Raw genomic sequence first — 72,089 nt, 5'->3', positions numbered from 1 at the left:
ATTTTAAAATTTTATTTTCATTAATTTTAATGAAACAAGTTATAAACCCGTTATGACACAACAAATAATTTACCTAATTTAAAAAATTCTTATTTTAAATTTAAATTAGAAATATACCAAAAATGAAGGTTATTAAGAAAAAAAAATCTCAAATCCCAAAATATAATGTTTAAAAAGGGGATTTTTACATATATTCCCTTTCTAAGAGGCCTTGTTACGTATTTGTCCAACCCTTAAAATTTTATTACATATTTCCCTTTCTCATCAAAAATTACCCAATTACCCTTTTATGTTTTCATCAATTTAAACAACCCTACTTTTTTTCCTTCTTGACAGCACTTGCGAAACCCAAAGACGCCGATGATGAGACCTTCCGGCAACGCTAGTTCAACCTAGAAACTAGTATCAGAATGATGGAATCAGCCAGTGGTGGTTGAGTGTGGCGGGGAGAACCGGAGGAGAGGGTGGTGGTGGTCGGCAGAGGAGATTTCCGATGTGTGGCCGATAGAGATGGGTTTCGACGGTGATGGTGGTGGCCGGTAGAGGTTGGTGGGTTTCAACGTCGGAACCAGAGTGGAGGTTTATTTTTATAAGTGTTTGTTGTTATTTTTTGTTCATATTTGCTAATTTTTGATTATAAGACGTTATAAGTATTTGCTTATTTATATTTTGTTGTTATTATTAGATTTTTTCTTTTGCTGATATAATTATTTGCTGGTATTTATTGTTATTATTCTTGATTTTGATTCTTTTGTTGTAATTTTTAGGTTTTTTTCTTTGTTATTATTATTATAAATAATTGTTTATGTAGATTGGTATTGTTTCTTATGCTCTCATTTTTTCTTTATAAATTGGTATTATTTCCTACGTTCTCATGTTAAGAATAAAATGCACATGAACCTTCCCCTATATATATATATATATAAATATATATATAACGGGTTTTTTCTATGTTACGTTCTTAGAAAATCAGTGTCGTCTCAAAACAACACAACAAATAATCTCAGTTAATCAACTAGCTGTTTATTTTTAATTATTGTAGACTATGTTGTACAATGACTTTGTAATAATAGCGTATGATATGTATATTGTTAAATTGTATTCTAATTATTTTTATATTAATTGATTATGCGTGCAGTACCCAGGTTTCAAGCTATTAATTAATAATATATTCAAATACAAATTTGTATGTACCTTGTGCCCGATAATATCATCTATCATCCTACTAATCACAGATGCGGCTACTACAAAAGGGGGAAATTTAAGAGCCCATTTGAAAGCTTCTTCTGTGGCTGTCTCACCCATGCTCATAAAACTTGATGTTGCAAGCATTTTGTAGCCACCAGTTTCAATTGAAACCGATTCATGCTCCTCTAGTGTTGGTACGTGTCCCTCATTCAACCATTTAGCTTCAGTCATGTAATTTCTACTCAAGTCTTTGATCTACATAAGAGAAATGACACATTTACTTTAGTTCTATTAATATTTGTATAAAAAGAACATTACAAACATAAAGAAACTGAAACCAACCGCCTCTTTTGCGTAGTCCACTTGATATGCTTTTCCTTCACTTGCCATGATTTCCTGAATTTCACCGTAAGTATCCAAGATCATTTTGTATATCATCCGTAAGTATCCAAGATCATTTTGTATATCATCTTCATGTAATCGGGAAGTGCATCAATGCAGCTAAGTGACCACCTATAATTAATGTATGCGTAAGCAATAACTTTGATAAACTATTTTGATCATAAGTTCGGATTATGTATGTTTGCCAATGAGTGCATATTGTTGGTGTAGGCATGTGTTTACATACCTTTGAATTGCTTCTGTGAAAATCTTAAGTTCTTCATAAGTGCCATAATTATCATAAGTGTCATTTAAAACTGTTGCCAATTTTATCACTTTTGTTAAGAAAATCCTAGAACGAGAATATTGAGGTTCAAAGTAGACACCAACTACCCAAAAATAGAGTTCAACCAATCGGTCTCTTACAAAATGTAGATTCTTTGAAGGCTCAAAATCTTTCCACCATCTACCATAATTTATAACACAAGCACCACAAAAAATTAGCAGCATTTCAAATCTTTAGTAATACAATGAAAGGTGTCGTACGACGTCATAAAGTGTAGTCCGGTGTTGCAAGGTTGTCTTGCAATGTACAAATGAGCAAATAAACTTGCTTAGAAAGTTGGCTAAGCTCCCTTTTGTGTAGAGATTGAAGCCGGTTAAAATCCAACTTTGAGAGTCTTAGTAAGGATTCATCATGTGAATCTTTTTGTTCATAGAACGGTATGTACCGTAACGCATCTAGTCTTGGCAGCCTTTTCCATATAGGTCGTTCTAGTGCTTCCTTTACGTGCCTAGAAAGAGAAAGGCTACAATTCCACCGAATAGGATCCTTAGTTACTTTTACAAGTTGGCTTTTTGAAAAAAGAAGAGCGTCATCAAGTATAGCCTCGCCTCGCACCCGCATATAGGTTGCCTCATATAACTCAAGCATGCATTGACATCTTTAGTTAAAGATTCCTTAAAAGTTCCCTCATTGTCCTTATATTTCTTGAAGATATCTGATTTTGTTAATTAAAAAAAATGTTAAAATCTCTTGTATTTTGATTAAGAAATTGAACTTCTATTCACTAACCACATGAAACATAAAACCCTTGTTGTCGAAGGAGTCGAAACCAAAGGGAAACACTACCACCATTCCAATCATCACCATATAGAGTGTATATTTGGCCCAAGGCTAGCTCAATCTCTTGTTCAAAACAGTAGGCAATGCCAAGGCGTTGGGTATCGTTGACTAGTTTTAACAAGTCAGCATGTTTGCTCGGATCATCGAAGGCTTTCTGTATTTTTTCCCTCACTTCTTCTTTCAGACTCTGGATTATTGGCTCTATTGAAGCTTCATCTTCTTGCTAAATTTAATGGTCATCAAATCAAAGATAAGAGAAATTTTCAAGTAAGATCATTAGCACACCCACTCATATGCACATGGTTGGGTTTATGGAGGCTTGGGATCGGTTTGGGCCAGTTTACTTGAAGACTTACTATTGAGTTTAATAAAGATAGAAGACCTGGGCGATTTTGTGCTTACCTTATATATCTTTATTCGGGGTCATTTATGTTTTCTAGTTTCCTAAGCTAGAAACCCTAGATTAGTCTATTGTAATCCTTATACTTGTATGCTATCATCATGAGAGTTGGATGACAATAATAAATTCTTGGTTCCAGCATACGGATGTAGGCTAGTTTAGAATTAACAACGTAAATCATTGTTGGTATGTTTGGCAAAAAGCTTTTAGGAGCTTCAAGCTTTAAGCTTTAAAAAAAAGCTCTTAATAAAAAGCTTTATTTAGTTGAAGCTTCAAGCTTTTAAGTTTGGAGAAAAAGCTCCTTTTTTAAACACTGCTACTACTAGCGTTTGAGAAAAAACTAGAAGCTTTACATTTGAATTTACAAGTTTGGTACTTGAACGTTCATCAATTTTTGTTAATTTATATAATAGTTACATATTTTACACTTATTCAAAACTAACTACACCATGACTCTTTAAATGACCATAACTTTTTCTAACGTTAATATTTTTTTAAACAAATTACTTCATAAAAAAGAGCATTTTATTCTCTTTAATTTGAGTATGATATTGCTATACTTCTTTACCGGTTATGATTGCCAACAAGTCGAGTCAGACGAGCTCGAGTCATGTGTAAGACCAAATTAGGGTCGAAACGAGTCGATAAAAAAGGGTTAATTTAGTTCGGTTCGTGTCGGTACGGTTTTGAGTCGAAAGGGGCCAGGTCAGAACATGTTTCAAATTAAAACGGTGTCGGGTCGGAAAGAATTTCAGATCAAAAGAGGTTGGTTTAAAAAATTATATATTTGAAATCACATACCGACACTGATTATGCGGTTGATGTCAGGTTGCGCGCGCACTCCGCCGCACCGCGCTGGCACCCAATAGTTTTATTGCTAAATACCTAAATATATATCTACAAAGCTCCAGCTATTCTGCCAAACACCTAAATATATCTAAAAAGCTACAGCTAACAGCTACCATCTTCCAACTAACAGCCACCAGCTAGTTTTGCCAAACACACCCTATGTCTCGTGTTTATTTATTTTTTGCATTTTGATTGTGTGAGTGTTTGCTCTAAGAGAGATCCGAACATAAATTAATGAAGTTTTTGCTTGGTCGTCTCAATATCTGTGGTGGCCAAAACACATAATATAACAAATGCTTTAGATCATGTGACTCCTATGTCAAGTGTACATATAATTATAATTATAGACCACAAATTCTATTTACAAACAATTTCATAACCAAGATTACATACATTTAGAAGTGAAATCCTATAAACCATTGCTTTATTCTATACCCGTTAACCACCCCTGAGTTTATGCACCAGTCATGTAAGAACTTGCTTCAATCAATAAATTTGAATAATTATTATTTTTTTGGTAGCTGGCATGAGTTTAACAGCACAACTGTCAGTTCAAGTCTTAAACATCAGAATTGTTATTTTTTTAGTCCACTATGCGTACAAAAATTCACGAATGTTTATCTTCATTTTTGTCATCTTTTCATGAAAGTAATAATTAATAAAAATGAACGAACAATAACGCATACAGATTTATGTCTTCTGTTAACGCAAGTTTTCTTATTTGAATGATTTGTATTCGGCTTCTTTTTCTTATTAAAACAGTTAAATAATTAAATCTCCTCTTTTTATTTTAAATCAGATTAAATATTTCATAAAAAAATAAAATTTTAAACTCGATCCACCAGAACCATTGTATCGTTGCTGGCGGATTTGTTAGAAAAAAATTTTGGCCATTATTTTCACCTGAAGAGTACACATATGAAGTATTCAAGATGACCATGTGGTCGACGTATTCACATAAACATCGCATCATGGCCGACGTTCTTGCATGAAAAGTGATAAAATTGCAACATTAAAAGAGTGTTACTAAAGATCTTAGGGGTGATTTGGAGGATATGTAAAGCCAAGACTATTATTAATAATTAAGTTTCCTAATTCCTAGGTTCGTTTCCTTAAGTTATTTGCCAATATATAAAAGGCTATATACAGTCAAGTGTTAGACAGTTATATCATAATTACATTATATTATTTGATAACTTTCTCTTTGTATTGCACTCCTATAAAGAAATGTTAATAATATATATCTAACTTTATACCATATAGCTTTTCATTCTATGAAACCATAACTTTGTTGTAGTGTCATACCTCATCATAGACAAGAAACTGATCTCCCCAGATACTTGGATGAAGGTTTGTTACGGAGCGAACAACCACGGTCTGTTTAACTTCCATGTTTGAGGAGTTCTTCAATTTTTCTCTTATGATGATCTACATTTGAATAGGTATTTATAGAGGGGTGGTGGAGAAAAAGCCTCAAGACATCAAACCTAAAAGCTGAACCAGAAAAGAAAAAAAACATCTTTAAATTAAATATAGTGATAATAAATTTCAGTTGGGGATGAGCGTGATACCAGTACCGTTGCCAAAAATACTGCCACCGAGAATTGCCAAAAATGGATACCAATACCGGTAATGAAAATGTTTGGTATGGTACCGGTACTGAAGGTAAAAAATCAGGTACCATATTGTATCGGTCCTGAAACCTCAAAAATGGGTATCAAAAGTACCCGATACCACCCTAATTCCTCGTGCAATTACTTTTTGAATAAATTTAAGGAAGCAAGTTGTAGAATAAGAGGTCGTTTTGTTGTATCTGAACCCCCTGATTATGACGAACCATATTTGAACATGTGAAAATAGGGTTTCTCTATAATATTTTGTTATTGAATCCAAAAATACTCCTTCTAGAACCGGACTGTCACTTTCTATAATATAATGTATCAAATGAGTTAATGATGGGTTAGGCTAAACGTACACATCTTGCTTACTTGTCATACCTTTTCGACTCCTCTCATGACTTTCACTTCATTTAACAATTTTATTTGACAACATGCTCCTCTCTAACAATTTTTTTTCATTTTATGGTTTCTCTTTAAAACATTAAATAATAGACTATAAAGCTTTTCCCCCCTCTCTTTCTATGTTTATTCTCCATGATCATAAAAATAATAATTTATTTATTATTATCAATGTCGATGCATTATTATATTTATAAAATTATATATATGTGTATATATATATGGAGATGGTTCATATGAAAAGTCAAGTTATAACGAGAAGTGTGAGAAATCAATCTGGACCATTGATATGTGTAATCAATGAATTAGAAAAGTTATGACAAACTTGTAACTATGAACATATTAATCTACCAAGATTTTAATGAAGAATGGTAGTTTGGCATTTGCCTTATAGACTTTCAAAGTGATACTCAAGTCATTAGTAACATTTATTTGTTATTATTACTAATTAATTGAAAGTTACCTAAAATTTTTTTAGTTCTTAATTTTCAACTGATATTATAAATCAACCTAATATTAAACAAATATATTTTTAATCAAATACTATAATATCTTCAATCATATTTTTTTCAAATGTGTTAAATATTATATATTGAATACACAGATTTATGTATTACAAATGTAGGTGGAATCACAAAAACGTATGTGAAAATTTTACAATTGTAGGTTATTAACATGATTTGTTATTTATTATATGCAGTTTAATATGAAAATAAAAAAATTATTTTGTACCGTGAAGGGTTTATATATATACTATGTGGTGGAATCACGAATTTGTAGGTGAAAATTTCACAAGTGTATGTTATTATCCTTATCCATTATTTATTATATGTCGTTTAAGTAATAAAAAATGTTTATTTTTTTACTATTTAGGCTCATATATGTACTGTGTATATGGTATTTTGAATTGGATGTGTCTAATTTTATCGTGTGTAGGCTCATTTATGTGTTGTGGTTCGCATATGTACTGTGTATCTAGTGCTTCGAATTGTGTATGTATAATTTTTATTGTGTGTAGGTTCATTCATGTAATGTGTAGATTCATATATGTATCGTGTAGGTGGTATTTCGAATGATGCATGTGTAATTTTGTCGTGTGTAGGTCCATTTGTGTACTACGTAGGTTCGTATATGTACTCTGTAGGTGGTATTTCGTATTGTATATGTGTAAGTTTATTCATGTGTAGGTTCATTTATATACTATATAATTTTATCGGTGCTATTGAATTTAACAACCATTATTTGGATATAGGTATGAAATTCAAATTACGAGAATAAAAATTTAATATGGATAAATCGAAAAAATAATCTAACAAAAAAAAGGAATTCAATATAGGTTGATTTACTATATATTAAAAAATATGAAAATAAATTAATTGTAACTTCTACTAAATTATTACCTACCAAATATGAAAAATTACACATTTTACTATAACACCCTTTTCATTAAATAAATGATAAAAGAAAAGAAAAAATGTGATTTGTTGGATTTGTTTCTCGCACTTCTCACAATAAGAAATACTTCTGAAATGAACCTAATCTTACTATTCTAATAAAATGATACTCTTTTTTGCCACGTGTTAAGCTCTCACCACTCTTCACCTTTTTTAACCCATATTCGTGAAATGGTATTTATTTCGGATCAACCCGCCCAAATAATGCTTTCGGATCCATATATTATTCAAGATCCATTTGTTTTCATTTAACACACCCCCTCCCCAATAACAAACCCTAGGCTACAGACTTGATTACTCGCTTCTTTCTCATTTCTCTAATTAAACATACGAGACCTAGATACCCAACGCTGCTATTAGTCGTTGCCTTCTCCCTTATCTGATTAAACCTATGAGATTGTTCATCCCCACCGTTGTTATCGTTCGTATCCACCGCTGCTATCGATTCAGACTGTTCATCATGATTATTTATTCTAGTCAATCTTTTTCTTACCAACGGAAATCCAAAGCATCTCCTGTTTTCCACTGTTGCTTCTTATTAGGTAATTTTACAATTCCCTACTTTAGAGCCATCAATTTGCATGGTTTATTAGGGTCAAAATAACAGTATTAGTAGGAAATAAAGAAATTCAATATTAAAACAAATGTCAAATTGATTAACAACTTTAATCACAAACCTGTTTGTAACATTTGCGGTTGGTTTTTAATTTCGTATTTATATTCTTGATATGTTGTTTGTATATTTAACTTAGATTTTATAATTTTATTATGTTTATGGTTTGACAAGTTTGATTTTTGATTATGTGGTTTTGTAGGTGTTGGGGTCATCATAAAATTTTATTTGAATAAGTGTATCAAAATGCAATGGACCTCTTTGGGATTGACTTATAGTGGAAAGTTTTATCGTTTTTTGGTGTTTGTAACAACTCGGTTTTTCCACGAATTAATTTGCACCTGCTATCCGACCCGTTTTATGTTCGGGAAATTTTAACACTGAAAAGTATCCCGTTTATCGAGTAATTATTATACAATTTATATTTGTTTATTATATTTATTTAATATATATTTAACTTTGGAAATTGTACATTTTTAGCCCAAAACTAAACTTTAATCCTTTATTGTTTCCACCTTCAATCTCCAAGGACTAATTTGTAAATTCTGCATATTATATTTATAACCCTTTTGGTCCCTGAACCCGTAACCCATGGTCCATACCCGTTTACCCGTAACCATGGCCCGTTTATCTTGCTTGAGCCACAGTTTTCGTCATAAACTAGGAATTGAATCATGTTTTTGATTATTGTTACCATTATCGGCTTAACCGACTTCGTTAATTAAGAAACAAGATCAAAACTGGACGCGTATTGATTTATTTAATAAACCGTTATGACCTAAGACCAATTATATAACTTAGGATTGATGATAATTCAATTGCTCGTGTCTGCACCTCTTATATAACCTAGCGACCTAAACCCTTAAACTTAATTGCATTAATTTTGGCCGTAACTCTCTGTTCGAATCTGGTTCTAGCCGACACGACGGGTTAGTCGTCCTCCTTGGTTCCATCATCATTCAAGGTAATTGAAATATACATACTGATCGTCTATCATCAATAATCATAAGCCCTAAATCAATTTAAACAAATGTTAAACAGATTGAGCGATTGCAGAATTGGTGTTCTTATTTCAAAATTGGGTTTTAATCAGTATTGTATAATTAATATTATAGTCATTCAATAACCAATTGACACCCTAGCACAGTTGGCTAGGGTGTGTGTGTTAAACTACTAAGCCGCTGTTATTTATAAAATATTATAATTAATTTTAAATATCAAATAAACGTTATTTATTTAAACCGACATCATTGAGTCGTCGTTTCTTGTCAATTAATCTCATTACAAGTTTTCATATATATATATATATATACAAACACACACTAGATTTTATCCCACGTATTACGGGGGTTGTTTTACATTATTCGTTTTTAATATTTATATATGCATATTTGGATTTTAATTTTATTTATTGTAAGAAAGTTAATAATTAATATACTTGAGGTTTGATGATAAAATGGTTTCACAAATAAATTATAAGTTATAATCCGGTTTAAAAGCCATCTGGGTTTGGTGATACCCATTACCCGTTTATTTTCTTTATTATAAAATTGTTTCTAAATTATAAATAATATCTTTTTTTAAATAAAATAGGATATTAATTTTTAGTATATTCCTATTTTATATGATTTTCATATCAAATATTTGATGAGATTATTTTTTAATATATTGAGATGTTATAACCCATTTAAAAGCTATCTGGGTTTGGTGAGACCTTTACCCGTGAATTCTGGTCAAATGCGTGAGAAGCCTTCATTTACAAATATGTCACATGTTTAAGAGCCTCAACTATTAGGTGATCAAAGATCAAATTTTGACTTTTTATTTAGTATTTTTACTTTTTTGCAGGCTTGGTTTGTTGGTTTTGTTGCTTGGTATTACTTTTATTACATATTGGTTGGAGGGCTGAGAACGTTCATTGGCGTTTCACAAATTAAGGAGAATTCAAACAGTGAAAGAAGTTGGAAAAATTAAAATGAATGTTAGGGTTATTGTATTTTACAATTTGATGCAAGTTTGTCAGGTATACGTTTTATGTTATCTTTATCATACCCTTTGACTATTTAGTTAACCAAGTGATTTTTATGGTAAAAATCCATATAGTAACCTATTATCTAGAATAATCTGCAATTTGGAGTGAATGCAATATCTTGATATTAACAATAAAACCTAAGGTTAACTATGGGCAGGCCATCATCTGATGTTGAAGAAACCAAATTATTTGTGAAATGGCTTTTAAATATTGGTGAAGGTAATGTTGGCGGTCCTAATGATGGTGTTGCAACAATAGATATACCTGGCGATCTACTTAGAAAAGATTCAGTTGATCCTATATTAAAACTTTTTGATTTTGTATATCCTGATATTCTACAAAATTACGAGAGCCAACATTACTATCAGGATAGAGCCATACTTGCACCAACAAACGAAATTGTTGATGAGATTAATGATAGTTTGCTCAAGTTTTTTCCAGGTGATGAAGTCGAGTACTTATGTTCAGATACCATGTGTAAATCAGAATCTATCAATGACACTGTTGATACAGCTTTATACTCGCCTGAACAGCTTAATGGTCTAAGAATATTCGGACCACCAAACCGCAAGCTTGTGCTAAAATTTGGTGTTCCCGTTATGCTCCTTAGAAACTTAACCATAAAGAAGGCTTATGTAACGGTATTCGACTATAAATTATATCTTTAGGCACTCGTGTAGTTGAAGCAAAAATTATTTCTGGAACTAACATTGGATATAGAGTTTTGATCCATAGATCATCACTGACTCCAACAGACAACAATATAGCGTATAAATTTCAAAGACGCGAGTTTTCGCTTGCAGTATGTTTCGCGATAACCATAAACAAAAGCCAAGGTCAATCATTATCTAGGGTTGGTTCGTACTTGAAAGAACCCATGTTCTCACATAGACAGCTATACGTCGCCTTGTCAAGATTTACAAGTAGGTGTGGGCTAAAGATTCTAATTCTTGATAAACAAGGTAATATGATCAATACAATCACAAATGTAGTGTACAAAGAAATTGTTTCTTATTTGTAAAATACTTGCGTAATGTTTCTTTGTAATTCCTGTAATTTTAATGTAAGTTCTAATTGCATAAATAATATATGATAATTGTGTTATTAATTGTATTTTGCTTAATGTTTAAATATTATAATTTTCATAAATTCCCCATATAATTCACGGGTCTCAAACTAGTCCTACACACACACACACACATATATATATATATATATATTTGTGTGACGTGTTTATTAAAAATAAAAAAAAATATTAATAATATACGTAAAATGATGATGATGATAATAATAATAATAATAATAATAATAATGAAAATAAATTAATAATAACAAATAGTTAATAATTTGATATATTTAGTGGAGAATATTAAGTGAAAATAGTGTTGGGGGACTTATATGCATGTAAATAATGTTAAGTGCATGTAGGTCCTTAAACAATTGATCTCACAACTATTCTTAGATCAATCCGTGTTGTTAACTATAACAGAAATCACTAACAACACTAGGGTAGCGTTTGGTATGCATGAATGACAGTAGGAATGGAATGATTCATTATGTGGGAATAAAAAAAGTGGTGTTTGGTTGCTCAATGGAATGGAATCATCCATTTCACATGGAATCTCATTCCATCAAAACCATTCATTCCCACCCCCCCCCCTTCTTTTTTTTCATTTCATTCCTCATTCACCATACTTTCTCAACAATACCATCACCTAACAACCACCAGTACCACCACTACCATCAGCACCACCATTAAACTCCGCTGACACCACCACCATCGCCATCGCCACCACCATTTTCATCATCGGAGCTGCCACCGTTAACATTGTAGAATTTTTTATTTATTTTTTTGGAAAGGGTGGTAAAAAGTATTTTGAGACAGGAGTGTTTTTATTATTTCTATTTCATTTATACAATTTTTTTGGATATCAAATAATAAAAATTAATAATTGATTTCATTTCTATAGGTTAACCAAATAAGACAAAGGAATGGTAATGATCCATTTCATTCCCTTGTCCATTTCATTCATTCTCCCATTTCATTCACCCTTCATTCCATTACCTCCAACCAAACATACCATAGGATCTAGGATCTTGAAATGTTTGATTATTTACTATAAATGGTAAGTAAAGAAGATAAGGTAAGAGAGAAAGTAGAGCTGGTAAAATGTTTTCAAAGTTGTAAGAGTTGGTATGGTGCATACATGCTTACACTATTTATAGTGCAAGCTTGCATCCATGCGTTATATTAAATGGCCCAATGGGCTTAGGTACAAAAAGACCTTAGCCCAAACGATACAAACTAAACGGAAACAAAAGATATTACATGTGATTATCGAGCTATCAAATTAGTTAATCTAAGTTCATTGTTATTCTTACAAAATATTTAGAGTAAACTGCAGTTTTCGTCCCTATGGTTTGTCCAAAACTGCGGATTTAGTCCAATAGTTTCAAATTTGTGATTTTCGTCCCTGTGGTTTCATTTCACTTGCAATTAAACCCGACCCCACTATCCCCGTTAAATCTGATTGTTAAACCCATCAGCGTGCCCCTTACATGAGGGGGCTTGCGAATTAGGGTTGGGGTTTATTTGCTTGAGAAAAAGGAGAAAATTGCCCCTCATATGAGGAGCACGATGATGGATTTAACGATCAGACTTAACGGGGTTAGTGGGGTCGGGTTTAATTGCTAGTGAAATGAAACCAAAGGAACAAAAATCGCAGATTTAAACCTATTGGACTAAAACTGCAGATTCGGACAAACCACAGGGACGAAAACCGCAGTTTACTCAAATATTTAATTGAACTTTGTGAGCGAATATTTTGATCAAAGCAATATTGTGGGCCGGTGCAAAAAAGATTCCATCTCATTAGAAAGAATTCAAATGCAACAAATATTGGGACAAAACGAATTTCGTTTAACAATGAGTAAAACACAGTGTACCTGTCCGTTAAATGTTTATTTATGTGCATGAGTTTATGGCAGGAATGATAGTGTCGTACATAATAATATAACCACACATGGCCACACTGCATAATTTCGTTAGATGCATATCCGCACAATGTAAAATAAAATAACCACATAAATATATCACAGGTTGCATATTTAGAAAAAATATAATAGTATTATACTCGTATTACAGAAGATAAACCTTTCGATTTCATAATATAAATCTTTAAAAAAACCTGGTGTTTTTATATATAAGTTATAATACTAGCTTGAGTCCCGTATATTATAAGTAGTTAATGAAATGTTATATTGTTTGATGATAATTTATCATTTAAAACAATCCATTGGTGATAATTATATTTGTCACGGGAGACAATGAAACAACAGATTGATGACAATTCATTCCAGGGCGGAGCCACATCGTGGCAATCGGGTTAAGCCGAACTTGTTCTTTTTTTAGTTTTATATATAACCTATAGTATCGAATTAACGAGCGAACCCAGTATAATTTTAAAAAAGAATTTCGAACCCATTAATTATGAAAATTATTTTTAGTTAAAAAAACTTTTAGTAATGAATAATTTTTTTTTATAAAATCTAAAAACTTTCAAAATTGCTAACTAACATTATAAATGGGCTAATAATAATCCATATATAGATTATAAAACAAGGTCCAAAATATTCATAGAATTACCCAGCAAACCCAACCGAATTAGCATTCTTAAACATAATACCTAGGTGAAAATTAAATAAAAGAACAAAAACAACAGTCATCGTCTCAGCAACCGATAAATTATGTCTCTATCAACCAAATGACCATCGCCCCATTGCCTCAAGGCTTCAATCATCACCTTATGCTGAACTTCAACCAGCCGACAACAACGACCGACCGACTTTTTCTTTGATTGCTTCAAGCATTCAAGGCCTCAATCGATCCAGACCTCACAACGAATCTTTCTTTGATTTTGCATGCTCAGATGAGTGACGGGTATGTATGATGTTTGCACTTGTTATACTGATAATGAGTTCTTTTTAAAAGTCGCGATTGAAGATTATGAATCATTTTCAAAACATAAAAATGTACAGGGAACAATTATAATATGTAATGTCTTTTTTTATAAACATAACTTTGTATTTTAATGAATGTTGACAACGTATGTTTGTTATTATAGTGATATTGCATTAATATTATCTCCCCGAATGATTGGACCCGATCATACTTATTTGGGCCGAAAACTTTGATGCTGGAGAAAAATCGAGCACAGAAAAACCCCAATTTCCTCACTACACCACTGATTCATTCAGTAATGTTGTGGGAGGGAACATACAAAACCAGATGGGACGAACATAATTACAAATCCTTAAGAGTGAAAATATCCTTAAGTATGCATATAATCCGTGTATAATTTAAAGAAGAATACGTACCGGAACATCCTCCATCAAGTACTTCGTAATATTTATCTAAGGAATTTTTACATATTTCCCTTTACTAAACACCTTAAATTACATATTTCTTTAATAAGAAAATTAATTAAATATTTCCCCTACTACTAACAAATTACTCATTTACCCTTATTTAATAAAAAACAAACAAGATTAAACCCAAATCATCAAATCATCAAATCATCTTCCTCACCAACTTCTGACAAATTCGATTCTCCGGCTAGTTTTCGATCACCTCAATAATTATAGAGTTAAACACATGTCATTCGCCTCCAACCAAAAAATGATTTGTAGATTCAAAAAGTTGCTTGAATCTTGAGCTTAGTTGTTTGGGTGGAGCTTCGCTTCATATCTGAAAAACTTGGTTATAGTGGTGGTGGTTGCCGGAGATGGGATCAAGTAAACCGGTAAAACAATATGGCGATGAACCGCGTTTGATGTATGGTAGTGGTGGGTTGTGTGTGTTGATTCGGAGTGTGGAAGAGAGTTTGAGATCGTAAATTTGTCGTAGGTTGTTAGCCAGGAGAAACATTATTAGTAATAAATTTGATGTTTCATGAACTGTGAATTGTAAGGTTGAAACGATGTGTTCAAAACCAAAAAAAGAGGAAGAAGAAAAGTGGTCACTGGCATGTAACTCGGTTTTGAAATATTTAATTATTTCGAAGTTTGTTTGATAAAATTCTTTTAATGCAATAGGAGAAGCCCACTTATTACAACCTTGTGTTTATTCCATTAACCAGAATATATTAACCTGTGTTTATTCAAAGTGATCATAGACATTTACATCTAATATCTATATTTTAATTGTTTTTTAAGTTTTTTTTAGAACGGTGACTTTCTTGTATTTAGGCTACCGCACTCTTCAAATTTAGAGAGCCCCGATGCCTCACTCTGGCCAGACTATGTTGTCTTAACCGGGCCCACGCTGGCTTCAGAGTTTGGCTTGGGCGTTCCGCCGGGAAACCATACCACCGAATGCCACTTGACAGCTGTTGTGCCACCACAAGAGTAGAACTCACTGGCGTAACACACGGTGGGACGAAAACCCGGGAGGGCTCAGGATTTGAACTGACAACCTTTGCACGAGGCCTAGCTCAAATCCATCATTGCTAATATTCACCCAGATATGACACAAGTGGGATTCGAACTTGAGTCTCCATTGAAGAACCCAAGCCTCCTACCACTAAGCCACAAGTGATGATATATATGTAATAAGTATATTTTAATAAGAGTAAATATGTAATTAACTTTCATATGTTAGAGATATATGTATTTAAAGATATATTGAAGAACTATGTAAATGTCCCGTTATCTAATAATACCTCTGCAAGAGTTAGCATCATACGAAATCAATATGGGCACTAATATGGACATAACTACCTGAATATAATGAGCAATGATACTGAAAATGAACAATAAAATAAAACAATAATAACAATAGTAAATCACGACCCCTACATGTTCTCCTTCATTGCTTTCTAAAACATAAAAAAACAAACCTGATGAGGCTCACTTTGAAGATTTAGTACACCAAATTGGGAAAAAAATGGTGAAATTCTCAAAATAGTCATTTTTAGAGAGAAAGCCAAAAATAGCCCTTTTTTCCTCGAAATTTTTTAGAATTTAGACTGTCAAAACGCATTGAGAAAAGATAAAAATAAAGAGGGAGCAGGCCAAATTTCGAAAGAAAGTTAGGGAGGAGAAGAGATTTGGGGAAATAATGAAGGTAAAGTCAAATTTTTTTTTGAAATCTTCGAGCAAAAAGTTCAAATTTTTTCAAAACTTTTTTTCTCAAAATACCATCTTGAGAGACTGTTTTTTTATGTTTCCTACATTTTCCGTTCATGTTTTCAAATTATAGGAAAAAGAGATTTTCAACTCTTGTCTCTCAAGATGAGATTCTACCACCACCACCCATCGTTCACCTTCTACCACCACCGTTCGCCACCCCCACCACCCACCCACCGTCCGCCACCACCATCAGTCACCACCCACCACCATCTTCTCCATCATCTTTATCTTCATCTTCATCATCATCATCATCATCATCATCTTTTTCATCTTCACCTTCTTCATCTTCAGTTTCATCTTTATTTTCATCTTTATCGTCGGTGGTAGACGGTGGTGGTGGAGGACGATGGGTGGTGGTGACGGGTGGTGATGGCGGACGGTGATGGGTGGTGGGGGTGGATGGTGGTGGTGGTGGCGGTAGTGGTGGTGGTAGAAGGCGAACGGTGGGTGGTGGTAGAATCTCGTCTCTCAAGACGAGATTTGAAAATCTCTTTTTCCTATAATTTGAAAATATGGACGGAAAATGTAGGAAACATAAAAAAACAGTCTCTCAAGACGGTATTTTGAGAAAAAAAATGTTTTGGAAAAATTTGAACTTTTGCTCCAATATTTCAAAAAAAAAAATTGGACTTTACTTTCATTATTTCCCAAATCTCGTCTCCTCCCTAACTTTCCTTCAAAATTTGACATGCTCCCTCTTTATTTTTATCTTTTCCCATTATGTCTTGACAGTCCAAATTCTAAAAAATTTTAAGAAAAAAATGGCTATTTTGAACTTTCTCTCTATAAAAAAGGCTATTTTAAGAATTTTCCAAAAAATAAAAGAAAAAAACAGGATCAAATTCAGTATGAGTTAGTATCCATGGCTTCCTAAAGTAACTTAAATAGGACCCAGTGAGGATATTTTAAACCTGCGACGTCTATCATAATGATATGTCCCTAGGCGAAAACGATAACTAGACCGTACTCGTCTGCATTAGAATAAAAACTAAATCACATTGTCACTATTTTCCAAAGGGCCCTGGTTAGGGACACTAAACACCCCCTATTCACCCTGTATAGGGCTATATGGGAGGCTATACGCCTCGTATAGGGCTATACGCAATGACGGATCTTTATACGGGCCGAACCGGGTCGCGGCCCTATCACGTTTTTCGCTCGGTAGTGTCTTTTTTTCGAAAAAAAATCAAGAAAATATATATATATGTGTTGAGTCCGGCCCATCCATATTATTTGAGTCCGGGTCACGTTTGAATTTTTATAAATGTAAAGTTTGTTTAAAGCCAAATATCAGAAATCGTTTACGAAATAAGCATAAAGATAAAGAAAGGAAGGCTAAGAAATAAAACTCTATACGACCAACCCTAAACCCAAATTAACTTTACAAAAAAACTAAACATCAAGCCCAAAATCCAACCATAACATATGATTGATGCTTGAACACAACAACAAATGGAGGTTCCATTGTGCGATGGTCTGAATTACTGACTTATGAGGTTCGGCACAGTAGTCAAAACAGAAGTTGAGAAGCAAGTAAGTGAATTGATGAAATCGTTTGGATGTGAAATCGAATGATTGATTAGGCACTGTCGTTGTCTGCTGAGGCCTGAGGTTAAGAACTGGCTCGCGTGGGAGTGAAATCGATTAATCGAAACAGTCAACAGAAGCAAGCAGAGACCAGGTTCGGTAATTCGTATTTCACCATTTTGTATGTCTTTCAATTTAGTATAATAGGGTTTGGAATTATTGTTTGACCCGACCCGAACAGAATCGTCTACCCGATACTTAGAAGTAGGAAAAAAAATATTTTATTGTCGTGACTTTCGGCCCATCCATACTAAATGCTCAAGATCTGTCACTGGCTATACGGAGTGCTATATACCCTTTTATACATACTGTATAAGGTTATACGGACATATAGAAAGTTTTTTTAGCAAAACCTCCGGTGCCTCTGGAAAATCCCTTTCCAAAATACCATTTATACCCCTCTATCGTAGCAAACTCAGTTCTGCACGTACTTTTGACCCTTAAGTTTATTTCCAAAACTTTATTATTTAAATAGGAAAGAATGCAAAAAGTAAGGTTGTTTCAAGAGTCAAAATGATCACACCCACAAGGCAAAAAGGTAAAAAGAACCAGCACCATTTCCAAAGCTTTTCACTTTTCAAGAACCTTCACATTGATTAGAGTAACAACCACATATTTTTTTATGCAATCGTCACGCAATCATGCAGCTAGCCCGTGAGTAAGCGAAACCGGTGTTTTAGAAAGCGGTTTAAACTGGCCGGTTCAACCGGTTGAACCGGATTTCGGCGAGCAACCCGGTATTTTGTACCCGGTATATTTGCGCAATTTTATGGAATATCAAACCGGCTGGTTTTCATAAAAAACCGGTTTAAAAGTCTACCAAATTTTTTATGTTTCAGCCCCATTTTTATTGTATATGTTGCATATTTCATTTAATTTTTGTATATTATGATTATAGGTAACTAAAACTTCATATTTTTTATTGTTGGAAATGAAAGTACTTGTACTCTTGTTGATGAGGATGGCGATAAGAGTGAATTTAATCTTTTAAGCAATCGTAAACTCGATGCATGCAACACTCTGATGACATAAATCTATTGTGCACATTTATTTTAATAGAACTTTATTTGAGCAATACGAACAATAAACTTTAAATCGACGGGAATGCTTTATTAATGATAATAAATAAATAGTATTACATCGAAACGACCCTACAGTTCGGGTTATGAATACAAATACGAATGCAAATAAAAATCGACGAATGTAAAATACATTAAACGAAACTTGAGTTATATATAAATATGTGTGTGTATATATATATGTGTGTATATATATATATATATAACTTTATAAACAAAATCAAAAATTTTAAAATTGGTCTGATTTTCGGGTTTAAAAAGTAACGAATGTTACAGTGGCGGACGATGGGTGGTGGTGGTGGAGGGTAATGGTGGGTGATGGTGGTGGCGGACGGTGGGTGGTGGTTGTGGCCAATGGTGGGTGATAGTGATGATAGACGGTGGTGGTGGTGGTGGACGGTGGGTGGTGGTGGTGGACGATGGTGGTGGGTGGTGGTGGCAGACGGTGGGTGGTGGGGGCGGTGATGTACATTGGGTATTGGTAGGATGTTAAGAAGGGTAAAGAAGTGTGAAGAGGGTGAATATTAGTTTATTTTTTTAAGATCATAAAAGCATTTTTCAGAATTTTTTTTTCAACAAACCGTCTTCAGAGGCTTATGTCTGCGCGTCCGCAAACATAAGCTTATTGCAGATCTTTTAGTTAAAAACAAACAAAACCTTACTGTTGTGTTGATGGTTGGTCATCAGCGCTAACAATTTTTTATTGATGGCATAGTTGATCAAGTAGTTAATAAGGACTACTAATGGACAAATTTCTACAATCTTTCCATCAACCATCCATACTATAAGCCATTTTATTGATGGCATAGTTGATCAAGTAGTTAATAAGGACTACTAATGGACAAATTTCTACAATCTTTCCATCAACCATCCATACTATAAGCCATTTCTAGAAGCATTTTGCTCTTCACTTGATGTGGGTGACACTTGTTAAATGAGTCCTAGTCAGATCATGCGTAGTAGTGATTAAACACAACTGAATGTTTTCTTACACGTGGCATCCCAGTCAGTAATGACTAGTGTTGCAAAAAGTAATGTGTTATTAAAATGCCTCTTTAAATCATTACACAATTACTATTTTTAAATTTTTTATTATAAATTAAACGACAAAAACTTATGATTGGCCCAACCCTCCCTCCACCGCCGTTGTATATACAACAAACCAACCCAAAACTAATCTCACAACTAAGCGGTGTAGTGGGTTCCTTGTTTTAGGCTAGTTTTCCCCTCCACAACATGATCACTACGCGTGGTCTTAGAGGCTCAACCCCAAAACCCACCAAGGGTGTTTTCTTCTTGAATCCTGATTTCTGGTGGTGTCAAAAATCAAGATAATATTAAACAACGTGAACTCCATACCTTCTAACCTTGTTGAAGTTTATTTAGATTTTACTTCACACTTTAGTAAATCCTAACCAAATAAAAATGGTTTGATAACACTAAAATCACTTATATTTATAGTGTTCATGATGGATGCGAAATTACGTTACTGTGTGAACTGTTGCTTAAGAAGTAGTTATAAAAAATGCAACAAAGTTGTTCAACCATGAATTGAACGAGTCAAGCCTTTTAACTTATTTATCGAAGATCAAGACTGGTTGGCAGGTCATGCAATTATTTGAGCAACATTGACGTGAGGTTCCACTTGTTCAGAAATCAATATAGGGCAATTAATTTATTATATAAAATAAGGTTATTAAATATTTATCCAAGTTATAGTTAATAAATATCAAAACGCATATATGAAATAAACATGTCATAATATTATTTATAGATATGAAAGCTTTTATACGTACTGAGTTGTACATTTACAAAACATATATCTAAAATGAAGCATGCTTGTGGATTTGCCGCTACAACATTAGAAGAGGTAACATGCGAAAGTTTTCAAAAGAGGGTGTGACGCTGTTTGTTGTATGTTTGCGTGCATGCCGTTTCATTATAAACGTTTTGGATGGCTTATGATTTCCAAGAGTAACTGTCAATAGCAATTCTTATTCAAGTTGTATCAACGTATTTTACCACAAGCCTATTTTGTGTTGTGACGTAATGACGTTATTCACGTAATTACCAAATTGTCATCGTGTCTTCTATTTCACTCGTTTTGTACGTTTCGATCAAATTTCACTAAAAAATGATTTCTTTTGCTACGAACATTTCCAACAATTTTCCCACAGTTCATAATTTGCAAGAAGTTTTCCACAAATTTTTTGACAATAAATAAAAACAAAAATAACCTTAAAATTTTACTCAACTTTCCGAGAACATATAACCTAACCTATATAATAAAGGAATCAATTTTTTGCTATGTGTCAATCTAATATACTCTCATTTCTATTTTTTCCCGCCCAAAGTGTCTATCTAATATACTCTCATTTCTATTTTTTCCCGCCCAAAATATGAGGATAATTTTGTTACAATATTATTCTTTTATTTATATTTTTTTATATATCCTTTTACAATAAAAAATATTTAGATATTTTTGAATTTGCAATTTTAGGTTGTTTATGTAATATTTAATTTTATTTCTTTATTTTAATATAAAAATTATTAAGACCCGTGTAATACACGGGTTTCTAATCTAGTAATACATAAAAAAGTGTTGCCGCAATTTCGTCACAGGTGTAAAACCTTCCCCGACAAATTACCGACTACTATTTTATTCATCTATTAGTTATAAACCCGCATAATAAAAAATGAAAATATAAATAAACAAACACAATTTTATGACAAACTTGTCACAATGCTTGCAGATATTGCTAAAAGTTTGCGACAGTTCTGTATTATTTATTGATTCTAAAAACTAATATATGAAAAAAAAAAAAAAAAAAAGCAAAACTGTCGCAAAGCTTGCCAGTAACTAAATTAACGACAGCTTTTTTCACACTAACCTAGTGTGTCGGAATATTGTGGCATGGGCTATTTGCCACAAAAACGGTTGTCGCAAAATAAGTTTTTTTTGTAGTTATACTTGTATTTGAACCAAATTCTTACTCTCTCTTTGCCACAGTTTAACAGAATCAACTTTCCATTTATAAAGATTTTCGAGAAAAATAATACGATAAAAAACAATTTTATTCATAACTAGCGCTGTTAATTTCCAATATGATTTATTTACGTAATTGCATGCTAATTGCTTATATTTTAGATATTATTATAGTTTAAAAACTGTTTATATATAAATATTAGTTGTAATTTAAAAGTTGTTTTTTTATTAGGTAACGCACAACCGGATCGTGTTTTGAGTTTCACAATAAAATCTCATCAAAATTCTGCAAAAACCAACGTATCGTAAAAATAATTCATTTAACGGAAAGTGGAGGGAGATGAGTTCATGAGTAGAAAATTATCGTGGTTAATTTAACGGTTTTTGTGTCAACTCCCTCCGCAAAGAGTGGTAGTAGCGACGTTGATGTTCACAAGTTGGCTAATGAGTAATATCTTGTAATCATCATCATCATCATCGTACTCAGTATATCCCACCAATAGCAATGCTATGGTAAGGTCTGAGGAGGGTAAGATGTAGACAGCCTTACCTCTATCCCATAGGGATAGAGAGGCTGCTTCCGGTGAGACCCCCGGCTCGATAGTAGTTTTGCATCAAGCCTTGGACATAAGGCACATAGCACTCAATCATCAGGGACACCGGATGATTGGTGCATGTGCCCTTGTCTTTCGGCTATCAACGCCACCACATGATGCCTGATTAACCTTCCGCCACCTTTAACGTTATTTTCACGAGATTGGTAAAATAACGTCAAAATTAGTGCAATTTTACTTTTGCCCACCCGAGGGTTCACACATATATACTTTATATGCGCGCACCGCAAGCAGGGCGTGAGTAATATCTTGTAAAACATAAGCAAATCTTTCCCTACCCCCAGTTACCTGGGAAATTGATCGAGTTTGTCCAAAGTGGTTTCTAGTGCCGAATGATGTGCCCCAATTATACATATTTTTATATAAATATTTCATACACTTTTAATTAGCATTGGCCTTTAAAATTGTTTTTTCTTTTAATTTAAATCATACTCATTCATAGAATCATAGTTGATATTTAAAGTTTAAAGGTTTTAAAAATAGACAAGAACACACGAAAAAGTCGATTGAACAATAATAACTATTTAAAACTTAATGATGATTAGAATGGATTATTCTTTTCTGTTTTAAGTCAACAAATTGTGAGAGGGCTAATTATGTTATTTAATTCGTTGACTAATTGATTAAATGTTTAACAAATTGTTCAGTATAAAGGACTGTGATACATATTCTTGTTTACGTGGACTTAGATCTTAATCATGTGGACTGTGATACATATTCTTCTTCAATATGAAGGAAAAGAATAAAAAGCAGGCATTGAGAGTTTTGGTGTCGACAAAAGGAATTAAAAGAGAAAAAAAAAGGAGAAGACCAAGCACCCAAAGAATCTGGTCAACAAAAGTCTGTACGGGAAGAAAAAGATAAGCAAGCTCGTACGTATATCTGTAAACGAACCGAATGTTTAGTAAACTATGCGTGAATTATTTGACAGGAAGTTCGTTTATGTTCGTTTATTTAATAAACGAAAAACACAAACAAAAATTTTGTGTTCATTTAATTAAACTAACGAGCATGAACACATGTTTCGTTCGTTCATTTATGCTCGTGAACGTTTGTTTATGTTTGTTTATGTCCATTTATTTATGTTCGTTTATGTTCATTTACATATTAAAAGAATATAATTAAATATTATCCGGATAAGTTATCTACTCAATAGTGTTTTTTTCATTTACATTTGTTCATATCTGTTCATTTATCTTTATTCAAATATGTTCATTTATGATATTTTATATTTGTGAACTGTTCGTTTCGATTTTAAATAAACGAACATAGATGAACACAAACATGTTCGTTTAAAGTTAAATGAACGAACACAAACACGCCATTGTTCGCGTTCGTTCGGTTCGTTTACAGGCATAGAAGCTAGTAAACACTAGAATTGATTTAAGATACCATACACAAAGGTCTATTAATTTAAGCTAACATGCTAATATATAGCTGAATAATTTTTCTTTTTCAATGAATCGAAATATATATTTTATCTATTTATCGTTCTTGAATATATATAGCTAAACTTGTTGAACTATCTAGGTAAGGATGAATAGCGATCAACCATCTTTCCGGAACCGATCTCGAAAAAATTATCAAAAAATTGTTTCCTAACTATCTATTTTTTTTCTTTTAGTTTAATGTAGTCGTTTAAATAATTTATGCACTTATTTTTTTAGTTTATTATTTATATTTTTTGTAATGAATGTAATCGTTTTCAATGTTTGTAGTGTATATATTTTATTTTAGAAATATTATATGTTTTAATTTATTTATAATTTATAAATATATATTAAATAAATTATATTAATGAAAAAAAAAACGAAAAATATAGTATAACATAGGTTAAATAGGTGGGTTGAATGGTGAAGTAAAAGATGAATTAACATTAAGAATAATAATAAATGAAACTCGAGAGCGCTAAACGAAAAACACACAAATAAAACTCCATGAGAGATAAGAATCATATTACTTGATCAAAATGCAAAGGATAAAGGTAATGGATGACTTGAGAAGAAGATGAAAAAAGATTATATGGCATAAAAGAGTAGCTTTAAATAACAAACTAAACAAAAAAAACAAAACCAAAGTACAAATGTACAATAACAAACTGTGAAATGCAACATACTTGTAACTAGGTGAATTCTGTGTCTTTTAATAAAAAATTACATTAAAAATCATCGTATTTTTTATATTTTTCATTTCTATTTTGGTATAATGGTAAGGTGTTTCAGGTTTGAAATTGGAGATCATATGTTCAATCCCTATAGTGTATATTATTTTTAGTTGTTCAAAAAAATTAAATAATATTTTTTTATACATTTAGCAGTATATTCCCTCTCGTTCATCTATAACCACTTTCAAAAAGTATTAAAAAATTATAAAACATTAAAGTAACTTTTCAAATATACATAAATGCCGTTACCATTTCTCTGTCCTTCATTTACATCACTCTAAACTACTCTTTGCGTTATAAAACTCCACCCACAAAAAATTAATGCTGGCTTAGAATTAAATGAAGATTAATATCCACGTTAAAGAAAAAGGTTGAACTTGCAGTGTTTGGGCTGAGAACTAATTCGAATTCAGGCCCACAGTAAAGGGTTGTTTGGGCTGTCGGTTGGATACTTGGATAAAAAGAGAATAATAGCCCTTTTTGGGAGTAGTTTATGCAACAAGACACCGACACGTAGGGCTGCTTACAAACCGAGCCGAATCAAACACAAGCTTCTTCTTATTTGATTTCGTTTGAAACCGAGTTGAACCGACTGGTTTGAATTTAATGAAACGAGCGATATGTTTATTCTTGAACTTAGTTTGATTTGAAACCGAGCGGCTTGGTTTCATATAAAATTTTCAACTTTAGATTTCTAAAACTCCAAAATGTCATTAATTCAAGACTTCCAACTCTAAAATGTATATACTCAAAGTAAACAAGAAAACATACATAATAACTTCAACAAAGATGTCTGTTCGATATTTCCTACTAGCAACTGAACAAACAGTTCGTGTACATATCAAGCGTGACGAGAACCGGGTAATTAATTTTGGCACCAATTCGGTACCTATAGGATCAGTACGTTTGAGTACCAGTAACACTTTTGAAGCTTGCTGACTAGGGTTGGAAGCTAACTTGTAGGTGCCAAAGAAGAATGAGAGAAGCCCGAAAAAGAGCTCATCCTAGTTTGCTTTATGTTATTTAAGCGACCAATGTGAAGCATAGATATACATTCATCCATAATCAAGAACTCATCTATCACCTAGTTTCTTAATAACAATCCACTATAATTAATGTTCACCTCAGGCAGGAATGAAGGTAAAAAACAAAAGCCAATATGAATTTATTCTTTTGATCAATAACCTTCATAATTGTTGGTCTACGTACAAATAATGGGTGTTTGCTTGTTTGTTTGTTTGTATAATAATCCATCCTCAGGGTTAGAACACTATCCATACCTTTCCCACATGAATGCGGCTAGCTTTGTGTCGATAAAGCTCTCCGGTATGTCTAATTTTGTGCCGTGGAAGAAACAGATGCGGACCCTTTTATTCTACCATGATATGCTCAGTTTTATCGATGACTCAATACCGGAATATAGTCTCAGCAGTACCAAGTATCTGAAGTGGAAAAGGCTGGATGCCCTAGTGCAAGGGTGGATCTTTGGTTCGTTGAGTGAAGATGTGATGAAAACTGTTGTCGATGAACTCACAGCTCATGCCGTTTGGTTTAAGCTACTGATCAAATATAACCCTCAAGGTAGAAGCCGCGCCATCACCGACACCGACACTGACACCATCAACAAAGACAGAATAAAAGGTATGGCTCAATTCTATAGACCATGACATATTACACGTACCAATGGAATTGGTACCAGGTATTGAACATGAACACGAACGTTAATTTGGCTAACACCCAAACACGAATATTATTATTGAGAGACTTTACAAAACTCAATTACAATCTCAAAACCCCAAAGCACTGTATTTAAAATCTAACCTATCACCTTTAGACTACCTTTAGACTACAGCTAAGATTGCTAAATAATAGGGCATAATAATTATACTAACAATTAAATCAAAACACATTTAATTGTTTATAATTATTCACTTCTTAAACCTTGTTACTTAACCTTGCATGTCAAGTAGCGCTCTTAAACCAAAATTCCCAACACGTACTAATTAATCCGGCATGCATATATATTATTAATTTCCTGTTTCTTGCTATTTTTAATTTCCATGATTATTCGTATGGGGATATATACATATATATAGAATTCGATAGGTACATCCCGCTACGCAGAGCTATTCAACTGGGAGACTGGAAGCAAGCTCAAGAATTTTTCGACCGGGACAAAGATGCATTGACTGCTGAACTCAATTATAAAGGACACACAGCCCTTCATCTTGCAATCCGAAATCTTAAAAATATTCGGTTTCTTGAGAATCTCCTCAATCAGATCAACCCGGAGTCACTTCCAACTCTGGTTGACAATATAGGGGGTAACGCGTTGCAGTATGCTGTAATTCTTAACAACAACCTGGCGGTACAAAAGTTGGTCGAGAAAAACCCACGACTATTATTCCAAACCCGTGTTTCGCCTCTCTCAGTAGCTGCTACATATTCCGAACCTGATACTAGTCATTATTTACTTCGAAAGTGCAAACAACACATTAGCCTCACTGAGGAGGGAGACCTGAACCCCTTTGAGGGGCTTGAAGGTTATTCTATCATCCATAATTCAATCGCGGCCGGTTATATTGGTGAGCTTTTTTTATCAACCATATAAACAAGCTAGCTTAATTTACTAATCTCGTGAAAATAATGTTAAAAGTGGCGGAAGGTTAATCAGGCATCATGTAGTGGCGTTGATAGCTGAAAGACAATGGTACATGCACCAATCAACCGGTGTGCCGGTGGTTGAGTGTTATGCGCCTTATGTCTAAGGCTTGATGCAAAACTACTATCGAGCCGGGGGTCTCACCGGAAGCAGCCTCTCTATTCCTACGGGGTAGAGGTAAGGCTGTCTACATCTTACCCTCCTCAGACCCTACCATAGCTTTGCTATTGGTGGGATATACTGAGTATGATGATGATGATGATAAACAAGCTAGCCTCAAGTAAATTTATTTTGGTATTCGAAATTCTACTTGCAGATGTTGCATATGAGATGCTAAAGGACTACTCTAAACTGGCTGGAAAAAATCACTTTGAGTTTGGACTGGTCTTAGGATCTCTTGCAGAAAAGTCGGACGCATATCCGAGTGCCAAAAGATACAACTTCTACCAAAAATTTGTTTATTCTCGTATGTTTCCTTATGGATCCAATGCTGGTTGGCTTTTCTTGCTTGATCTTAGTAACATTTTATTTTTATTTTCATTTTGAAGATATTCTTGTTAAGAATTGCAGCTTAGGCGATACATGTAAGATGCCAGATATTGAGAACCAAGAGACATACAAAGTCAATCATGTCACATGGAAGAGCTACGTCTACCCTGGTTTGTGCCCATCCTATTCCAAATATTTATATTATATTGTAAACTTAGCAAAAAGGTCAGGTCAGGTCAGGTCAGGTCAGGTTGGATAACCGTTAAAACGGGTAGTAACGAGTTTGGGTTTGAGTCAAAATGGGTTTTAGAAAAAATTCAATCATAAACTGATGAAATAACTCATATGGTGTCCCTATATAGCCCATATGTTCTCGTCTCATGGTTTTTTTAACGTCATGTCATCACCATAAAGGTTCATAGCCATTGGTGGCAAAAGTTGGCGCACCAATCCACTAAATTACCCCAATTTAACTCGAATCTTAGCACCTATCCGCTAAATTACCGAGAACCCCAAAGATGAGTTAAAAGAATAATCACTTTATATGGTGTTTTAAGTTTTCTAACTTCATTACTAACTTACATGAGTCATACCTTACCAAAAAAGATCAACGGAAGATCAAAATTGCAAGCATGGTAAATTAAGAGCCATCATCATTTTAGTTTTAGGTTAAAGCTTGACTTATCAAAGATCCGTTCTAGATTGGGGTGAGATGGACACTGTGATTAATTAGAGTGAGATGGGCAATAATGAAAACGTAAGCCGTGTTCTGCTATAGATCAAGTTATCATCTATCCTTTGGCGATGACATGCCATCGGTGTAGGGCCAAAGAAAACGACATTGTTGTTTCTTTTTATTTATTCCAGGATATAAGAAAAGTAAAAAGAAAGAAAAAGAAAAAGAAAATAGTTAAACCTATGGTAACGACACGTCATCTGCGTATTATTCATGAAATACAGGAAAAGGAAAAAAGAAAATATCTAAATCTATATTGACGACGTGTCTTCGCCATAGGCCACATGGTTAACCTCATAGCATTGTTCCGCTTATTGTTTAATGCTATTTAAAAAAGTACAAAAGTAACTAGCATAAGGCAGCGACATGTTGTCGAGGCAACTCACAAAAACTCAAAAATCGGGAGAAGCATATGCGGATGACCTGTCGTCGCTGTAAGTCGAACTAGAACGCCGACCCATGTCTTCAAAAAGCCTACAATAAGTTAAAATGTGTTTGGCAATCACAAAAATCCTTTTTATTTTAGCCTTTTGAAATGGTTAAAAAACAGTTTTCTACACCTAATTACTTGCATGTTTCGGATTCCTTATTTTTACCTCCTTATGACTTATGGAAAAGTTATAAGTTACAATCTTGTAACATATGTAACTTTTTCACTCACATATTAAGCAATCCCAAACACCTTTTTAACTTTTCAATAACTTATAAGTTATAAGGAGGCAAAAATAAGGAATCCCAAACACCCCCTAAATCCTGGCTTTTCATGTTGGCTTTTTGAAAAAGCCAATAAGCAATTTTCAAACTCAATCCCAAAACATGCTCTAACTTACAGGAAGTGAGTAAACTCTTGCGGCCAAGTGAGAGGACAAAGAAGAACGCGGAAGGCGAAACACCAACTATGGTGTTTACAAAAGAACACGAGGATTTGAGACAAAAAGGTGAAGAGTGGGTGAAAAAAACAGCCGATTCATACACGTTACAGCTGCACTTATTATTACAATTGTTTTTGCTTCGGCCATTACTGTACCAGGTGGAAACAATGGGGATACTGGAATAGCAATCTATAAAACAAAGCCAAGCTTCATCATATTTATTGTCGCGGACGCAATCTCATTGTTCACATAATCACATCCACCACCTCCTTGCTCCTGTTTCTATCGATCCTCACAGCACGTTATTCATATGACGATTTCCTCTACAAGTTACCTAAGAGATTGATACTTGGTCTTGCCATGTTATTCTTATCGGTGACAACCATGTTGATAGCCTTTGGTTCAACATTATATATTATGTCCGGGCAAGAGAAGCTGTGGATATTGGTTCCAATTGCTGCATTAACATGTCTTCCAATCGCTTCATTCGTGACACTGCAATTACCGTTGCTTGCTGATCTCATCTCTTCAACATATGGTCATGGATACTTTCGTGAACGAAGTGAGCTTAGTTGCTTATAGTCCCATGCAGACTAATATATGAGGCCATATCATGACAAGTTCCAACGTATCTGTTTTAAGTTTATGTGTGAGTGTGCTGGAATAAAGGAAGAAGTTCATAAAAGAAATAGGATTTAGATTTGTTTAGATTCTTTCTATTTTCTTGATTATTAACAAAAGCCAATTGATTCACATCACTTAGTGAAACATCATAAGAGAGAATTACTTGTTTCATTTTTCTAAGTGTACTTTTGTTCATAAATTACAAGTGGATGTTGTTTTGGCTGGTGACAAGTTCAAATCTCACTTTCAGCATAAAAGATCTTGTTGCTATTAGTAGGGATGTCATTTGAGCTCTTAGGCATAGGCAAGTAAGAGGTTTTTACGAGTTATCGTTTTCCACCTGGAACGGGTTGGTGTCGTCCTCGAGCTTCAAACTAGTGATGGACGGTTAAAATTATGTCTGAGGTATGGACACACCTGGGCTATGAAGAGGCGTGCCATCAAGTTAAAAAAAATGGATGTGCACTTTTGGTAATTAATGTACGTAGCATATATGTTGTAAGACAACCACTTCAGTTAGGTGTAACCCCAAATTTGAAGGCGTATATTTGTCTTTTTCTAATTTAGGTATGGGATGCAAGGCAAAATTCTATACTTAGCATTCTGTCGATAACATGATCTATAGACCCAACAATGTAGCAATGGGCTCGACCCCTAACAAACTATAGGCCCGGTCCAAATTAATAATTAGAGCCCAACATTATAAAACCATCATACAAGCAATTAATTACCAAGGGCTTTAATAAAATTTAAATATAATTACTTAGATAGAAATTATGTCTAGTCAACTTTTATCAAATGTTTATATAAGTTTTAGGAATTTTATAAATCAAATTTACATCTCTAATAAATATACCAGCATCCTACCTCTCAAGTCTCTACAGTACATGGGTGTGCTCTATTTTGTTGCATGACACTCAAATTGAGAGATTTATACACATAGTATCACAAAATTCATCAATTCTCTTTTTTTCTGAGCGGTCATGCCGTTTTCTTCTGAGTTTTAACCCGATCCAAATAATTAATTCTCTCTTGCATCATCGATTATTTTGCTTATTATTAATTTCTTATATAGTAGCATTAGCCCTTAGCCCGCATGTCATGTGGGTTTTTTAGATTTCTTATATATATATATAATCATGAATATATAATTTTCTTGTATAATGTATTTAGATTTCTAGTTAAGCATAAACTTTGAGGTGTAGATTTCGTATTAAAATCAAATGTTACATATTAGTTAGTTTATGCGAGAAATGATCTTAGAGCGAGAGAAGTCATTCCAACAAATAAAGGATGGTTCAAGCGCTTCTTGTGCAGAGAGTGGAAGGATTACTACCCTATCTTCACACTCAACAAGGGTAGATCATATCTGCATGTGACAGGGGTTGATCTTGGCACCGGCAAGAGAAGGAAGGGTTTGAGGTACAAGATGCCCAAAGATCATGGAGGGCCATCTACCATGGTGAGTCGTTCACTCCCAACATTCTTTATGACTTTGTTGCATGGAAGTTCGACAACAGCACATGGGAGGTGGTCATTTACTGTGAGACCATGCACACGCTTCTTTTCTTTGGCGAGCATGAGCTTGCAGGTCTGGACAAAGAAGATTTGTTGAAGCTTTACAACTCTCCTTTGTCCACAGTTGAAGATGTTTGGAGGGACAACACCGACAAAGTAGTTGAAAAGTTCAACAAATTCGTTCACTATCTTGTTGACAATCAACTATTTGATTATGAGTCTCCCTTCGAATACGAGACCGATTGAAGACGGAAGTTGAAGATAATACGAAAAGACTAGATGGAGATTGTAGGGTCTCGTTTTGTTAATATAGCCTTTTGTATTATTTCGTGCTATTCACGATGTAATTTGCGTAGCTTTCGTTTGTTGTAATAACATTTGGGCTCAAGGCCTTATAATGTGAGCCCATTGGGCCAATTATAATGAAAGACATGTGCATGGAGATGCACTATAAATAGTGTATCCTTTCATGCACATACTAGCTTTTTGGAAAATTTTCTACCTCATCCATTCACCAACTCTCTCTACTTTCTCTCTTTCTTTCCCAAACCGAAAATAACTGAACCCAACAAGATTCGAGATCTCGGTTTAACACTAGTGATTTCCGCTAACTAGTTGTTGAGATTGATCCAAGAACTTAGCTGTTTGATCCCGTATCAAGGACCTACAAAAGTAACCAAGAAAACCATGATGAAAAATAGGCGAGTCATTTACTCAAATGCGGGCATTTTGTACAACGGAAACAAAGGAAATAAAAATGGTACCAGTCGTTTGAAGCGCGCGTGTATGTATATTTCATTGGTTTTTTGGTTGTTGCGCATGAACATTTAAGCTTCTGAGACCCCTCAAGGACCAAGCATTATTTTGGTGATTTAGGTAAAATCATAAGTGCTTTTTCTGATTTACTTATTTATCTATTTTTTGTCAAGTTTTATAAACTCTTTGATGATGTATCTAAAAACTACTAGATCGAATATACTTTTTTGTTGCCGTCACTAAGGTTTCAAATTTTGTTCCTAAACCAATGGATTTAATGGAATGGTAAATTTCTTTGCGTTTATAATGTAAATCTTTATGGTTATAAAGAAAATTACAACAGGTTTCGTTTTCTAGTTTAGTGGTTTTCAACAAGGAATACTAAAATTGGCAATGGAGACATATGTACTAGGGAGTGTTTTCATAGAAGGTGAACCCGATTGAAAAATTAAACTAGATCTTAATTCGCGCATTGATGAGGTAATATATATAATTTGTATACTTGTATGTGCTTTTAGTATAGAGGCTATTTTTATTCCTTGATATTTTTATACAAATGTGATGGCTATATAGTAGGTAACATTGATTTGATGATATCTAATGTTTATTTTTTTATTTTTTTGCTGTTGTACTATGTTATGCAGCTTCCGTGTGACATTGGGTTTATCGAGTGCTTTAGCTTTGGGACTTAAAGGTAAACGTTGTTCACACTTGCTATTCGGTTTAATGTTTTACATTTTATTTAGATCATAGATAGACGATAGGCTGCATACAACATATTGTTTTCGGCATCTGTTCTCTTAAGAGCACACATGTCGTCGCCACTTGACAAAGATCGTCAACCTAGGTTCTTGCAAAAAGAGATCGCTCGCCTCAACAGGAGCAATGTCTTAGCATTATGCAACTCAATCAATTAGATATAGTCCAAAGCATCATCCAACACACTTTGCATCTGCATGATATAAAAAGTACCTTTGTTGGAAGCATGGCAAGTATCTTGCCCAACAAATAAGCTGGTGCGCTTTTGACAACGACAACAAATAATGGTTCTACAAATTTGAAGATAAGCAGGTTCGTCTATAGTTTTATTTAATTACATTCCAAAAAGCGGTTATTTGCTGTGGACATCTGTATAATGTAAGCTCCCTGGTGGATAATTTTGGGTTCGGCTGCGCAATTTGAATGTTGGCATGGCGGATAAAAAGTGGCTTGTTAGATTATGAATTTGGTTATCCCATATGCAGCAAATGAAGGTTGTAGCATTAGAGAGCACTGCGTTTTCCTCAATACTAATAGAAGAGCTTCTGGATGCTATGCTTTTGTTGTGTACCATTTTGGCCTTGCACCAAATTTTGAGCAATTCTAATCTGATAGGCTATTTTGTGATGTACAAGTATATTTTTAATGTGGTTGTACGTGTCAAATTATGGTGCTTTATAAATTATAACATATAAGCCTTTTCATATAATTTATAATTGTGTCATACGCTCCCGCAACATGGAAGTTCTATCTACTAGTTTTATATAAGCATGCTTGCTTTTACACATATACAAAACATTAAAATTAATTGCACCAAAAGTAATAAATACAAATCTATGAAAAAAAACATAAATGATTTTAAGTTATTTTAGGGTTAACGAAAATTTTAATTATGAGATAAATTATTCCAAACTACCCTTTTGCTATTAAAAACATTTAAGTTACAATATTACTAATTACAAGTTTTTCATTTTAAATATAAATCATCAATTACACATAATCAATGACCAATGAAGATTTCCACTAACCTTTGCCAATGTCCACAACCAATAATCTTAAAATTCATCGGTGGTATTTGTGATCGGTCAATCCTTATTGTAGATTTTGTAGTACTTAGGTGTTTTGAATATCTCTCTAAATCGTGATACATACATCTAGATTAAAGTATTTTGATGGTCCTCTCATGATCTTAATCTGTTAATTTAGAAAGAAACAAGAACGAGCATGTATATTTCCATTGAGAAACTTGCACTTGAAATAGACCAAAGAATTTCATTTTATAGCTTGTGAACCATCAGAACATTTAGTTAAAGACAAAATGTTTCATGAAGGAGTACGTGTATCCGTTTGACGGTTTAACAAATTTGCAGTTATGTATAGTAATTGCTTGCTGTTAGCAGTTAACTTAATTAGTTACTTTTAATGAATTGCATGTCAACAATAACTCAGTTGATGATGGACTGCTTCCGCAAACATTAACTTATCTATCGTTGATTTGGTCGTCATCACTAACAAAAGTTCCTATTGATTGCTTAGCTGCTTTTAATAGTTACCATTGATCAAGTAGCTAACGAGGACTTACCAATTGGCAAGTTTTTGCAATTTATCCTACAAACATGCATACGATAAGCCATTTCTAGAAGCATTTTACTCTTTACTAGATGTGGGTGCCACTTGTTGAATGGGCAACGAGTCACGACCCCACCAAGGGTGTTTTCTCCTTGAATCCTCGTGTCCGTTGGTATCAAAAATCATAATATAGTATCAAATGATTTGGTGATGCTAAAATCACCAATATCTATGAGTTCTATCGTCTCTTTTAATTGTTCATGACGGATGTAAAATTACTTAAGACTGCTCTCATTCACAACCCAACTTAACCAAATTTTTTATTAAAAAACTAATTTTCCTTTCTTTCACCTATACAACTTAACCCAACCCAATTTTTCACTCTCATTCACAACCCAACCAAATTAAATTTTTAAATAAATATATATATATATATATATATATATATATTATGATTAGATTTATTGTATTAAAAAGTAATAGAAAAACTATATATGACGAAGAGTATTACATGCCTAGTTCAGAGTTAGAAAAAGATCAAGATCATATCATTGGTGTACTATGACCCATATGAAGACGAGCACGTTTTATATTCGGATTGGTTGAACAACGGTTCGAATTGAAAATGATTATGTTTTAGTATACATAGTTTGTTGTCTAATTTTAATCTTTATTTACGTTCAGTTATATTAAACTAGTGTATTTTTTTTAGAATTTATGTGTTTAAATTATTATATAACTTTCAATTATGGAATTTTGATCACTTAATTATATGTTTTACTATATTTTATATATACAAAATCGAAGTTACTGAACAAGTAAGAATCAAAATAATATAAAAAAGGAAATTGTGATTCGCTTCATCCAACATTCCAACGACCGACTTAAGGTCGGTTGACCGAACAAGTTGCCACCCAATATTGGGTTTTTAGTTTATTTTAATTGTAAATTGCCTGATCAACCGACTATATTGCTCCCGACGGGAGTAGTTTTAGAGGGTGTTTGGGAATGCTTATTTTATCTTTTATTACTTATAATTCTTATAAGATGTTTGGGAAAATTAACATTGTGAGTGTAGAAGTCATAAATTAAAACTACGTAACTTATAACTGAGAATCCTAAACACCCTCTACCCCCTTATTACAACATAGTATTGTAGTTTAACCCTGTGAATTATAGTGAATTAAGTGTGTGAATTGTTGCTAAAAGAAATAGTTATAATTTATAAAAATATAAAAGGTTGTATTATAAAGTTATCAGTTTAAAAGATGTGATACTGATTCCAGGTACCGAGTCAAACCCATTTATTCCATGAATTGAAAGAGTCAAACCTTTTTATTTATGAATCGAAGATCAAGACAATTATTTGGGCAGCATTGACTTGAGGTTTTCACACTTACCTAGTTTGTCGGAATGTTGAGGCTATGTCTATTCGCCTACTTGCCACAAAAATGGTTGTCGTAAAATAAGTTGTTTCCTAGTTGTGTTTATATATGAACCAGACTCTCTCTCTCTCTCTCTCAAATATTTTTCGAGAAAAAAACACTTGTTATTCGAAACTAGTTTTTTTCGCAGCGCAACGGTCGGTAAAACCTAGGTGGTGGTAAAACTCAAGCGTTCATAAGATAAGTCGACGTGAATTCGGTCGGTTTCCATCACGCGCGTTATTGTGCCGGAGGCCCAGAACCAAGACAAAAATAAAACAAAAAATATATAAAAATTAGGGTGGACCAATGGTCTAGCGTCGGTTGGTAAAACTCGTTAATTGGTAAAACCTGACCGTTATCGATCCCAGGCGTTGAGGCGGTTGAGTCTATGCAAATTAAGTCAGTTTTCATCATGTTCGTTACGGTACCGGAACTAAAAAAAACAAAAATCAGCATTCGGTCGGTTTTCGATACGATGCTAGAACTAAAACAAAGTGTGATAAGTCTACGCGAATTCAGTCGGTTTCCATTGCGTTGGGCCGAATGGTACCGTAACTAAAACAAAATAATAAAAAAAACAAAAATAAAATCCACATTCGATAGATTTTCATTACGTTCATTACGGGCGAAACATTAAAAAAAAAAAAGAAAAACCCTACCAATAGGGTGCCGCAAAATGGCCCAATAGGGACTTTGCGACACCAAACTTGTAATTTATTATACTCTCTCCGTCCTATTAAAAGTGTCCATATTTTTTTTATTTGTCTCATTACAAATGTCTACTTTCAAAATTTATTAGCCAATTTTCAAGTTTACCCTTAAGCGCACACACACAACTAATATTAATAAACAATATGGTGGACCCATTTTCCAAGAACATTATTGTCATTTGGTTAGCAAAAAAAGTAATCATTCAATTCACTTTAAACTTTGTGTTTTTCAAACTAAGACACTTTGACCGGGACGGAGGGAGTATATAAATAACTAGCAGTATCAATTTACAATAAGATTTATTTACGTAATTACATGGTAATTGCATGGTTTTTTACTGAATGAACTAAAAACCAAAGTTACCAAACAGATGAGCATGTAAGAATTAAAATTTAATTTTTTAATTATATATGAAGCTTATTACTATTTATCTAATAATAAAAGATCATTGATTCTAATATCCTATAAAATAAATGATAATTATTTGATGGGCATAATTATATTTACCATCTTAATTTGATTTCCCCTTGGGTATATATTAACAGAGAGATATTAATTAAGGTTATCAATCACCACGAATTCGTTCCTCTCTCTATTGGTATTCGCTGTCTCAAGTACACCCTACGCGGAACCGATTAACTTAACTACAGCTGAATCATGTCATCTTCCGTCTCTGTGCTTGCATGATTAACAAATACACGGTTACTAATTCTTCTTTCCATCATCGAACTCTATTAGTTTAGTTTGCTATGTGTGTATAATATATACACACACACACACACTTCTCTCTCTCGATCTATATATATACACACATTACACATATATACACATACACACACATATAAATATACATATACACACACACTACTCTCCTCTCTCTCTCTCTCTCTATATATATATATATATATATATATATAGAATCATCATCATCATCGTACTCAGTATATCCCACCAATAGCAAAGCTATGGTAGGGTCTGAGGAGGGTAAGATGTAGGCAGCCTTACCTCTACCCCATAGGGATAGAGAGGCTGCTTCCGGTGAGACCCCCGGCTCGATAGTAGTTTTGCATCAAGCCTTGAACATAAGGCACATAGCACTCAATCATCGGGACACCGGCTGATCGGTGCATGTACCCTTATCTTTCAGCTATCAACGCCACTACATGATGCCTGATTAACCGTCCGTCACTTTTAACGTTATTTTCACGAGATTAGTAAAATAACGTCAAAATTAGTGCAATTTCACTTTTGCCCACCAGAGGGTTCACACATATATTCATCATATGTGCGCACCGCAAGCAGGGCTAAATATATATATATATATATAGAAAAGGGTTAAAATAAAAATACATTGTTTTGTAGGAAGTACATGAAATTTAAAGTTAGGAAACTATGTTAGTATTTAGGGAACTATGTAGACTAAATCCTAGATCCTAGGAAACCTCTAATCTCAACCACTAAATCCTCGATCCAAGGGCCTAGATCTATTCTTACTCTTCTTAGAAAACTATCTATTTTTACTATAACCCACCCCTATATATATATATATATATAGGCACACACATATAGCCCTACCAAGAGACTTATTACAGATAGAGAAAAGTAGGAGACTTAGGTGGACCAAACAAATGAACGATTCCACCACCGAGTCAAACTCCACATTATTACCGAGTCTCAACGAGGTGGAGACGATCATCGGATACACCTTCAAAAACAAAGAGTTACTAAACGAAGCTTTTACTCATAACTCTTATAAAGATCATGGTGACCCTCAAACATCTAACGAGCGGCTCGAGTACCTCGGAGACTCAGTTTTGAATCTTATGTTTGCCAAACAACATTATTTCTCATACCCGAAAATGAAGTCTGGCGAGTTGACTCAGTTACGCGCAGCCAATGTCGACACCGAAGCCTTGGCTCGTGTTGGGTTCAAACACGGGTTACATAGGTTTCTCAAACATGATGATCCTTCACTTAATGAACGGGTATTATTATTATTATTATTATACTTAAAAAGACCTGACAAAGACTTCTGCAAGATACTCTATTTTTCCATAGAAATATATATTATTATTATTATTATTATTTGGTATATTGATTATATTATAATTAGGTTGATTAAAGATTTGCAGGTTGAAGAACTTAAGGAATTAAAGAATACCCTTTGCATTCTCATGGGTTGATCAATTCACCAAAATACTTGCTGACATCGTTGAAGCTGTTGTTGGTGCAGTCTATGTTGATACCGGGTTATCAATCGATGATACATGGGAGGTAAACGGGTTCACCTTTTTTTTTATTAATCGTATTATTTAGTATACCTAATTTTAAAAATGGCAAAATTAGCGACTGAGTAGCGACATGTATGATCACTGAAGAAACGTGGATCTACTCACTGGTAGCAGATCTACTTTCCTCGGGTTTTGATTGTACTATTTCACCGATGGTTCTTCTGGATCTGTGTTCTTCCACCTACAAAATGAACAACGCCGTTAACTTACCCCTCAGAAAGGGACAGAGGGGTCCTCTTTGGGGTAACCCTCCGGCGTGAGAATAAGTATGTGTAGGAGAAGATAATAATGTCAGAGTCAGGGAATCTGGAGAGTATTGCTTAATAGCTGAATACTCTATGATTGTGTGACTGTGTGTTTTCTGTAACTGACTGTGAGTGAATGTAATTCAATATGATTGAATGTGATATCACTGCCTGTAACTGTCAATGATTGAGTATGAATGTCCCCATCAAAGTGGAGTTGATGTTGTATTTATAGTGCTAGGGTTTCCACTGATTGGGCTCAGCCTCGTTGGCCTCCTCCAATCGCACTGCGCCACGTGTCCTCTGGGACACCTGGCGCTTTCTCGTTGGTTGTAATCACGTGGTAGCACATGTGTCATGCTAAGTTGTCGACCTTTCATTTGGCAGCTGTCAACATCAGCATATTCTTATTCCTTAAAAAGATACCTTCTGGAAGGTTGTCTGACGTGCACAATCAAGGTTGCCCTAATCCTGATAAGGACGAGGTCGATTATGTGCATGTGTGATATGCGCCGATCCTGAGGATGCGCGAGGTCTTCTCTTTATTCTCACGCGCAGATGTTTCATGGCCAGATGTGATATGCACGAGCATGTGATATGCGCCGCGCGCTGATGCGCCGCGCGCATATGTGATGCGCGAGCATATGTGTGCCTGAGCATATGTGGTGCCTGGGCGTATGATGCCTGAGCATGTTTTGTATGCGCCATGCGCATAGGTTTTGGCTTTGTGCCTTTATAATGTCTTTATCTTGTGGGTTGACCCGCCTTGCTCGGTGTTGAGGCGGGTACATACCTCTTCAAGTCCCCCCAGTCTAATGTGTGTCTTATCTCGCGCTAGCGCGGTAAGATAGATATTAGACTTACTGATTTGGTCTTTTTAATGGGGTTTTGTCGTTTTCTTGGTTGTTTCCATCGTTGCGCGAAGTTCTATCCATTTGGTTGAAACGAAGAGTCCAAACACGTGGTTGGTTGGTGGTGACGTGCGCCTGAAACGTGTCAGACGTTTCGTGTGCTCGAGGTGCTACAGTTGCCTTTCATGTCCCCTCGCACAGCTGTCTGGAACACGTGTCGCGCTCTCATTGGTTTGCACCTGCGAGTGGGGGCGCGTCTCTGCTCCGTGGCAGTTCCGTTACGTTTTTATGTCCCCTCAACAGTGTTAGGGACACGTGCCGCGCCCTCGTTGGCTTACACCTGCGAGTGGGGGCGCGTGAAATCCGATCAGTTGCCACTTTTCTCTCTCCTGGGCCTATAAAAGCAGGCCCTTAGAAAAATTTTTATCTTCATCTTCATTGTTGTGTACTCCAAAGCTTCTATCTTTCCGATTTTCTGGTTATTGCTTCCAAATACCCTGTTATCTGTTGCTGTTGTTATTGTATGTCTGATAGCTCAGACTCCTCTAACCCCTCAATCACCTCTATTGCCTCTCGAAGACGTCGTGTGAAATCTGTGGTGATGTCGACATTGAAGCAAAAGGGCAAGGGGAAGAGGGTTGTTGAGACCACATCGGAGGAAGTAGGGAGGACCAAGTCCACGAAAAGGTGGAATGAAATCCCCTGCAAACTAAGGCAGGCCGATCTCGACAGCCTCATCTCGTCACAGGGTTTTCTCCCTGTGTCTGGCTGCATGTTGCTTGTGGCCGGGCAAACGGCGGCGGACCCGCCTCCCGGCTATATTTCACTGTACACCCATTTTTTCACCCACTGCAACCTTCGTCTTCCGATGACAAGGTTTGTAGGCGCGGTGTTACGTTTTTTCGGGATACATATATCCCAAGTCCATCTGTTTGGACTTGTGCGCATGACTCATTTCGAGTTCATGTGCAAATCACAGCGCGAGGAGCCCACCCCTCGTCGCTTTCAATTTTTTTACAAGCCCAAGATCCAAGATTCTTGGATCTCCTTTATTCCTCGCAGTCAGAAGGTTAAGTGCAGCACCGTGTCATTCAAGAGCCTTCATGACTGGTCTGAGAGGTTCTTCTACATCAGGGCTGGTGTAATCCCCATCCGCATGACGATGCGCGCGATCGATTCTGCGCCCGCGGATGCGGATGTTATTAAGAACCCAACCGGCTCCTGGGTTAAGAAACTGACCGCCGAACCATCCCCCGCCAAGAAAATTCGCGAGGAGGCGCTGGTGGGGGTCGGCATGAGTAAGCTGTGGGCCGACAGCGCGGCGGAGCCTGTCATCCAAGTGGACGGCTTACGTAAGTTATCGCATTGCTTTATTTCCGCGCTAATAAAATTTGCCTTTGCTGATATTATTTGTCTTGTTTTTGCACAGTAACCAAGGAGTATTTCCACGCCGCCTACGACGATCAAGTGGAGGGTGGCTCCGTCCCGCTGGGCGCTGGGGAGGTGGGCTTCCCAGATCGCTTCGATGACATGTTCATCCCTGTGGATCTGGAATTTGACTTTGATAGCGACGCGCCTGGTAAGACTTCGCACTTATGCTTATTCCTTTAGAATACCAAAGTTTATTAACAGTTCTGTTGCTTGTATTTGCAGATGCGCTCGAAAACTACGAGCTGGAGCTCGCGGAAGAGGAGGAGGAGGAGGAAGAGGAGGCGCCCCTACTAAAGCGCAAAGCTAAGGGGAAATCTGGCGCAGGGGCCAGTAAGAAACGGAAGAAAGATGACACCCCTGTCGCTCATCCCCATGCTCAAACGAAGGGACCTGAGGAAACCCAGGTGTTTACCACCAAGGTTTCTTTAGCTTCCCTGCCTGTGAAAGTGGGCAGACCTCCTATCCACTTGAGGCATGGTGGAGTGACCTCCTCCCTTCGCGCGACTGAAGAGAGAAGCAGTGTCGCACCTGCGAAAGGTATACTTTGCTTACCCATAATAGTTATTTGAGGGCGATTCTGATTGAATTATTGTTAAATCTTTTCGCATTTGAATGTTTGCAGGACCGGCGACGGTAGCAGATCAGCCTCAGGCGCAACAAGGTGCTGAGGCTGCGCCGGGGGCTGCTTCGAAGTCCCCTGTTCTACCCTCAGAAAAGGGTAGAATGAACTTTATGGCGATGTTCGCCGCGCGAACAGAATTGCGCGAAGGTATGTTTTGCGCCATTGTCTTCTGAATTTTTTGTTTTGATCAAATCATAAACCCTTTTTTGTTGTTGATTTGTTCATAGGAGTTGTAGCTGGCGTAGAAGCTGCTGGTGACACTCCTGGCGCCGTTGCCGGCGCCGCTGGTTCTGCTCCTGCTCCTGCTAGTGCTGAGTCTCCCCTTATTGGGATTACAAAGGAGCGGGAAGCCGTATTGCGCGCCGAACTGGCGGCGTCGAGACCTCCCTCGCCTCCTCCTACGCGCAGCCCTCTCCGCGAGACTGGTTTGGAGCCCTCCAGGTCGCAGGAGAAGAGGCCGATTGAAGAAGATGAGGAGGATGAGGGAGCTCAAGCTGAAGACTCCTTCGGAGTCCGTGCCAGCCCTGCGATGCCACAAGTCTTCGCAGCGCATACTTCTGGTGGGGCTGGCGCTGACTTTTCTGCTTCATCCCCGCAGGTATGTTTTAATTTGTTGCTCCGCTGCGCGTACTTCCATATAAGTATGTTTTTATGACTTAGAACATTTCTTGTGTTTTGCAGGAAGGTGACCACGTTTACCGCCCGAGATGGAATATTAACGAAGACAGTTCCTTCCAATCCATGGGTGTATGCGAGGACTTCTGGGCTCATGCCGTGCCTCCTACTGAAAGGAGGTATCAGGAGGGGCGCACCCGCGCTGACTTGCTCAACGATCACATTTTCGCTGGGTCGGCCTTCTTTTCTGCCTCCCAAGAGCTTCATCGTGATTATATTAAAGTACGCGATGCTCTTGTGGAAGCCCAGCAAGAGGCTAAGGTGGCTGCCTGGAACCTTTTTGATGCTCGCGCACGAGCTGAGAAACTCCAGGCGGAGCTCAGCGAAAACCGAGCAAGTGCCAACACCGCCTTTATTAAGCGCGGGCATGAGCTCCAAGCTGAGCGGGAGAAGCAGCAGGTGGCGGAGGCCGAAGTTGCCAAGTACGCGCGGAGAGTTCGTGACTTGGAACTGGAGGCGGAGGCGCGTGACCAAGCTATCGTCCAGAATATCACTGAGAAATCATCACTGGAGAGCGAGGTTGCGCGCCTGAAGAAGTACTTGGCGGCCGCGCAGGCCGATAGAGATGAGGCCTTGGCGACGGCAGCGTCTAGCCAGGAAGCACTTGATGCTGCGCAGGCGGAGAAAGAAGAAATTTTGGCGGCAGCAGCGTCTGATAGAGAGGAGCTAAAAAAGACCAAGGAAACTGTGGAGTTATTAAACTCCCAGGTTCCTGCCCTCGAGACGTCTGTTGCTGGCCTCGCGCAGGATCGCCAATGGCTGGTGTCACAGGGCATGACTCGTTGCGCTTTGGCGATGAAATATTCTAGCGAGTTTCAGGCCCTTGTGATGGACTGCAACGCTGCCGCACGCTTGGTGGGTCGAGCTGAAGGGTTTACGGATGGGTATGAATATGGCATGTTGAAGAAGAACCCATCCGAGTACCCTTACAAGAGCGACGCGGCCTGCGCGGACATGGCCGCGGTGGGGGAGAAGTATATGAGTACTCCCATCCCCATCCTTGTGCAGGTACCTTGACCTTAATGAGTTTTTCTTGATTAATTTTCCAAGTGTTTTGTACTCAATACTTTTCTATTGATTTGCAGATTGCTGCGCTTGCTGACCAGCCCGACCTCGGCGCGCTAAAGAAGTTGCTCGATGAATGCGAGGGGACTGGTGGCGATGATGGTGGCGCGGGGGATGTTGCCCCTGCCAGCGGCTCTGGCGCGGCGAAAGAATATGCTCCTGAGACCGTCGTGATAGAAGACTCCATTGAGGAGGAAGAACTTGACTATGGTCAGTTTGGAGATGAGGAGCGGGCCGCGCCAGATGCTGCGGGAGATGATGAGGGTGATGAAGTGGCTGACGTCGACGTGGAGACTTGAGAAGCCCTTCATCTTTCTAAATTTTTTTTTTGTTTTTTGTTATACTTGTAATTTGTAACTCATCATACTTGTAAATTTCAATGCTATGGAATGAAATTTGTTTTCCCTTTTTCACATCTTGTGCATTTCCATTCATCTCTTCATGTTTGCTTGTATAGATATAAGATATGCTTGCACGTTAAAATAAGAACAAGGTTGTAAGGAAATTATTTACTTAACCATAGTCCTATTTTGTAAGTGGTTTCGCAGTATCTTGTTTATGCTGACACGCGCGATGAGTTTTCACTATTCCTTTTTTGCGCGTCGTTGTCGCGCGTTTTTTATATGGAATTGTGAGTTTTAGTCATTACATGTCAGCATGTGTTACTCAGATATCCACTATGATTCCGCGCACGACCTCGACCTGAGACCTTAACAACTATGATTTGGCATGTACTTTGCCTTAGTTGTGTTTAGGGATTTTTATGATCAGGCTGCGCGGGATGTAAGATGGATGTTTGTGAGTGTTTTGAGCTAAGGCTCCTTGTTTTGGGCTAAGGCCCTGACGTTTTTAGAGTTAAGACTCGTTAACGTGTTTGAGCTAAGGCTCGTAGGTTTGGGCTAAGGCCCTGACGTTTTAGAGTTAAGACTCGTTAACGCGTTTGAGCTAAGGCTCGCGCATGTATGTTTTACTCCGTTTTATTTTGTTTTGAAGTCAATATAGTGTTGTCATATTGCTCCAAATTAATAAAGGAAGTGTGAAACATGTATGCAAAGGTAATAGAACAAATATTGAAAGATAGCGCGAATCATCATTCATGATGGCTTAAAAGCCTTGATTACATATTTGAATTTTTACATGAAGCATTTTCTAAGCTGTGCTGCGTTCCACGCGCGCGGTATCTTTTTTCCATTCAAATCTTTTAAAGTGTACGCGCCTTTCCCCAATTCTTCTGAGATTTGATAAGGTCCTTCCCAATTGGGGGACATTTTTCCTGGGGCTATTGCGCGACTAGCTTCATTGTTTCGAAGGACAAAATCATTTTTCTTGAAGTGGCATTCTTTAACGCGCTGATTATAATATTTTTCCAGCTTTTTCTTGTATTTGGCTTCATTGATGATAGCCGCTTCTCTGCGCCCTTCAAGCAAGTTGAGGTCCAATCTTCTTTCGCGCTCGTTATCAGTCTTGCTCATCATGAGTACCCTATGGGATGGGCATCCAATTTCTGCTGGGATCATAGCCTCCGTCCCATAGGTTAGGCTGAACGGGGATTCGCCATTGCTAGTTTTGCTTAATGTCCTATGCGCCCACAGGACATTAGGTAACTCTTCGACCCAAGAATGTGATTCTCCCTCCAACCTTTTCTTCAGCCCATTTAACAAACTTTGATTCGCGCGCTCCACTTGGCCATTCCCCTGAGGGTGGTAGACCGAAGTGAAGATTTGGTTGATGTGCAATTCTTTGAGCCAGCTGGATATCTTCCTGTCAGTGAATTGTTTGCCATTGTCGCTCACAATTTCCATAGGAAGGCCAAAACGGCAAATGATGTGGCTCCAGATAAATTGCTTCATCGCCTCAGCCGTGATTTTTGCTAGTGGCTTGGCCTCAACCCATTTTGTGAAATAGTCTACCGCCACTACCAAAAATTTCACTCGCCCTTGCGCTTGCGGCAGGGGCCCCACAATATCAATGGCCCATTTGTGGAAAGGCCATGCGGAGGTCACTGGAATCAAGTTGTTCTTTGGCCGCGTGGTGTTTGGCGCGTAGCTCTGACATGCCTTGCATTTTTGGATTTCTTTTAGCGCATCCAAGTACATGCCTGGCCAATAGTAGCCTGAGCTCATTGCCTCGGCAACCACCATGCGCGGGCCAGCGTGTATTCCGCAGATTCCTTCGTGAATCTCCCTAATCACATAGCTTGCTTCATCAGCATCCAGGCATTTCATGAGCGGTCCAAGATAAGAGCGTCGATATAATGTACCATCAAGTAGTTCATAGTTCTGCGCCTTGTGTCTTATCTTTCTCGCCTGTGCGCGATCGTCCGGTAACTTCCCCTCCTTCAGGAATTCCATTATTGGAGTTATCCAGGATGAAGGGGTTGTATGAATTACAAGGACAGATTGCGTTTGCACTGACGGGTTGCTCATCACTTCCACCTGACATCTTTGCCAAAGTGATCAAAATTAGTTGATGCCATCTTACTCAGCGCGTCAGCGGACTTGTTTTCGCTGCGCGGGATGTGTATGATTTTGAAGAAGTCAAACTGCTCAACGAGCTTTTTTGCCTGCTCTAGATATAGAGGCATAGTGTTCTCCTTGGCATCATAAAAGCCATTGACCTGTGCAGCTACCAAGTAAGAATCAACATGGGCCTCTAGCCTTTTAACTCCAAACTTGCGCGCAATGCGCAGACCAGCCAGCAGGGCTTCATACTCAGCCTCATTGTTGGTACTCTTGAAGTCCAACTTAATAGCATAAGTATATTCATGATTATCAGGGTCCACCAGTTTGAGGCCTGCGCCGGACCCTTCGCTGTTGGAGGCTCCATCAGTGAATAGCCTCCAAACATCTTCTTCATCATTTGCTCGCGGAGGGTCTACCTCGCGCTGAGCTTCTTCAATCTTTCCCTCTGGGATTTCCGTGATGAAATCCGCTAAAACTTGACCCTTTATTGCTGGACGGGGCTTATAGGTGATCGTGTGTTCACCTAATTCCAGCGCCCACTTTGTCAGCCTTCCGGAGAGCGCTGGGCGTCGCAAGACTTGCTGGATGTTGTAACCTGTCAGAACTTCAATAGGATGACCATTGAAGTATCTATGAAGCTTGCGCGACGCGTGTGTTAGTGACAAAACTAACTTTTCCATGATGGAATAGCGCGTCTCAGGGTCTGTCAGCACCCGACTCACATAGTATGACTCACATAGTATATTGGCGTTTGGATCCCCTTGCGATCCACCAATAATACTGCGCCGATGGCGCGGTCTCCAGCTGACAAGTACAATGTAAGGGTTTCGCCAGGAAGTGGAGCTGTGAGCGCGGGCAGCTTTATGAGACATTCTTTTATCTCACTGAAAGCTTGCTCAGCCTCAGGCGTCCACTTGAATTGGCTCTTCTTCAAGCAGTTCCTCAAAGTGTTAACGAATGGAGTAGATTTGCTGGCGTGGTTCGCTAGGAACCTGTTGATTGACACCAATCTACCATTCAGCTTCTGAACCTCTTTCATGGTGGATGGTGAAGGCATGTCAAGGATGGCTTCCACCTTTTCAGGGTTCACCTTGAAACCATCCTTAGTGACCATTACACCCAGAAATTTCCCCTCTTCCGCGCCGAAAGTACATTTGCTCGGGTTGAGCTTCATGTTGACTTCCGTTAAGCACTGAAGAGTTTCCTCGATGTCTTTGAGCATTTGTCTCTCCTCCCTGCTCTTGATCACCAAATCATCAACGTAGACTTCTAGATTTCTTCCGAGTTGTTCACTGAAAACCGAATCCATAAGTCTCTGATAAGTGGCGCCCGCATTCTTTAAACCAAAGGGCATTTTTGTGTAACAAAAAACACCCTTGTCGGTTCTGAAGGCAGTCTTGTCTTCGTCTTGTGGTGCCATTTGAATCTGGTGATAGCCTTTGTAGGCATCCAGGAAACATTTGAGCTTGAATGGCGCCACGGAGTCCACCTTTGCGTCGATGTTTGGGAGGGGGTAACAGTCTTTCGGACATGCTTTGTTGAGGTCCTTGAAGTCAATACACATCCTCCATGACCCGTTGCTTTTCTTTACCATCACAGGATTGACTACCCACGTCTGGTATCGGATCGGGCGGATGATGTTTGCGCGCAACAGGTCCTCAACTTGCTCATTCATGGCCTTCGCCTTTTCATCCCCCATGATTCTCTTTTTCTGAGCAATTGGCTCCACCGACTTGAACGTGTTAAGAGAATGTTGCGCCAAGTCTCGCGGGACCCCAGTCATATCGGAGTGTTGCCACGCGAAGACCGACGTGTATTTTGTGAGCAACCTTTTCATTCTCAATCTCGTTTCGTCTGAAATGGTAGCGCCAATTGTGACCGTTTGCTCTGGGAATTTTGGGTTTAAAATCCACTTCTCTGGCGCATTGTCCGCCATTGGAAGTTTCATTCTCCCTTCCCGCGGCGTACTTGTCACTGCGCACAAATGATCGCGGTAAACAAATGTTACGCCTGTTGGTGTAGGGAACCCCAATGCGCCGTGCGCTGGCGACGGTATAGCATTAAATTGGGCAATCGTTCCCCTACCCAGGATCATATTGTGGCATGACGTGGTGGGCAAGACCAAGAAGTTGACAACTTCGGCTCGCTTGTGCTCATCATCCCCCATAGTTAGTTCAAACTGAATTTGACCTAGGGGATGGATGATTTCATTTGAAACACCACAGATTGGTGCGTTCACTATCTCGAGCCGCGCTTGGTCTGCCGGGTCTAACTTTCTGAAACATTGCTCGTACATAATGTCAGATTCGCTTCCAGTGTCCACCAGGACCTTTGACACTTCGTAATGAGCAATGTGTGTGGTGATGACGAGAGGGCTGCTGATTGAAGGGCCTCCCCTGATTCGTGGGAAGATAACTTGCTGCTCGCGCCAATCTCCGCTGATTTGCGCGCTTCTCTTTTTTGACGTCTGCCCTTGTCGTCCCCCCTCAGCCACACAGATTCTTTTGTATTTCTTGCTGGCAGAGGCTCCTTCCGGTTGCTCATCTTCTATTCTTGGGTTTTTCACCAAGTGAGCCAGCCTGCCTGATTTTACATCCTTCTCGATCGCATCCTTTAAATGATGGCATGCGTCGGTGTTGTGGCCCGGGGACCTGTGAAATTCACAATATTTGCCACTGTTTTGCGGTCCCTTGTAGTGTAGTTGCTTGGGGGGCTTGAATTGGACATTCTCAGTACTTAACACCTGTGCAGGTGTTTTAGTGAGGGGAGTCCATATTCTTGGCAGAGGTCTGCTAGGATCTCTGCCGCCCTCCCTCTTGTCACCCTCCCCGCGATTACGAACATCTTTTTGGGGCTGGGGTGAGCTTGGTTGCGTTTGCTTTTCTGCGGAAGAAAAACTTGTTGGTTGCAACCTGGACCATACAGAGTTCTGTTTGGTCCTCTTCTCTTTGCTGCGCGGTGATTCAGCCTGATGCGCTCTTTCTCTTGCCCTATCCTGGGCAATCTATTTTTCATTTCTCGCGAAGACTCGCGATGCTTCCATTAATTTTGCCCAAGTGGTGGGCATACCATCTCTGCTTACGAGAGCTCGACGGAGTTGATCACTGCGCGCGCCTTGTATAAAAGCCACGCGCAGGAGTTGCTCAGTTATACCCCCGATTGCCAAAGACTCCTGATTGAAACGAGTGATGTAGTCCTCAATCGTTTCATCATTCCTGCGCACGCAGTGCATGATGTCATCAGGATCGCGCGTGTGTCTGCGCTGCTGCACGAAGTGGGCTTGGAACTTTTCCAATAGTTCCTCGAACCCATCAATTTGCCCAGTCGGCAAGCTCTCGAACCAGACACGCGCCGCGCCCGTAAGGCAGCGGGCAAACATGTGACACCATGTTGGCATCGTCCAGCTCTCTAGGTTTCCCGTGTTATAGAAACCTTGCAAAAAGTCATCTGGATCTGTTGTGCCATCATATTTGCCCAGACCACTTGGCATCTTGGTCTTGTGCTGGATGGGGGCCTTAGCGATGCGCTCAGTAAATTTTGAGTGCTTCACTAAGATGGCCGGCCTGTACGGCGTGGTTACGTCCACTTGCCCCCTCACCGGCGGGCTGTACGGCATGTGTAGATCCAGATCTGCTCTGGCTCCAGGCGCCATGTTCACAGGCGCGCGGAGTTGTGAGCCTCCTGCATGAGTATCTCGCGTCTTCCTCATGCTATGCACTTCTTCATCACTGAACTCAGTTTGTGCAGTGTGAACAGAATGTCCGTCTTCCGGCGCGCACGGCCTTTTTGTAGTCTGCTTATCAAACGCTTGCCTTTGTGTTTGGTCGGCTGGCTTTTTCTGTTTGACCATTTCATTGTACTTTTCCATTAGACGCCGCTGCTCGTTTATGAGCCATTCATTCGGATCATTTGTTTCTCCTTCTGGACCCATTGGTGCTTTCAGTTTCGCGCCGGCAAGATTTTGTAACGTGAGATCGTCTGGAGGAGTTTCAGTCTGGCCGTGAGGGGTTGTGATGAAGGGACGGTTACTGGTGGTGCGCGTAGAATCACGCGGCACCCTCAGAAACTGATGTCCCTCATTGACACCCTCACGTTCAATATCCTCCAGAGCTTGATCAGCGTTACGAACGCCAGAAACCATGGTGATTGATTTTTTTTTTATGTAGATCTGATGAGATCTGATTGCCGTTTGTAACAGTGGATGGCGCCAATGAAGAAACGTGGATCTACTCACTGGTAGCAGATCTACTTTCCTCGGGTTTTGATTGTACTATTTCACCGATGGTTCTTCTGGATCTGTGTTCTTCCACCTACAAAATGAACAACGCCGTTAACTTACCCCTCAGAAAGAGACAGAGGGGTCCTCTTTGGGGTAACCCTCCGGCGTGAGAATAAGTATGTGTAGGAGAAGATAATAATGTCAGAGTCAGGGAATCTGGAGAGTATTGCTTAATAGCTGAATACTCTATGATTGTGTGACTGTGTGTTTTCTGTAACTGACTGTGAGTGAATGTAATTCAATATGATTGAATGTGATATCACTGCCTGTAACTGTCAATGATTGAGTATGAATGTCCCCATCAAAGTGGAGTTGATGCTGTATTTATAGTGCTAGGGTTTCCACTGATTGGGCTCAGCCTCGTTGGCCTCCTCCAATCGCACTGCGCCACGTGTCCTCTGGGACACCTGGCGCTTTCTCGTTGGTTGTAATCACGTGGTAGCACATGTGTCATGCTAAGTTGTCGACCTTTCATTTGGCAGCTGTCAACATCAGCATATTCTTATTCCTTAAAAAGATACCTTCTGGAAGGTTGTCTGACGTGCACAATCAAGGTTGCCCTAATCCTGATAAGGACGAGGTCGATTATGTGCATGTGTGATATGCGCCGATCCTGAGGATGCGCGAGGTCTTCTCTTTATTCTCACGCGCAGATGTTTCATGCGCAGATGTGATATGCACGAGCATGTGATATGCGCCGCGCGCTGATGCGCCGCGAGCATATGTGTGCCTGAGCATATGTGGTGCCTGGGCGTATGATGCCTGAGCATGTTTTGTATGCGCCATGCGCATAGGTTTTGGCTTTGTGCCTTTATAATGTCTTTATCTTGTGGGTTGACCCGCCTTGCTCGGTGTTGAGGCGGGTACATACCTCTTCAATCACAAAACAAGTTGCATAGAAAAAATTAATCTTCGTAAATCGGTCGCTAATTAGAAGAAATAGTAAAATAAATGAATGACTCAGTCCTAAAAATAAAAAACATACAAAAGTTTTTAAATCACTAAAACAATCTTTAGAACTTTTAACAAATTAAGACTAGTTGGATTTTAATATTAAACTGTGATTGATAATAATGTATATCAGCAATATAATCAAAGTCAATACTCATTTTCACCTCCATCGCTAAGGTGAATAAGGTCAATACTATAATGAAAAAGCAGCTCCGATTAACCCTAACTTTGATTTGTGTTATTTTAAAATAATTTACAATATTCTGATTCAGATATAAATTAGTAAATCATCCATTAGGATAAACAAATTTATTTTCCATTATATAAGGACCCCTCGCACCAACGAAGTCAAAGTTTGGAGTTTCATTTGTCACATTGAATGAGACATAGTTTGGATAAGTAAAATCCATCCATCTAATTACAAATAAAAGAGAGGACGTCTCAAAGATAGTCGTAAACATTATAAAAACTTGACGAAGCGTGACTTGTTTGTTGTGTGTTCACAGGTTGTGAAGAATCTGTTGGAACCTTTGACGACACCGGAAAACCTTAGTTTAAATCCAGTGAAGAAGTTGAACGAAACGTGCCAAAAGATGGGAATAAAACTAGAATACAAAAGCACGTGGATTGAAACCGGAGATATCGAAGTGTATAAAGACAACAAACTAATTGGCAAAGGAAACTACAAGAAAAAGAAAACGACTGCTAAGAACAAAGCAGCAGCCGATGCTTACGAGAATCTATCAAATTGTTTGGCATATGACAAACAAACGGTTCTTGTGTGTGTTTGTGTGTTGTGTTTTCATTGAAAAGACAAAGAAAGAGCGAGTCCCACTTTTGATGGTGGTGTCTATTCATACAATCTAACAAAAAAAGCAAAATTGGATTGTTTGTTATGTACTATTAAACTATTTATAATTTAATATAACATTTGTAAGCTGATATCTTGGGTGGGCAAAAGTGAAATTGCACTGATTTTAACGTTATTTTACTAATTTCGTGAAAATAGTGTTAAACGTGACGGAAGGTTAATCAAGCATCATGTGATGGCGTTGATAGTCGAAAGACAAGGGTGCATAACCAATCAGTTGGGGTCTTGATGATTGAGTGTTATGTGCTTTATGTCCAAGGCTTGATGCAAAGCCACTGACGAGCGCGGGGGGGGGGGGGGGGTCTCATTGGAAGCAGTCTCTCTATTCCTATGGAGTAGAGGTAAGGCTGTTTACATTTTACCCTCCTCAGACCCTACCATTACTTTGCTATTTGTGGGATTTACTGAGTACGATGATGATTTGTAAGCTGATATCTTGGTTTTTAATGTTAGTTTGTTTTGTTTTATTACCTTCCTATAGCAAATGTAGCCAGTCCCATATCTTTCTCCTATTGTTCCATCCACAAAAGAGAGAACATTCGTATGAAACGTCACACTTTAATATCACCGTTTAATATCACCAATGTATTTTGAACATAATTGTAGATAAACGCTGCTTGGGTGGGTTGATCTTGGATGGCAATCTTCTGAGAAAGCTCCACGTACCCATGTAAACAAATCATATATGTGAGCTTGTAATTGACAAAACAATAGATATTGGTTGGTATGAAAGACCATATGTTTGATGAACTACTTAACTGGTGATGGTTTCAAGTGACGTATCAAGTTACAAAAGTTCTAAAGATTAACGTTGTTGGATATCACTATTAATAAAATTAACAATAATAACAAATGATTGGAGACTCAGCGGGCATCCCCTCTATATTTGTTCATATATAGCTCCTCGCAAGCACTAGCAAGAGAATGTTATGAATTGGAACCATTGCAAGATATAAAATTTGTTCTATATCAATCGTATAAATGTTTGATGTAAGGTCTATATGTCATAAGTGAGTTTTCTCATCCGTCAGACCAGTCTTTTGGGTAATGTCTTTTGGGTAATGTTGTACGGCAAAACCTTCACTAAGAACCCACCTTTAGTTTAATCATTGTCAAAGTTTTCTGTAATAGTGAAACAATTTAAATTAAAATGATATAACTAAATTATAATTTATTTCACGTACTCGTGTTAACAAACTATATATAGTATCAACTACATAAATTATAGAGGAAACAATCAAACAAACAAAAATCCTAAGCCAAGTTGCGTCACTGCCATGTCTAAAATACCTATCTTATTCTTTATTATAGCATATCAATATGATTGCACTGACTTAAAAAACTTGCTTGTAAACCTTTATAATCCTTTATTTTATGATTTTGGTATGTATATAATTTTCTACGAAAGAAAAGGTCAATGTGTACTATACTCCTATTTAAAGAAAAAATCCATCTTGGAATTAAAAATAAGTTAGTTATGTGTCCAGTCATAATCATGCAAACGTGTATTATTATGCAGAGAACCACAAAAAACTTAAAAAGGAATTCTAAAAAAATAATTTATTTTGAAAGATATTCGTTTTATAAAACAAGTAATTATGTCAATGAGCTGAAAGTAAACTAGGAAATGAGTGACTTAACGTTTCATATGATCAGGTTTGGTTTGTATCTTTGTTATTTAGTTTATGCGGCACCAGTTGATATAGAAGACTAGGCGGGTATGTGACGTTCACTGGTTGAATCCTTGAACTAAACGGGTTTTATCTCACCACAATTTGTCGTGCCTTCGGGCGATTGTTATGGGCATTCGCCTTGAGGGTTTTTCGGGGATCGAAAGACGATTGTATCCCAATATGATGAATTTAGTTTGTAACTCATTTGAAGGATTCGTTGGGCGTTCAAAAAAATAATAATAAACAAGTAATTATAATCCAAACTTGTAATAGGACCCTCTTTATAGGTGTTTGTGTGTTGTATCCCGTTCCTTGTACACTCTTTGGTTCTAGCATCTTGTGAGTTTCGATTTGTTAGCATTCGTGTTAGATCTCATCATGTTAATTGTTTTGTTTAGGCTTTTGTATTTTATGTATTTCATTATTTTGCTTTTGTTTAGTTTGTGTATGGCCATGAACTTTGTTTATTGCCTATTTGGGCAGGCCCATAAGGCCCATGAATGAAAAGAGCTAGATATGGAGTATATATAGATAACAAGGTCTTATACTCACGCGTTGCCACGTGCGGACGTGCTTGCATGTTTATAGGTAATCAGTATACGGAAGCTAATTTTAATGGTACATTGGTACTTGTTTGATCAGTCGTATACCAAAAATCAGCCCGGTTGCACAAACCCATTTTTTTTTAGTTTTCTTGTTTAAAAAAAACTGAAAAAAGAGAGAGGTTTTATAGATTTTTATGTAAATAAAGAAATCAAATATTTCATACTTCATGCTCACTCCATTTTACGAATTAAATTCTATTTATCAAGTTCAAACACATAATAAAAGTAGTTTAATAAAAGGTATGAAAAATAACACTCTTAACATAAAAATGGATTTTAATTTGGTATAAAAGGCCTAACACCAAGGACACAATGGTGAAAAACTTGAATATAAACATAACAAAATGGTAAAACAAACAATAGAATGATATGCCTTGATAAATGCCCAAAACACTTGTGGTTGATAATGAAAGTTTGATAATAGCATGTGGTTTTTATTCAAAGTTGATGAATAGTGATATTTGTGAGTGATGAAGAAGTTGGTTATATATATATTATTTTCACAACTCAAGTGACAATATCAGTAAAAAGGCCTTTAATGACACGGATTACGTGTCATTAATGGGTACAGATGACACGCAAATGCGCGTCATTGAAGCCCCTGTCATAAACAAAATATGACATGTATCTGCGTGTCATATTATATGACACGCATTTATGACATACATGCATGACACGCTTTCATTACTCATATTTATGACACCAATTTACGACTAGCATTTATGCGTGTCATCGTATACTTTTAAAATATATATATATATATATATAATATTTCAAAGTCAAAAGGGGCTAACTGTGACTGCCATCTGGCAAACATTTGTTTATATATATATATATATATATATATATATATATATGCATGTATGTACATACATATATACACATTACACACTTAAAGGTATTAAGTTGGTATTTCATAGGTCCTACCGGGAGTCGAACCCAGGTCACTGGATTTAAGTCCAGAGTGCTACCACTACACCATAGAACCATATATGACGCCTTTGCATTGCACTTGAATATGTAAATCGTTTATAGTAGCCGATACACACCTGCTCAGCACCCATTTCATGCCTCTAAATGCGCATATATTCATTTTCCTTATTATGTCGGTGTTAAAGTAAATTAATTTGCTCTTCTTAAGAAACCTTTGAGCCAATTTCTTCTTCTAAACATTACACCTGCATCAAGAATGGATTCTTGTTATCCTTTTAGTAGTAATTTTAAAAATGAATATATTTCCATGTGAAATATCATATAAGCATGTTGTACTCCTACCACCGATTAATACATTGAGCAATGCTAACACTATCACCAAGTTTAGATACAAACTGTAACCCTAACTCTTAAGACATAGAATAAGTAGTCAGCAAACCTATATAACATATATACAAATCAGTCATTTATTGTTACTTATTCAGTTCAAAATTGTTGGCTTATAGGTAATTAATAAACTTAAATATGCATTTAAATGTCAAAAATAAAGAACATAAAATTAAATCTTTTTTTTTCTACCTTTACAGAAGCACCTACAGATATTGCCAGTTGGAAGGCTAATATGAGCGATATGAACACATGGGAGCTTCTATTCCATCCCTTTTGACCTTGGTGGACTTCTGCCACAATTAATCACTCCATCGAGCCTGTAAAACCAAAATCATTAATATAAGGACACGAAAAACTTGAAAATAGAATAATGTAGACATGAATTGTACCTGAATAGGAGCATCTCATCACAATGTCCCGTTCAAAAAGTAAAAATGTTATTCATAAGCAATAAAAATGCAAATTGCCTAAATTTTAGAAACAAGCTTAAGTGCTAAGATTGACAATTGTTTTTTAGTGTTAATTAAAAAAATTGAAGAAAAGTATTCACTGTATGAAAATATTGCATTACTGTTCATTCAATTTTTAATTTAATTATGTCTATATATGCAATATAAAGTATTTAAAAAATTATATATAATCAAATTATACGGTCCGGTCCGGTTTTATAAGGTTTGTTTTTGGTATAAACCGTAAACCAAACCATTTTCTACGGTGTGAAACTTTTGAAACTGACCGAACGAAAGCTAAGAAAAAAACTAACCGTGAAACCAAACCGATGACTAGTTTGGGCGGTTTCACGATTTCAAACCGAACCATGAACACCCCTAATTATATGATCATGTCCGAATTCATGTCAACAGTTCATGTCAGACCCGAATTTATGTAAGCATGCATATATGGTCATTAAAAGTTTATGTAAACATTAATAGATGATTCATGAGAATAAGAATTTGAACTCCATTTATAGCTCGTGTAAACACTAATCATCAATGTATATGTTTACATTAACAGATATGTTATTCATCATTAGCATATATGTTTACATTAAACATATATGGCCATTAACATTTAAAAGTTTATGTAAAACTTAAAGAGATAATACATAAGCATTAAGCGAAACACCTTCTGATGTAACTCAAATCTATAAATGTAATTATCTAATCTCTATGTCCCAAAACGTGCATATTGCACCAAATTCATGAACAAGTTATAACAAACTATTAGGTTCAGACCTCCAAATGTACAACTTAGACCTAAATAATCTATATCCTACAAATTTTTATAATAGCTAAGTATGAGCTCTATGAAACCAATAATGAAGAATGTCACATTTGAAATCACATTCAGATCATTAAGAGTACTTGAAAGAATATAGCAAATCTAAACCCAAAAATTGAAGTAATTAACGGTATATTAATTGTGCATCATGCAAGCACATTATCATTACATTATGCATGTCATATTCAAACATAGCTTTGTTTGCAGGAATGCACATTAATGTGTCCTAAAGAGAGGCTATAACAAATGCCATGTCAAACATTCTATGAAAGTTAAACTATTGAAAACCAAGAACATAAAACTATAGCATGCTATATTCTTTGTGGTGTCAAACATATGATTTCCAACTTCATAACACGGCTTTCTAATCAAACGTGCAAACTAAATTGAACTTGAAATTAAGCTATTTCAGAATTAGGTTTCACACATGTCAAGTTACAGAGAATACTTAGTAAATTTGCCCTACACCGAAGAACACATATTAACAACGCTATTCTATTCCTTTTCAATAATATTATCAGAATCATATTACTCGATCAAGGCTATCAATTTAACAATTTCCGCTATCAATTTTCTGATTTTCGAATCTGAATATGAATAGTCCATTACCATTAACCTGCATATAATTAATAAAAACAATTACCGTACAGGTCGCCGAAACCGAACTCAAATAGCATCAATCCACCACCACACACCAGATCAGGGCTAGAAAACTACTTCGCCTATACAACAGATCTAGATGTCCTCAAGCTAACGCGAGTAGAGTTGACTGATAATAGTTGCCATAGATATCACGCATTCCGATCTCATTTCCCCATAGCTTCCTCTTCTCGGATGTATTGAGAGATGGAGGCATCCCTGAGCATTGAAGGTGAGATGGATATTTCAAAAGCCCTAACTTATGAACACAACAGCTGAGGGTTTATTGAAAAGACAAGAGAATAAGATGACGCGCATATTGTTATGTCCGGTTTGTTTTATTTTTTAAATTCATGACATTTAATATATGACATACAAAAATATATGTCATAAATTTTGAAAATTTTAAAATTATGATATTTTTTTAATGACACGCACAATTGCATGTCATAAATTAGCGCGTGTCATTGTGAGTTTGTCATTAAAGGCCTTTTTTCTAGTAGTGTGGGTTTTATTTTAACATAACCCTATATATATATGTGTGTGTGTGCCATATTCTAGGTGTGCACCTTGGAAATAATCAACTCTTCTACTCTTTCTTTCTCTCATATTGTGTGTGTGTTTTCTTGATCCGAGATCCGGATAAACTTGGTGATTTCCATTCACCAAGTTTACGGATTGATCCGGGATTAGGTGTTAGATCCATCACGAAACCTACAATTGGTATCAGAGTTTCGACTCAACTATTGAAGTTCTCGAATCTTTCTTCTTCGGCTTTTGATCAAGAAAGTTAGTGTTTTTGAAGTTTTGAAGTTTGAAGATTTGAATTTTTGAAGATTGCAAGTTGCATCTTGCAAATCAGTCTAACATGCAAATCCGTATAACTTGCAAATCACTCTAACATGCAATCCAACTCCTAACTCAGCATCCATAACTCGCAAACCATCCCAACTCGCATCCATAACTCGCAAATCAACTTTTTTCTCACAAACCACCTTTTTCTCACATCCCTAGCTCGCAAACAACGTAATTTTTCTCTCATTTGCAACCAGTTCTTTCAAATTGCAAGTTCGAACACTTAAAAACTTTTCAAGTGTGTGACATATTGTTGTGCAACTGTTAAGATGGCTTCTGAAGCAAAGTCTCTCCTAAACACTATCTCATCATGGACAATGAGTCCGGTTCAAACAACAAATCACCCAAGTTTGTCGGTTTTGAGGAGTTTAACGATTGGAAATATCGGTTCATGAACTTTGTCCACACACAAGATATGAGAATGATCAAATCTATTTAATAGGGTCCTTATCGTCCTAAATCAAAAACCAAGCTGATGTTGAAATTGAAAAACCTCTTAGCTCATTCACTTCGGAAGACCTCGAACAATTGGTTGTTGATCAAAAAGCACTTGGTTACTTGGCAATGTGCTTAGACAAAAAGATAACACAAAGTGTTAAAGAATGTACTACCGCCCAAGAACTTTGGGAAGCACTTATAGAGAAATTTGAAGGGAACTTGGATATGAGGGAGTCAAGAAAAGAAATGCTAAATGCAGAATTTAGCATGTTCAACCACATTCAATGTGAAAGCATCGAGTCCATCATTGATTAGTTTGAAGCGTTGAACACAAAGATGAGAAGTGTCGGTGTTATTCATGAAGTTGGTAAGATTAACAAGAAACTTCTTATCTCGCTTCCCTACACATGGAACAGCAATGTGACCACAATCAAATGCACAAGAGACATGTATAACACCACCCTCACTGATTTGATCTCAATCATTTGGTCGTATGCTAGATGATAAACTCAGAATGTCTAATCATGTGAGCTTATAGAATCAAGCGGGCGTGTCTACGGGAATAGCCTTTCTCACTCATGCACATCCAAGTGTTCATATTGCTGACGGTGTTAAGGGCTTTCATTCAAGTGTTCAGGAAGTGGGAAATCAAGCATTTGTGTCACATGCTATTTTAAGTGATCCGTCTCTTCAAAGCTCTATTCAGAACATGATGAATCAAGCTTTAAAGGTGCACGGCCTAGCAACTTCAGTCAATTTTCATACTACTCTCGTTGATAGTTGTCACACCAATCTGTTTCATGCTTTCATGGCCTGTCATGAAGAACTGCTTAAGGGTAACTTGATGCCACCAAATTTTACCCAGGGTGACCTTCCAGAGATAAACCAGCAAGAACTGGAGGAGATGGATATCAAGTATCAAATGGCAATGGTAGTTCACAAAGCCACAAACTTTATCAAGAGATATAGCAAGAACAGTTTTCAAAGAATCGTTCAAAAATAAATTTTGTCTTGTTATAAAATTTATTCATGTACCAGCCTCGTAATAACAATGAAACTCTCCTCGAACCAAAAAGAACTGATTACACAAGTCTGACACACAATCTATGCTAGTGTGTGATTTTATACAAACTTGCGAGACAAGGCCTCATAACAAAGTCGATTGGTAGGTTTTTGCTTTCGGAATCTATGATGAATTCAATGATGTTGATGGTGCCGTGTATTTCGTTTCAAAACACACACAAAAAATGGTGAAAAGAAAAGAACCGGAAACATGATAAAGTTGAAAATGAAAATTTGTAAAGCTCATAATAACCTAGATAGATTCATGTATAAAAAGTGAAAATACATGAAAAATGTGAATTTTAAGTAAGAAAAAAATCACTAAAAGGTTAAAGAAAAAAAGTTAAATAAGTTGTTATAATTTTTTTTAACTAAAAAATCTAAAAACAATAATTGTCGTATTAATTGTTTATTGGATTACATCAAAACAGAAGGCAAGCGGGCAACAAGCTGCGCCGCTACCCCTTTTTGAATCGCAAAACCCAATCTTTTAAAAACTATATTTGCTGATCTTGGAGTCATAACATTACTATGCATGACCCGCTGAACACGGGTAAGTAGTTCCACAGCTTCAGACGCGAGGAAACCAAAAGTGTCAAAAGCCTATTCTAGTAATAAATACATTAATTAGCTTTAAGTACAAACTAAGAAAATGATATAAACGTGTACGCTTGGTAGTTATGATTTATGAGATGGATCCATAACTACTTAACCTTTTACATTTATCACATATTTCTCATATATTAATTAGAAGAATTCTTCCCTTACAAAATCACTAGGTGTTTGGGATTGTTTATTTTCACCAACTTATAACTTATTAACTTTTTAAAAAATAATAAAGTGTTTGGAATTGCTTATATTGTGAGAGGAAATGTTCGTAATCATAAGTTACAATGCTGTAACTTATTAACTTAATAAAAAATTATAAGTAGGTAAATAAAGAATCCCAAACACCCCCTCAATTTACTTTTAATTTACTTTTTCACACAACAAAGAATTCCTTTTCGTGTTCAAATTGTTTTTCTACTCATTCCCTTTTCAAAGTGTGAAAGAAAGAAAGACCTTACATTTACGCTTTTACCTCTTAACTTTTTTTTTTAAACATATCAATTTTCTTTATTTAGATGTGTCAAAAATTGGGTTCCAATATGTAGAAACATAGATATTACATCAATATAGCAGGTAGGCGGGCAACAAGCTGCGCCCCCACCCCTTTCTGAATTGCAAACCCTAACCTGCTAAAGACATACCCCTGCCCCTTTGGAGTCGACACATTGCTATGCACAACCTGTTGGACCCTGGTTAGAAAACGGATAGCTTCCGGTGCCAAGGAGTCAAATGTATCAAAAGCCAGAGGGACAAAAACATGTTGGTTCTCTTCGCAGGCTTTAGCATGTTTCTCCACCTTCTTCGTTTCAGCCCTTTTCATTGCTTGCCCAGCTACAAACCCATTATCCCTCAAACCAGCTAAGGGAGATACCCCTGTGAGGTCAACACAAGCGTGTTTTCCCCCGGCCCAACCAAAGACGAGCAAATCTGCCGGTCGTAGAGTGGATCTCCCTTCCGTGGGGTCTGTAAGGAAGTTTACGGGGGCTTCCTTTTTAGCTGATATCCCAGCTCGCCTTAAGATGTCCCAAAGAACGTCCCGCACCCAATCATGTCGGTATTTGAACCCAGGCATCTCCTTGCAATGAACCGCATGCTCTCCGAATTTATCCAGGCAGGCCTTACGGCAGATCGGACATGTTTCGTCTTCTGGGTACATTGGGACCATCAAACGGTACTTAAGAATGGCCCTATACTCGACCGCAGACATGCTTTGGCCCAAGCCATCAATCGGGATAACGGTCAGAAAATCTTGGGCATGAGGACCTTGTAAGCATTCAAAAACCGCCTTCTGTCGGGGGGACAATCCAAAAACTTCTCCCAGGCTCTGAGCGATTTTTCTTATCTAAAATTTATTTCCTTATAATCAATAAATCCAATAGTTAAAAAAATTATATGCACAGTTCTAATCTATAATTATTTTTTTAGCATATATAGATGCTTGTCCTTAGAAGTTGATCTAGTGGAAAGAGTCATGTCCATCCAAAGTAGAGACTTAAGTTCACTTCTCACTGTAACCAATTCGAAGGCATCTGGTTAGGGGCGTAGGCAGCTTATGGGGAACGGGTTCGGCAAAACCTATACAAATTTCTTTTTAGTGTTATATATTCATGTATTTTGACATTGAATCCGTAGAAATTTTAACATCGAACTCGTAGAAAACCTAAACTTAAATGATAGACAATCTGTTGTTCATCCATTGAAATTTTCCGAACCCGTGAGAAATAATTCTTGGCTATGCCACTGCATCTGGGTGAAGCAACGAATCATGGCGTTAATCCCGAGTTCGAACCCGACACAGGGCAAGGGTTTACGGATTCCAATTATCAGACGTAAGAGTAAGTTTACACATGAGATTCTCCGACGTTAAAAAAAGATATTTGTTTTTCCCATTTAAATAAGACATGTCACACAAAGAGACACATTAAAAAATAGCCGTTACACGATCCAACGCCTTTACAACTTTCAAAACGCAAACTAAAAAACATTAATTCATTTTATTCATTCATCAAAACCCTCATTTCTTCATACTCTTTATACTACTGCTTCAAATCGAACTACAATCCTCTACTTTTGCACTGATCGGAGTGCAATTTCCTCAAATTCAGTAGCCTAATTGCACGTATTTGCAATTTCCCCCAATTTTTTACTCATCGATTTCAATTTGCTCGATTTAGACTCGTTAATAGTCCAATTGAACTAGATTCTGTAGAGTTTGTAGTTCACTGATTGTAATTGATACGTTTTGTAACGAGTTTAGCTGCTGATGTTAAATTAGGTTTTGGTGTAATGAGTTGTAATGAAATATAGGTTTTGACGGTTTGATAGAAGCTAATATGTTTATCGAGTACTGATCAGAGTGTGTTGGAAGCGAATTAGTGCGTATCGATGATTTTCCCCAATTTTTGTTAGTATGATTAGTAGTTGATTTGAATTTGTGTGATTTAGATTCGTTTGATCGATATTGTCGATATATCACCAATATATCGGTTATCGGTTCCTTGGTAAAATATCGGTCATAATATCAGTCTCGATATTATTGACGATATTGACCGATATTTGATATTTGACCGATATATCACTGATTGAAATTGATTAGCTGAATGAAAAATATGTTACGTTTTGTAACGGGGCTGCTGATGTTAAGTTAGGTTTTGGTGTAATGTGTTATAATGAAATAGAAGCTAATCTGTTTATGGAATACTAATAGGAGTGCGATTTTAGTAGATTCGGAAGCAAATTAGCACGTGTCTATGATTTTCCCCAATTTTCGTATGTGTATTATTAGTAGTTGATTTGAATTTGTGTGATTTAGATTCGTTTGATTGGTTGAATGTATTAGGTTTCGTAGGTTTTTTTTAATGTTTATGTATTATTAGTAGGTGTTAAATAAGGCTTTTGTATAATGTGTTTTAATGAAATTTAACTTATGCAGGTGTTGACGGCTTAATAGAAGTTTATCTGTATCAAGCACTGATTGGAGTGCGATTTTCGCCGATTCTGAAGCGAGTTAGTAAGTATTAAGTTTTTTTTTTCAATTTATTTGTTTAATTATCGTTACTCATCAATGTGAATTTGTTTGAATGTTTAATTGACTTTCAGTGAGTGTAAGTGATTGGTAGAACTAGAAATGCGATACGTTATGCAACGTATTTAGCTAGTGTTTATGTATCATTAGTAGATGTTAAATTAGCTAGTGTTTATCTATCACTAGGTGTTTGAAATTTAATATGTAATTCTTCATAGTTATATACGTATCTACAAAATGTTTTAAAATTTATATATAATTTTTCAAATACTCTAAAAATCTTTTTGACAAATGTTTTACATATTTTGACCAAAATTTGACCAATTTTGACTGATTTTGACCGATTTTAACCGAAATTTGAATGATTTGGGCTGATTTGGACCAGCTTTGACTGGCTACCAATTTTTGTGTCTGTTTAGCTCAAATCGAATGGGCATGCGTTCTAACGAAATCAACCTTTTGCAGGTGTTGACGGTTTACTAGAAGCAAAGCTATGGCTTCAAGTTCTGAGATAGGGCTTGCAGCGGCCTTAAATATCCTCACTGCATTTGCGTTTTTAGTAGCATTTGCTATTCTTCGGATTCAGCCTTTGAACGATAGGGTTTATTTTCCAAAGTGGTATTTGAAGGGATTAAGGAACAATCCGCTTCAGTCTGGTGCGTTTGTGCAGAAGTTTGTAAACTTGGATTTTAGGTCATACTTAAGGTTTCTGAACTGGATGCCTGCTGCCCTGCACATGCCTGAGCCTGAACTTATTGACCATGCTGGATTGGACTCTGTTGTTTACTTGAGAATTTACTTGACAGGGTTTGTTATGATCTTCATATTCTTTCTGTTTTATTTAATGTTATACTGTATATTTTACCATTTCATCATATGCAATATTAGATTCACTGACTTTGTGATAAAAGTTTGTATTCAGCCATAATGATGTTTTATTTTCCTAACATGTTCTTGATTATTTTTGTGTAACAGACTCAAAATATTTGTTCCAATTGCATGCCTTGCTTTCACTGTCATGGTGCCAGTGAATTGGACTAACCGGACTTTGGAGCAGTCTAAATTAACATACACAGAGATAGACAAGCTTTCGATATCCAACGTTCCCATGGGATCAAACAGGTATTTACTTTAAAAGTTATTTAGGATGTGTTTGGAATTCCTTATTAAAACAGCTTATATGCTTATTGTTTTTTTGTAAGCCAATAATAATAATAATAACAATAACAATAATAATAATAATAATAATAATAATAATAATCACATTTCAGTGTGTTGATGAAGCAAAAGCGCATTTATTTTAGGCTGAAAATAAGTTGTTTGCAATAACAATTTAAGATTGTTTATTTCAACCGATTAATCTTGGTATATTTAAATTACAAGTTCACTATCAAAATGAAAGAAACTGTTTATAAGAAGCTGATATAGCTGATTATATCAGCTTCTGCTTAAAAGCATAAGTTTTTTAGTTATCAATCCCAAGCACCAGTTAATTTATGATTTCATAATAAAGATTTTGTCTTCTTTTTGATTGAGCATATCTCAATTGTATACATTGTTCTCAGGTTTTGGACTCATTTAGTCATGGCTTACACTTTCACCTTCTGGACATGCTATATATTAAAAAGAGAGTATGAAATAATTGCATCCATGAGGTTGCATTTTATTACTTCAGAACAACGGCGGCCTGATCAGTTTACTGTAAGATTATGTTTTTTGCTTCTAAATTAGTGTTGTAACTAATTTTGTAACTAATTTTATTAACGTTGTAAGTTTGTAACTAATTTTGTAGGTACTTGTGAGAAATGTGCCACCGGACCCTGATGAGACAGTCAATGAACTTGTGGAGCACTTTTTTCTTGTTAACCATCCAGAGCATTATTTATCTCATCAGGTTCTATCTATAGCAATGATGTCAATATTACATTAACGTGTTATTAAATCTATATCTTATAGATAAATCTTAATTACAGGTTGTTTACAATGCAAATTCACTATCCAAGTTGGTAAATGAGAAGAAAACAAAGCAGAATTGGCTCGACTATTATCAACTGAAGTATAATAGAAATAACCAGTCAAAAAGACCGTCAGTGAAGGTTATTAATATTAATCTGAGATTGATAATATATCGAAATATGTTTTAGATATAAAAGATTAATGTTTTTTTGTTTTGTTTTTGTTTTATCAACGGAGCAGACCGGATATCTTGGCCTGTGCGGAAAGAGTGTGGATGCTATCGATTATTATCAATCTGAGATTGATAAACTATCGGAAGAAGTAAGTAGCAACAATTAATTTTTTTAAAGCTCGAGCTCGGCCCGTTGACTATTTGTTAATTAATTTTTATTTAATTATAATTATTATATATCTATTTCAATTATATTTATATTTATATAACATAAAATATATTATTTAGTTACTTTTTCATAACAACATATATATTATAAAATTGATAAGCTCGCAAGCCAGCTCGAGCTCGACAAGTGAAGCTCGGGCTCAGGCTCAGGTCAGGCTCGTTTATTAAACGAACTTTACTTTATGATCAAACTCGGGCTCGTTTAGGCTCAGCTTGATCGCGCTTTATCATGAGCCGATCTCGAGTAGCTTGACTCGTTTGCACCCCTAGTCTTCTCTACTGCTACAAGTTTTGAATTATTTTACTCTTTTTTTAACATATTCACATACTTCACATGTAAATTCGTAAAACGTGTAACAGACACATTAAATGAAGAATCATGTTCATATAATTTAATCCCTTTTACTTTTTAATTGTTAGATATGTAAAGAGAGGGAGAAGATAACAACAAGCTCCAAATATGTGATGCCAGCTGCATTTGTTTCGTTTAAAACACGTTGGGGTGCTGCTGTTTGTGCACAAACAGAACAATCAAGAAACCCAACTATTTGGTTAACCGAGTGGGCCCCAGAACCCCGTGATGTTTATTGGGACAATCTTGCAATTCCATTTGTTTCACTCACAGTTAGAAGACTTATAATTGCAGTTGCTTTTTTCGTCCTTACATTCTTCTTCATGATCCCAATAGCATTTGTACAGTCACTTGCTAATATTGATGGGATTGTGAAAGTAGCTCCATTCATGCGGGGAATTATGCAAGTGTAAGCTGTTTTCTTCATTTAAATGTTAGATTTAAAAAACAAATACAAATAAGATAGTTATTAAGTGTAGTCCTAAGGGCTATTGCTAGCAAAAACCCTTTATAGATGAACCGAAAGAACACAAACGATTGAATATGAACAATTAAACGAGCGGGGTTTTCTTGTTCGTGTTCGTTTATGTTCGTTTGTTAAATCATATTAACGAAGGGTTCACGAACATAATGAAATGACATGATTGAACATAAATGAATGAAAATATGAAAAACCCTTTATAGATGAACCGAAAGAACACAAACGATTGAATATGAACAATTAAACGAGCGGGGTTTTCTTGTTCGTGTTCGTTTATGTTCGTTTGTTAAATCATATTAACGAAGGGTTCACGAACATAATGAAATGACATGATTGAACATAAATGAATGAAAATATGAAAAACCCTTTATAGATGAACCGAAAGAACACAAACGATTGAATATGAACAGTTAAACGAGTGGGGTTTTCTTGTTCGTGTTCGTTTATGTTCGTTTGTTAATCGTATTAACGAAGGGTTCACGAACATAAATGAAATGACATGATTGAACATAACTGAATGAAAATAACCGAGCAAACAGCAATTAAAATTAAACGTGAACATCAATCTGTGGCCCTAAAAGAATAAAAAGTAAATCAAAAAATAGCTAGACTAATTGTAGTGAGTCTAAAAAATTTAACGGGTGTATAAACGAACACAGAAACATAAATGAATGAACGAAGAAAAAATTATTTTCATTTTCGTTTGTTTAATAAATAAACGAACATTAAAAAACTTCCTGCTGAACATTCGGTTTGTTTACCGGCATAGGTTAAATGAAAGGGTAGATAAGTAAGTTTGTTTACCTTGAGATTATTAGTTTTGTGTGTTGTCAGAAGCATAAAATTGACATATAGTTTTTATTGATTAACTTTATGTTTTCCTGCAGGAAATTTATAACATCTTTTGTACAAGGAGTTCTTCCAGGAATTGCTTTGAAGATTTTTCTCATCATTCTACCTTCAATCTTGATGATGATGTCTAAATTTGAAGGGTTTACTTCAATATCTGCTTTAGAGAGGAGATCTGCAACAAGATATTATATTTTCCAGTTTATAAATGTTTTTCTTGGAAGCATAATTACTGGGACTGCATTTCAACAGCTAAATAACTTCGTCCACCAGTCTGCAAACGAGTAAGATTTTTCATCCGACCACTAATTGTATCAAAATGCTCTGCTTTTTGAAACATGTGTTCTGTTGTTTAGAAATTTCTCATGTAGATGGTGAATATTTGACCATTAAGTAGAACTGATGTTTTTATCTGAATCTAATAGAAGTCTAGAATCTATTTCTCTAAGATAATTGACAATCTTGTTATTAAGTCAAAAGTTATGTTCATGGAACGGTGTTGATTTGAGTCAAGGTCTGTAAATGTTTGAGTCAAAAGTTATTTTCCAGTTTATAAATGTTTTTCTTGGAAGCATAATTACTGGGACTGCATTTCAACAGCTAAATAACTTCGTCCACCAGTCTGCAAACGAGTAAGATTTTTCATCCGACCACTAATTGTATCAAAATGCTCTGCTTTTTGAAACATGTGTTCTGTTGTTTAGAAATTTCTCATGTAGATGGTGAATATTTGACCATTAAGTAGAACTGATGTTTTTATCTGAATCTAATAGAAGTCTAGAATCTATTTCTCTAAGATAATTGACAATCTTGTTATTAAGTCAAAAGTTATGTTCATGGAACGGTGTTGATTTGAGTCAAGGTCTGTAAATGTTTGAGTCAAAAGTTATTTTCCAGTTTATAAATGTTTTTCTTGGAAGCATAATTACTGGGACTGCATTTCAACAGCTAAATAACTTCGTCCACCAGTCTGCAAACGAGTAAGATTTTTCATCCGACCACTAATTGTATCAAAATGCTCTGCTTTTTGAAACATGTGTTCTGTTGTTTAGAAATTTCTCATGTAGATGGTGAATATTTGACCATTAAGTAGAACTGATGTTTTTATCTGAATCTAATAGAAGTCTAGAATCTATTTCTCTAAGATAATTGACAATCTTGTTATTAAGTCAAAAGTTATGTTCATGGAACGGTGTTGATTTGAGTCAAGGTCTGTAAATGAACCAAATGCTTAGTGAACGGTTTGACGGAAAGTTCGGATGCGTTTTTTTATTTAATAAATAAAGGAGCATGAACCATTTTTTTGTTCATTTAATCAAATGAACGAACATGAATATGTTAGTCTCGTCCGTTCATTTATGTTCATGAACCTTTAGTGTTTTAGGTCTGTTATGGTTTAGTCTAGTTTATGAAATTAAGGAAATAAAGATCACTGTTTAGTGAAGTTTTGTTAATTTTTTTAGATCAGTAAATTGATTTTCAGTTTACTTCTACCTGGTGCTTGATCAGTTATGTTTGTTCGTCTATGTTCAGTCATGATCGTTCGTTTATACTATTAATGAACGAACATAAGCTAACATGTTAATTTCCTTAACGAACGAACACGTGCAAGAAAACCACATTCATTCAATCGTTTGTGTTTGATCTCTTGTTCGGATAAAGTTAAATGAAAACCACATTCATTCAATTGTTCGTGTTCGATCTTTTGTTCGGATAAAGTTAAATGAACGAACACAAACAAGCTTTGTTTGTGTTCGTTTAATCGTTCGATTCGTTCACAAACAAATCATCAACATAATCGAGTCACTGTTGATATATTTACATTAATAGATGGCTAATTTTTGAATATTTTTATACATCTACAGGATCCCAGTGACAATAGGAGCATCTATACCCATGAAAGCAACTTTCTTTATAACCTATATTATGGTAGATGGATGGGCTGGCGTTGCAGGGGAGATATTAAGAATAAAACCGCTAATATTTTATCACTTAAAGAACTTCTTTTTAGTAAAAACAGAAAAAGACAGAGAAGAAGCAATGGATCCTGGTGGTTTGTCTTTTAACACGGGTGAACCGCAAATCCAGCTGTACTTTTTACTTGGGCTCGTTTATGCTGTCGTCACCCCGATTCTGCTTCCTTTTATTGTCGTGTTCTTTGGACTGGCTTATGTCTTTTACCGTCATCAGGTAATAACTTTTTCATAAATTTGGTTCTTATACACATGGCAAAACAGTTGGGGTAATTTGGTAAAAAGGGATTTGGGGTCAAATGGGCACTTTTTGGTAACGGTTGAAGCGGGTCAGGTCGGGTTGAACAGAAACGTTTTTTTGTCTAGTTCTATTTGTTATGCATAATCAGTATGCTGAATATGATTACCAAAACTATATTCCGGCCTATTAACGAATTTAATGAACACGAACAAGGCAAGTTTGTGTTCGTTCATTTAACTTTAACTGAACAAACGATTGAACACGAACAGTTAAAACAAGCGGGGTTCTCTTGTTCGTATTTGTTCGTTAAGAAAATGAGCGTGTTCGTGATCATTTATGTTTGTCCATTAATGGTATAAATGAACGGTTCACGAATACAAACGAACGAACATAACTTAATTGGCTGAATGTAGATGAACTAAATAAAAATAAAAGCTAACAAATATAATAATTAAACCAGACTTATATGAATGGGTAGAAAATGGATATATAAGCGAACTAACTTGAACAAATGTAAACGAAGGAAAATAAACTACTTTAAACGTGTTTAACTAAATGAACACGAATTTTTGTTCATGTCATCTGTTTACTAAATGTTTGGTTCGTTTACAAGCCTAACTATATTTTTAACAACTTTATAATGGGTTGGTAAAATGGGTCTGGGTTTTGGTCAAATGGGCATTTTTTGGTAAGGGCTAAAAGCCTGAAACGGATCTGGTTGACCCGAAACACTGTCACCCCCTTAACATTCTTATTTTTTAAATATTTAAATTTGATATTTTGTTTGGATGTATATACTGACTGTAAGTTTTATTTTTTTTTCTTCCGTGTAGATTATAAATGTGTATAATCAGCAATATGAGAGCGCAGGAGCATTTTGGCCAGATGTTCATGGGCGTATCATAACCGCACTAATCGTTTCACAGTTACTTTTAATGGGTTTGCTTAGCACAAAAGAAGCCACTCAGTCAACCCCATTGCTCATTGTACTCCCGGTTTTGACCATTTGGTTTCATCTATTCTGCAAGGGCCGGTATGAACCAGCTTTTGTTAGGTACCCTTTACAGGTGAGTTGACTCGTCATTTACTTACAAGTTACAAACGTATTGATTTAAGTTGTGTTTAATATTAAATAGCCTAAATTCTTTATGTTTACAGGAGGCTATGATGAAAGATACACTCGAACGTGCACGCGAGCCATGTTTAAACGTTAAGGATTATTTAGAAAACGCGTATGTTCACCCGGTGTTTAATAATGAGAACAAATGGGATGGGAGTGATGATGGTGTTAGTGATGAAGAGTGGCCCAAAGAACCTACTTTGGTCGCTACAAAACGTTCGTCGAGAACAACCACACTGGCCAGAAGTCAACGGAGCGAGTCAACCCGAACGCTGTTGTGTGTTACCGACGAGAGATCTTGTCCCTAAGATGAATTTTTGATTTTATATATGTGTATATAAATGTTGAAAGTGTTTTTGGCATTTAGAAGATGGAGTTTGTTTTGGCTTGCTTGTTCTTGATGGAATCACCTTTGATTCCATTTATAATATAATGAAGAGTATTAATCAATATTAATTAATAATCTTATCTACTTTGATTAAATGTAGCATTATTCTCTAAGATCATATATTAAACTTATTATATACATAATTAAATATCAATGTAAGTTTTATTGTTCGAAAGTACTTAAATATGTTTTTAAATCATGTAAGAAGGGGCAATTTTATAGAATAGAATAGTAACCAAGTTACTTAACTTTAAAAAATGTTTTTATTAAGTC

General features: G+C 36.2%; 2 protein-coding genes and 3 pseudogenes across 4 annotated transcripts in view; 4 read left to right on the top strand and 1 right to left on the bottom strand.

The window, feature by feature from the left end:
* Nucleotides 1-5,337, bottom strand: part of LOC143591965 (sesquiterpene synthase TPS1-like) — a 6,286-nt pseudogene extending 949 nt beyond the window's left edge. Inside the window, exons 1-7 of the transcript XR_013145820.1 lie at nucleotides 5,250-5,337; nucleotides 2,645-2,918; nucleotides 2,184-2,570; nucleotides 1,817-2,035; nucleotides 1,665-1,701; nucleotides 1,531-1,632; nucleotides 1,195-1,443 (exon numbers count right to left, since the gene is read on the bottom strand). The product of XR_013145820.1 is annotated as a sesquiterpene synthase TPS1-like (transcript). The remainder of the gene's footprint in view (nucleotides 1-1,194; nucleotides 1,444-1,530; nucleotides 1,633-1,664; nucleotides 1,702-1,816; nucleotides 2,036-2,183; nucleotides 2,571-2,644; nucleotides 2,919-5,249) is intronic.
* Nucleotides 5,338-10,210: 4,873 nt separating this feature from the next.
* LOC143591961 (uncharacterized) lies at nucleotides 10,211-10,729 on the top strand. The gene has a single exon (XM_077072001.1). It carries the CDS (start codon nucleotides 10,211-10,213, stop codon nucleotides 10,727-10,729), a length of 519 nt encoding a protein of 172 aa, XP_076928116.1.
* Nucleotides 10,730-25,969: 15,240 nt separating this feature from the next.
* Nucleotides 25,970-30,052, top strand: LOC143591960 (uncharacterized; annotated as a pseudogene).
* An 8,370-nt stretch (nucleotides 30,053-38,422) lies between these two features.
* On the top strand, nucleotides 38,423-60,363 carry LOC143591959 (ribonuclease 3-like protein 3; annotated as a pseudogene). Its single transcript, XR_013145819.1, has 4 exons — nucleotides 38,423-38,802; nucleotides 38,946-39,077; nucleotides 52,182-52,454; nucleotides 59,899-60,363. The product of XR_013145819.1 is annotated as a ribonuclease 3-like protein 3 (transcript).
* Nucleotides 60,364-64,527: 4,164 nt separating this feature from the next.
* On the top strand, nucleotides 64,528-71,783 carry LOC143591956 (hyperosmolality-gated Ca2+ permeable channel 1.5-like). The gene is made up of 11 exons (XM_077071999.1): nucleotides 64,528-64,863; nucleotides 65,032-65,178; nucleotides 65,622-65,757; nucleotides 65,849-65,950; nucleotides 66,030-66,152; nucleotides 66,253-66,333; nucleotides 66,833-67,173; nucleotides 68,133-68,378; nucleotides 69,960-70,284; nucleotides 71,142-71,375; nucleotides 71,467-71,783. Exons 1-11 carry the CDS (start codon nucleotides 64,550-64,552, stop codon nucleotides 71,734-71,736), a joined length of 2,319 nt encoding a protein of 772 aa, XP_076928114.1. The 5' UTR covers nucleotides 64,528-64,549; the 3' UTR covers nucleotides 71,737-71,783.
* Nucleotides 71,784-72,089: the final 306 nt, after the last annotated feature.

Source organism: Bidens hawaiensis, unplaced genomic scaffold (assembly GCF_021521415.1).
Source record: "Bidens hawaiensis isolate Kalapana, Puna unplaced genomic scaffold, B.hawaiensis_p1.1 tig00040207_1, whole genome shotgun sequence".
In the NCBI taxonomy this organism is placed as follows: Eukaryota; Viridiplantae; Streptophyta; class Magnoliopsida; order Asterales; family Asteraceae; genus Bidens; species Bidens hawaiensis.
Note: the sequence above shows the minus strand (reverse complement) of the source record. Positions and strands in the feature narration are given on the sequence as shown.

What these genes read in the sequence shown, in the direction of transcription:
- LOC143591961 (XM_077072001.1), top strand. Translation starts at nt 10,211, where the DNA reads ATGGGCAGGCCATCATCTGATGTTGAAGAAACCAAATTATTTGTGAAA.
- LOC143591956 (XM_077071999.1), top strand. Translation starts at nt 64,550, where the DNA reads ATGGCTTCAAGTTCTGAGATAGGGCTTGCAGCGGCCTTAAATATCCTC. An exon ending in GGCGGCCTGATCAGTTTACT is followed by an intron (nt 65,758 to 65,848) that starts GTAAGATTATGT and finishes CTAATTTTGTAG; the next exon opens with GTACTTGTGAGAAATGTGCC. An exon ending in ATGTCTTTTACCGTCATCAG is followed by an intron (nt 70,285 to 71,141) that starts GTAATAACTTTT and finishes TCTTCCGTGTAG; the next exon opens with ATTATAAATGTGTATAATCA.